The following is a 67035-nucleotide window of genomic DNA, read 5'->3' as shown; positions in this document are numbered from 1 at the left end:
TGCCATGGGCACCCGCATGGGCCCCAGCTATGCCTGCCTCTTCGTAGGATATGTGGAACAGTCCATCTTCCGCAACTACACTGGCACCACCCCCCACCTTTTCCTCCGCTACATCGATGACTGTATCGGCGCTGCCTCGTGCTCCCACGAGGAGGTTGAACAGTTCATCAACTTTACTAACACCTTCCATCCCGACCTGAAATTCACCTGGACTGTCTCAGACTCCTCCCTCCCCTTCCTAGACCTTTCCATTTCTATCTCGGGCGACCGACTCAACACAGACATCTATTATAAACCGACTGACTCCCACAGCTACCTGGACTACACCTCCTCCCACCCTGCCCCCTGTAAAAACGCCATCCCATATTCCCAATTCCTTCGTCTCCGCCGCATCTGCTCCCAGGAGGACCAATTCCAACACCGCACAACCCAGATGGCCTCCTTCTTCAAGGACCGCAGATTCCCCCCAGACGTGATCGACGATGCCCTCCACCGCATCTCCTCCACTTCCCGCTCCTCCGCCCTTGAGCCCCGCTCCTCCAACCGCCACCAAGACAGAACCCCACTGGTTCTCACCTACCACCCCACCAACCTGCGCATACAACGTATTATCCGCCGCCATTTCCGCCACCTCCAAACGGACCCCACCACCAAGGATATATTTCCCTCCCCTCCCCTATCAGCGTTCCGCAAGGACCACTCCCTTCGTGACTCCCTTGTCAGATCCACACCCCCCACCAACCCAACCTCCACCCCCGGCACCTTCCCCTGCAACCGCAGGAAATGTAAAACTTGCGCCCACACCTCCACACTCACTTCCCTCCAAGGCCCCAAGGGATCCTTCCATATCCGCCACAAGTTCACCTGTACCTCCACACACATCATCTATTGCATCCGCTGCACCCGATGTGGCCTCCTCTATATTGGTGAGACAGGCCGCTTACTTGCGGAACGCTTCAGAGAACACCTCTGGGCCGCCCGAACCAACCAACCCAATCACCCCGTGGCTCAACACTTTAACTCCCCCTCCCACTCCACCGAGGACATGCAGGTCCTTGGACTCCTCCACCGGCAGAACACAACTACACGACGGCTGGAGGAGGAGCGCCTCATCTTCCGCCTGGGAACCCTCCAACCACAAGGTATGAATTCAGATTTCTCCAGCTTCCTCATTTCCCCTCCCCCCACCTTGTCTCAGTCGGTTCCCTCAACTCAGCACCGCCCTCCTAACCTGCAATCCTCTTCCTGACCTCTCCGCCCCCACCCCACTCCGGCCTATCACCCTCACCTTGACCTCCTTCCACCTATCCCACCTCCATCGCCCCTCCCCCTAGTCCCTCCTCCCTACCTTTTATCTTAGCCGGCTTGGCTCTCTCTCTCTTATTTCTGATGAAGGGCTTATGCTCGAAACGTCGAATTCTCTATTCCTGAGATGCTGCCTAACCTGCTGTGCTTTGACCAGCAACACATTTGCTCCAGCATCTGCAGACCTCATTTTTTACTCTAATTAATGTGTACACCTTAGTGCTACAGAGTGGGTGGTTGGCAGTCCTGTAGTTCTCACTGCTGCTGGCGATGTCCAGGCTGGTCATTCTGACCGGACACTTCAACTGCAGCATCGACGTAGGTGGACAATGTGGAGGGGTTATACCAAACCAGACTCTATGTCCAGATTCCTGATGGAAATGGTTAAAATTGCCAAGCTACACGATGTCTTCAGACTCCCTGCGGATGGAGCACAGCGTAAATACACCTGATCAAGACCAGATGGGTCTATCTACTCGAAGATAGACTTCCTGTTTGCAGGTTCTCAGTCAGATGCACCAATGCCAAGCCAGTGTTTTTCTCTGACCACTCCCTCCTGCTGGCTGACTGTCACCTAACAGATGACCAGCAGGCTGGCAAGGGAATGTGGAAGCTGAATGGGAAATTGTTGACCCCAGGAAACATTCAGGCGCTCAAAAGGTTGGAGAATCGTGAAGTCCCACTTTAAGTCTCCAGCGGACTGGTGGGAAACAGTCAAGGGAAACACCTAAAGGTTCTTTATCCTCAAAGGTGTTCAGAAGAGAGAGAGACACAGAGAGAGAGAGAGAGAGAGAGAGAGAGATCAGGGAAATGGAGCAAACACCAGAAAACCATGTTGAACTTACATGGGGGTTGATGTGATGGACGATCTCCAGGAGGTGAAGAGCCAGCAAGTCTCGCTGTCTACCTCAGCGGCCTCCATGATAATCTTCCTTTCCAGGGTCCACAGAGTGGAGCAGGATGAGATGTGCTTACATTTCTTCTTCCAGAAGGTGCACAGGGAGAGCTCTGTGCTCAGCAGCCTGAAGAAAGGAGATGGTTCTGTAACATCATCTCAGTCTGATGTCCTGAGGATCAGCAAATCCTTTTATTGCCAGCCTGTATGACACAAAGCCCACAGATAGCCTGGCCTCCCAGTCGTTCCTGTTCTCTATCATGGAGGTCTTAGACGACAGCATGTGGGAGAGGCTGGACTAGCCATTATCTCAGGGTAGGTAAAAACAATGACTGCAGATGCTGGAAACCAGATTCTGGATTAGACTGGTGCTGGAAGAGCACAGCAGTTCAGGCAGCATCCGAGGAGCAGGAAAATTGACGTTTCAGGCAAAAGACCTTCATCAGGAATACCTGATGAAGGGCTTTTGCCCGAAACATCGATTTTACTGCTCCTCAGATGCTGCCTGAATAGCCATTATCTCGGGATGAGCTGACTAAGGCCCCCAAGTCCTTAGAAAAGGAGAAAGACCATAAGACCAAAAGACACAGGAGCAGAAATTAGGCCATTCAGCCCATTGAGTCTCCTCCGCCATTCAATCATTGCTGATAAGTTTCTCAACCCCATTCTCCCACTTTGTCCCTGTAACCATTGATACCCTTAATATTCAAAAACCTAAAACTCCCAGAAGCGACAACTTCCTGACCGAGGTGTACTCAGGTCTGTGGGACTTGGTAGGCCAGGATACACCGGGAGTGGTGTTTGACAGTCTGCTTCTGGCGGGTGCCATGTGCAAACCCATGAGGAAACTTAGCATCACCCTCATCTACAAGTGGAAGGGAGAGAGGGAGGAAATTAAAAATTGGCAACCAATTTCACTGTTGAATATAATTACAAAGTTCTGTCTAAGGTCATCACCAACCAGGTCAGGTCTGCTCTGGGATTGATGATGCACCCTGACCAAACCTGGGCTGTACCAGGCAGGACAATCTTGGAGAGCCTCATGCACCTCAGGGATATGATCAACTATGTGTGTTACAGGGGTGGGGTGGACATGTGCCTCATCAGTCTGGACCAGGAGAAGGCCCCTGACCGAGGTGTAGGACATGCTCTTCAAAATGGGATTTGGGGAGGTAATCCACAATCGGTCCCGACTTGCTCTCCACCAACATCATTAATGCAATCTCAATCAACCGGTGGGAATCAGAAAGGTTATCTGCCTTGTGTGTGTGTTGTATAGAGTCCATTGGGGAGGATGAGAGCCTGAAAGGGGTGACTATTCCAGGCAGCAGAGGCCTGCAGGTCAAAGCCTCCCTCAATATGGATGACGTTGCCATTTTCTTCCTGGATCCGCTGTCAGTGCGCAGACTCGTGAGCATCTGTGACCAGTTCGAACTGGCCTCGGGAGCCAAGGTAAGTTGAGGCAAAAGCGAGGTCATGTTCTTTGTGAACTGGGCTGACTGATCCTTGATTTCCTTCACCATCAGGACAGATTACCCAAAGGTGTTGGTAATTTGGTTCAGGGGGGCCAGGGTTTGTGCCAAAGCTTGGGAGGAGCGTATCGCTAGGGTGAGGCAGTTACCGCGCTTTTGAGAGTACCCAACTCTCTCTGATGTGGGTAAAAACCTGATCATCAGGTGTGAGGTACTCTCTCTGTTGTACTTGGCACAGGTCTGGTGCATTTCCTGAATCTGCATCCTTGCAAATACCCAATCCATTTTCCACTTCATCAGGAAGTCTAACCTGGACCATGCCTCCAGGGACTCCATGTACAAAGCTCTGGATAAAGGGAAGAAGAACATAATCAATGCCACCCTCTTCCTGATGGCCACCTTTGTGTGTGGCTGCATCAATCTGTGTGGAGATCCTTGGTATGCAAACACTGAATGTCACTATGTACTGAGGGTTTACTTGTTCCAAGTATTGTCAAGGATGGGACTGGCTTCGCTGCCTCGGAACACTCCAAGTAGTTGGACTGTTCCATGTCACCTGTCCTTCATGGAGAAATCTGCAAAGAGAAACACCTTTGACCACAAGTCCATCGGGAAGTGGTAAGCACATAATGTCCTCGAGCCCCTGTGGGACAAGGAGACATTGGGTCTTGTCAGATGTTCCTAACAGACACTTGCCTTGAAACCGGGGGCCCCCTGCCACTTCACCGACGACCAGGAGTCCCTGGCTCTGAATCTACCACAACGAGGGGTTGCCACTGCCACCTTACTGATAAGCAGGAGTCTCCTCTCTGGCATTTTACTGATAATTGAGTGTAGTCTGATAGAGATATCTGAACACCTGCTCTTAAGAGGCTATGAGTGCAGCAGCAAAATGACCAGATCTTTCATGTGGTTTAAACGATGGTAGTTTGGTGCTAAATATTGGACAGAACACTCAGGAGAACCTCTCTCCTCAGCCTGCCCTCTGAAGAGAGACTGGGCAAACCGAGCCCGTATTCTCCAAAGTTTCAAAGAACGGAAAGTGATCTTATTTAAATTTGCAAATGTGTTTAGGGATAGATAGGATAAATGTAGGTGTTTCCTCTATTGGGAAGTCTAGTACCAGAGGACGGAATTAAAACATGAGATAGATTCCCTGTGGGACTAAGATGAAGAGAATCTTTTTTCTCAGGGGTTGTTGAATCTTCAAAATACCCTACCCATAGAGTTGTGGAAGATCATAGTATTTGAGTATAGGAACAGCAAGGGAACATCCACCACATTGTGGGTTTTCTATAGACCACCTAATAGCAGTAGAGAGATTGAAGAGCCTATAGGTGGGCAGATTCTGGAAAAATGCAGGTGTAGCAGTGTTGTTGTTATGGGCGATTTCAACTTTCCCAATATCGACTGGAACCTCCTTAGTGCAGATGGTTTGGATGGTGCCGTTTTTGTCAGGTGTGTTCAGGAGGGTTTCCTTACTCAGTATGTAGACAGGCCGACGAGGGGAGAGGCCATTTTGGATTTGGTGCTCGGCAATGAGCCAGGACGGATGTTAGATATCACGGAGGGAGAACACTTTGGTGACAGTGATCACAACTGCCTCACATTTACCATAGCCTTGGAGAGGGAAAGGAGCAGTTACCGAGGGAAGATATTTAATTGGGGAAAAGGAAACTATGGCACTATCAGATAGGAGTTGGGAAGTACATACTGGGAGCAGTTGGGAGAAAGGGCACAGCAGACACGTGGAGACTGTTTAAGAAGCGGTTGTTGTGAGTGATGCACAAATTTGTCCCTCTGAGACAGGTAAGGAGGGGTGAGATTAAGGAACCTTGGATGACGAGAACAGAGGAGCTTCTCATCAAAAGGAAGAAGGCAGCTTACATAAGGTGGAGGAAGCAAGGATCTAGCACATCTTTAGAGGATTACAGGTTTGCTAGAAAGGAGCTCAGAAATGGACTGAGGAGAGCCAGGAGGGGGCACGAAAAAGGCTTGGCAGGAAGGATTAGGGAGAACCCAAAGGCATTTTACTCATACGTGAAGAATAAGAGAATGATCAGGGAGAAGGTAGGGCCGATCAGGGATAGTGTAGGGAACTTGTGCGTGGAGTCTGAGCGGATAGGGGAAGCCCTAAATGAGTTGTTTTCCTCAGTTTTCACAAAAGAAAAGGACCTTGTTGTGAATGAGAAATTTGAGGAGCTGGGAAACAGGCTCGACCACATCAAGATTGATGAAGTTGAAGTGCTGGAAATTTTGGAAAACATTAAGATTGATAAGTCCCCAGGGCCAGACCAGATTTATCCTAGGCTGCTCTGGGAAGTGAGAAAGGAGGTTGCTAAGCTGCTGGTGAGGATCTTTGTCTCCTCACTCTCCACGGGAGTCGTACCGGAGGATGGGAAGGAGGCGAATGTTGTTCCTCTGTTCAAGAAGGGGAATAGGGAAATCCCTGGCAATTTATTTTTAGATAAAAACAATGACTGCAGATGCTGGAAACCAGAATTTGGATTAGTGGTGCTGGAAGAGCACAGCGGTTCAGGCAGCATCTGAGGAGCAGTGAAATCGACGTTTCGGGCAAAAGCCCTTCATTAGGAATAAAATCCCTGGCAATTACAGATCAGTGAGTCTTATGTCTGTGGTCAGCAAAGTTTTGGAAAGAATTCTGAGGGATAGGATTTATGACTATTTGGCAAAACGTAGTGTGATTAAAGGCAGTCAGCATGGATTTGTGAGAGGCAGGTCATGACTCACAAATCTTATTGAGTTCTTTGAGGAGGTGACAAGACAGGTCGAAGAAGGATGTGGTGTATATAGACTTCAGCAAGGCATTTGATAAGGTTCCCCATGGTAGGCTCATTCATGAAGTCAGGAAGTATGGCATACAGGGAGATTTGACTATCTGGATTCAGAATTGGTTGGCTGACAGAAGGCAGAGAGTGATTGTAGATGGAAAATATTCTGCCTGGAGATCAGTGTTGAGTGGGGTCCTGCAAGGCTCTGTTCTTGGACTTCTGCTCTTTGTAGTTTTTATAAATGACTTGGACGAGCAGGTTGAGGGGTGGGTTAGTAAATTTGCAGTTGACACAAAGGTTGGAGGTGCCGTCGATAGTATCAAGGGCTTTTGCAGGCTGCAGTGCGACGTAGACAGGATGCAGAGCTGGGCTGAGAAACGGCAGATGGAGTTGAACCTGGATAAATGCGAAGTTACGCATTTTGGAAGGTTGAACTCGAATGCTGAATATAGGATTAAAGATAGGATTCTTAGCATTGTGGAGGAACAGAGGGTTCTGGGTGTGCAAGTACATAGATCCCTCAAAGTTGCCATCCAATTGGATAGGGTTGTTAAGGAAGCATATGGTGTTTTGGCTTTCATTAATAGGGGGATTGAGTTTAAGAGCAGCGAGGTTTTGCTGCAGCTCTACAAGTCCCTCGTGAGACCACACTTTGAATATTGTGTCCAGTTCTGGTCGTCCTACTATAGGAAAGATACAGAGGCTTTGGAGAGGGTGCAAAGAAGGTTTACCAGGATGCTGCCTGGACTGGAGGGCTTGCCTTATGAAGAGAGGTTGACTAAGCTTGGACTTTTCTCTCTGGAGAGAAGGAGGAAGAGAGGAGACCTGATCGAGGGGTACAAGATAATGAGAGGAATAGATAGAGTCAATAGCCAGAGACCTTTCCTCAGGGCAGGATTGACTGGTACAAGGGGTCATAGTTTTAAGATATTAGGAGAAAGGTATAGAGGAGATATCAGAGGTAGGTTCTTTACGCAGAGAGTTGCGAATGCATGGAATGCATTGCCAGCTGTGGTTGTGCCAACTGGGGACACTTAAGTGACTGCTGGACATGCACATGGATAGCAGTGAGTTGAGGGGTGCATAGGTTAAGTCATTATATTTTACAGTAGGATTAAACCTTGGCACAACATCGTGGGGCCAAAGGGCCTGTTCTGTGCTGTATGTTTCTGTATCTATATCTCTGTATCTACAAAGTTTGATTTTTTTTATCAACTGTGTAAAGAGTTATGGGGATATGATGGATGGGGTAAAAGGTATTAAAATATTTGATCAACTATGATAGTAATAAATGGTGGAGTAAGTTTGATGGGCTGAATGGCCTACTCTTGTCCTCTGCTCCTATAAAATAGTGCACAGATCCCTTTCTCTACCAGAGGACAGATCCAATCTTGCCCCAGTGGACAAATCCCGTTGTCCCACAGTGGGCAGATCCCTGTTTCCCCCAGTGTACACATCCCTATTTCTCCAAGTGTACAGAACTCTGCTTCATAGAATCCTACAGTGTGGAAGCAGGCCATTCAGCCCATTAAGTCTGCACTGACCCTCCAAAGATTATCTCAACCAGCACTGCTGCCTCACAGTGACAGGGACCCGGGTTCAATTCCAGCCTTGGACAACTGTCAGTGTGGAGTTTGCACATTCTCCCCGTGTCTGCGTGGGTTTCCGCTGGTGCTCCAGTTTCCTCCCACAGTCCGGAGATGTGCAGGTTAGGTGCATTAGTCAGAGGTAAATGTAGAGTAATAGGGGAATGGGTCTGGGTGGGTTACTCTTTGGAGGGTCGGTGTAGAACTGTTGGGCCAAAGAGCCTGTTTCCACACTGTAGGGATTCCATGATTCTAACCCACCTCACCTACATATCCCTGCACACTATGAGCAATTTAGCATGGCCAATCCACCTAACCTGCACATCTTTGGACTGTGGGAGGAAACCGGAGAACCTGGAGGAAACTCACATGGACACAGGGAGAGCATGCAAACTCCACACAGACAGTCACCCAAGGGTGGAATCAAACCCAGGTCCCTGATGCTGACAGGAGACAGTTCTAATCATTGAGTAACCGTGCTGCCCTTTCCCGAGTGTACACACCAATATTTCCCTTTAGTGTATAGATCTGTATTTCCCCCAGTGTAGATCTCCCTTTCCCCCAGTACTGATCCCTACTTGTCCTAGTGTCTAGATTTCTATTTCCCCTCAGTGTACAGATCCTTACTTTCCCCAGGGTAGAGATCTCTCTTTCTCCCACTGTACACATCCCTACTTCTTGTGTCTAGATTTCTATTTCCCTTCAGTGTACAGATTCTTACTTCCCCATAGGGTAGAGATCTTCCTTTCCCCAGTGTACATGCCAATAATCCCCCATCCCCCTCCATGTACAGATCCTTATTTCCCCCAGGGTAGAGATCTTCTTTTCCCCAGTGTGCAGACCAATACTACCCACCCCCTCAGTATACAGATCCTTACTTTCCCCAGGGTAGAGATCTCCCTTTCCCTGCCAGTACAGATCCCTACTTCTCTTAGTGTCTAGATTTCTATTTCCCTTCAGTGTACAGATTCTTACTTCCCCATAGGGTAGAGATCTTCTTTTCCCCAGTGTGCAGACCAATACTACCCACCCCCTCAGTATACAGATCCTTACTTTCCCCAGGGTAGAGATCTCCCTTTCCCTGCCAGTACAGATCCCTACTTCTCTTAGTGTCTAGATTTCTATTTGCCCTCAGTGCACAGATCTCTTTTTGCCAGTATCAGGACTCCATCTTTCTTGCTGGCACTCAAGGTATCTATTACTCCCATGGCGACGGCGCCGTGCGTGTGACGTCAGAGCGTGGTCGGTTGCTGGAAGGTTCTGGCGGCGGCGGCGCTCAGAGAAGCTTCAAGATGATGGTGCGTGAGGGTTGTGGGGGGTTAGCCATGTAATCCAGCGCCATCCGCCCGCTCGGGATGGTTTTGTCGGTGAATGGGGGCGCCGGATAGTTAGAGGATGGTCGGAGCTGAGCGCGGAAGGCGATGTTAACGCGGGATGCGGTGTTTTACCCCGCATCCGGGGTAGAGGAAGGGGAGAGCTGGGTGGAGTTGGGCCTCGGCCCGGCGGTGGCAGTGGCCGGGAGGGATGTTCTGTGTGTTTTGGGGTGGGGGTGGGGGGGGGAGAGAGATACCGATAACACGGCCGTCCCCGGGCTCGTTAAAACGGCGTGTGGGGCACAAGGAGCCCGAGTCTGAGCAATCCCGGTATCTCTTAAAGGGGTCAGGCACCTTGAGCTGGCTGGTGGGGCCCACCCCAACACTCTGCCCATTTTAACTGGAGGCTGGGGGTGTAACAGTGATCTGCTCAGTACAACCTCTGTCATCCCTCCAGGTGTCAGTGTACCTTGTGGGTACTCCCAGGAAGGTATCTTCTGTCAACCCATTTAGATTATTTAGTCTCTGGGCACATTGTCAAACCACACCATGGCTCCCCTGTAATCCAGATGAATACACCCAGAGGGGGACTGGAGGATGGGACTTTGACTAGAGAGGTGCTGGAAAAGGCACAGCAGGTCAGGCGGCATCCGGGGAGCAGGCACATTGACGTTTCGGGCAAAAACCCTTCATCAGGAAGGGCTTTTGCCCCCAATGTCGATTCTCCTGCTCCTCGGATGCTGCCTGACCTGCTGTGCCTTTTCCAGCACCACTCTAATCTAGACTCTGATCTCCAGCATCTGCAGTCCTCACTTTTGCCTCGCGGATGGGACATCATGATGTCTGCTGTTTATTTGGATGCTAAAGATCCCACAGCCAGTGTTACAAGAAATGAGAAGCTGTCCCAGTGTCCTGAACAAGATTTATCTCTCGAATGCTGTCAGTGCTGTCTGTTAAAGCCAGGGAACAGAACTTGCATATTGTAGAAAAGAGAGATATTAGATTACTTACAGTGTGGAAACAGGCCCCTCGGCCCAACAAGTCCACACCGACCCGCCGAAGCGCAACCCACCCATACCCCCACCCCTACATTTACCCCTTACCTAACACTATGGGCAATTTAGCATGGCCAATTCACCTGACCCGCACATCTTTGGACTGTGGGAGGGAACCGGAGCACCCGGAGGAAACCCACGCAGCCACGGGGAGAACGTGCAAACTCCACACAGTCAGTCGCCTGAGTCGGGATATGAACCCGGGTCTCAGGCGCTGTGAGGCAGCAGTGCTAATCACTGTGCCAACATGCCGCCCAGCTTTCTCTCATCAAGATGTACACATGTCTTAAATGATCTGAAACAAACAAAACAAATTGCTGAAGAAGCTCAACAGCCCTGGAAGCATGTAGAATAGAATCCCTACAGTAGAGAAGCAGGCCGTTCAGCCCATCGGATCCACATCGACTGTCTGGAAAGCAACCCGCCCAGACTCACCCCACCCTATCCCTATAACCCTGCATTTCCCATGACATATCCACCTAGCCTATACTTTCCTGGACACCATGGGCAATAGAACATTGCGAAGCACCCAGAGGAAGCCCATGCAAAAATGGGGAGTATGTGCAAATTCCACACTTCAAAGGGTGGAATCGAACCTGTGTCCCTGGCACCATGAGGCAGCAGTGCTCACCACTGAGCCCCACTGAAGAGAAAGTAGAGTTAACATTGCAATTCTGCTGACTGCAATTTAATTTCAACATTGTTATTTGGCACTGTTACCCACTCTGAGTTCAGTCCACCCTTCGTGGTGTGCAATACCAACACTGCATGTTGTAATCCATGTAGTGTGTAAACAAGGTTCTATACATGAGGTGTGTGGTATTCACTGGCATTACCATCACTAAACCTCCTGCTATCAACGCCCTAAGGGTTGCCATTGATGAGAAACTGAACTGGATCAGACTTGCAAATTTTGTGCTGGAAGACCAGGTCAGAGGCAAGTAACTCATCTCCTGACTCCCTAAAGCCTGTCCACTGTATACTGTTCAGAAATAAGGTGGGTGAACTTAAGGCATGGATTGGTACTTAGGACTACGATGTTGTGGCCATCATGGGAACGTGGATAGAAGAGGGACAGGAATGGTTGTTGGAGGTTCCTGGTTATGGGAGTAGTCATGGGCGATTTCAACTTCCCAGATATTGATTGGAAGCTCTTTAGATCAAGTAGATTGGACGGGGTGGTGTTTGTGCAGTGTGTCCAGGAAGTGTTTCTAACTCAGTATGTAGATTGTCCGACCAGAGGGGAGGCCATATTGGATTTGGTACTCGGTAATGAACGGGGACAAGTGATGGGCTTGTTAGTGGGTGAGCATTTTGGTGATGGTGACCACAATTCTGTGACTTTCACCTTGGTTATGGAGAGAGATAGGTGCGTGCAACAGGGTAGGTTTTACAATGGGGGGAAGGGTGAATACGATGCTGCAAGACAGGATTTGAGGAGCATAAGTTGGGAGCATAGGCTGTCAGGGAAGGATGTCGTTGAAATGTGGAACTTTTTCAAGGAACAAATACGATGTGTCCTTGATATGTATGTACCTGTCAGGCAGGAAAGAGATGGTCATGTGAAGGAACCTTGGTTGACGAGGGAGGTTGAATGTCTAGTAAAGAGGAAGAAGGAGGCTTACATAAGGCTGAGGAAACAAGGTTCAGACAGAGCGTTGGAGGGATACAGGATAGCCAGGAGGGAGCTGAAGAAAGGGATTAGGAGAGCTAAGAGAGGGCATGAAAAATCTTTGGCGGGTAGGATCAAGGATAACTCCAAGGCCTTTTATGCGTATATGAGAAACATGAAGATGACGAGAACGAGGGTAGGTCTGATCAAGGACAGTAATGGGAGACTGTGTATTGAGTCGGAAGAGATAGGAGAGGTCTTGAATGAGTACTTTTCTTCAGTATTTACAAATGAGAGGGACCGTATTGTTGAAGAGGAGAGTGTGAAACGGACTGGTAAGCTAGAGGAGATACTTGTTAGGAAGGAAGGTGTGTGGGGCATTTTGAAAAACTTGAGGATAGACAAGTCCCCCGGGCCTGACGGGATATATCCTAGGATTATGTGGGAAGCAAGAGAGGAAATTGCAAAGCCGTTGACAATGATCTTTTTGTCTTCACTGTCAACGGGGGTGGTACCAGGGGACTGGAGAGTGGCGAATGTGCCCCTGTTCAAAAAAGGGAATAGGGATAACCCGGGAATTACAGGCCAGTTAGTCTTACTTCGGTGGTAGGCAAAGTAATGGAAGGGGTACTGAGGGATAGGATTTATGAGTATCTGGAAAGACACTGCTTGATTAGGAACAGCCAGCACGGATTTGTGAGGGGTAGATCTTGCCTTACAAGTCTTATTGAATTATTTGAGGAGGTGACCAAGCATCTGGATGAGGATAGAGCAGTGGATGTAGTGTACATGGACTTTAGTAATGCATTTGATAAGGTTCCCCATGGTAGGCTTATGCGGAAAGTCAGGAGGCATGGGATAGAGGGAAATTTGGCCAGTTGGATAGAGAACTGGCTGACCGGTCAAAGTCAGAGAGTGGTGGTAGATGGTAAATATTCAGCCTGGTGCCCAGTTACAAGTGGAGTTCCGCAGGGATCAGTTCTGGGTCCTCTGCTTTTTGAAATTTTTATTGATGACTTGGAAGAGGGAGTCAAAGGATGGGTCAAGAAATTTGCAGATGATACGAAGATTGTTGGAGTTGTGGATAGTGAGGAGGGCTGTTGTCAGCTGCAAAGGGACTTAGATATGATGCAGAGCTGGGCTGAGGAGTGGCAGATGGAGTTCAACCCTGTCAAGTGTGAGGTTGTCCATTTTGAAAGGACAAATAAGAATGCGGAATACACTGTTAACGGTAGGGTTCTTAGTAAAGTTGAGGAGCAGAGGGATCTTGGGGTTCATAGCTCTTTGAAAGTTGCCACTCGGGTGGATAGAGTTTGTAAGGCGGCCTATGGTGTATTAGCGTTCATTTGCAGAGGGATTGAATTCAAGAGTCGTGAGGTGATGTTGCAACTGTGTAGGACCTTGGTAAGGCCACATTTGGAGTACTGTGTGTAGTTCTGTTTGCCTCACTTTAGGAAAGATGTGGAAGCTTTGGAGAGGGTGCAGAGGAAATTTACCAGGATGCTGCCTGGAATGGAGAATAGGTCGTAAGAGAATACATTGAGAGTGCTAGGCCTTTTCTCATTGAAACGGCGAAGGATGAGGGGTGACTTGATAGAGGTTTATAAGATGATCAGGGGAATAGATAGAGTAGACAGTCAGAGACTTTTTCCCCGGGTACAACAGAGTGTTACAAGGGGGCATAAATTTAAGGTGAAGGGTGGAAGGTATAGGGAGGATGTCAGGGGTAGGTTCTTTACCCAGAGAGTGGTGGGGGCATGGAATGTGCTGCCTGTGGGAGTGGCAGAGTCAGAATCATTGGTGACCTTTAAGCGGCAATTGGATAGGAACATGGATAGGTGCTTGAGCTAGGACAAATGTTTGGCACAACATGGTGGGCCGAAGGACCTGTTCTGTGCTGTATTGTTCTATGTTCTGAGCCAGGAACGTGATGGGATACTCCCCACTTGCCTGGATGGTTGCAGCTCCAACAACACTCAAATTTGGCACTCCCCAGGGCAAAGCAAGTGGCTTGATTGGTATCATACTGACATCAATCTTACCCCTTTAAAGTGCCATCTGTACATCTTTATCCATTGTCAATACTGCCCAGAGACAGATGCACTTAATGCCTTTACAGGACTATCTCCTCTTTTATCTGTAATTATCTCCACCCTTTCACTACCTTTTGTATTATTTGGAAAAGACTTTTGTGCTTCCTTTACTGTTGGTTATTAATCTATTATGTTTTGTTTGATATTTGCCAATCCACATGTTAGAACTCTCTTCATTCGTATTGAGTATAGTACAGCCATCTGGAAGAGGAAAAAAAATCACTTTGGAAGAGAGAACAAGAGTGAAGTACTAAGTGAAGGAAAACTGCAGAAAAGGGCTTGGTGATACTTGTGCATGAAACACCCCCAGCACACGTACAAAACTAGAAATTGCTGGCTAAGCTTAGCAGGTCTAGAAGCATATGTGGAGAGAAATCAATTAACATTTCAGGTCGAGTGACCCTTCGTCAGAACTTTTGGTTTTTATTTAGTGCACCGGTGTGGAAGGAAATCAGGAAGGTCAATGGAATGTCGGCCCTTATTTCAAGGGGATTGGGGTATGAGTGTCAGGAAGTCTTACAGCAGCTGTACAAGATGCTGGTGAGACCAGCTTTGTTGTACCATGAACCGTTTTGGCCCCTTTTTTAAAGGAAAAATATTGTTTCATTGGAGGCAGGTCAGAGAAGCATGAAGGTCTGGTACAGAGAGATTGTCTTTTCAGCAAAGGCTGAACAGGTTGGGACTCTCCTCACTGGAGTTTAGAAGAATCAGAAATAATCTCATTGAAACATAGAAGACTCTTGTTGGTTTAGGGCTATGGTTCTTGCTTAGGGATTTGTATTGCATTGTTATGCAAGACATCCCAAGTTCAAATCCCAGACAAAGTCTGAGTGCCAGCCTACCTTTATCCTTGAGTAGCAAGGGGGATCAGAGGTTACAGGACAAAGTAGGAGAATGGGGTTGAGAAGCATGTCAGCCATGATATCAAACATGGAAACATTGAACAGACTCAGTGGGCTGATTGAACTATTTCTGCTCCTAGTTCTTATCATCTACAAGATATCCTTTCAAAGTTTGCAGGCATGTATGAACTGCAAAATATAGTCATATGGTCATTTGCAGTATGGAAGGATACCATTTGGTCGATTATGTCCATCCCACCTCCACATGAAACAATCCACTCAGTCCTGTTCGCAGTCATAATCAGCATTATTAACAGAACTGAGAAATTACTGAACACAATCAAGACCGAATGAAACATTTGGGCAAACAGAAGCCCAAATGTAGTTTTAAAACTGCAATAGTTTTAAAAACTGTTGTAGATAAAAGTTTCAATTAAAATTTCAATGGGCTTAACAGAAGAATGGGAAAGAATGGATAGCACTTTGCAAAAGTCAGCCAAAGTACTTTTGTCTGCTTCTTTCTAAGAAAATTCTGTGATTCTAATACCAGTTCTTAGTTTATGCTATTGGTTTCTGCTCTTTTCAAACTGAGTGACTTTTGTACTCTGAACTTTAAACTTCACAAAGTGACTCATTAAGTCTATGTTGTGCAAATATTAATGGAACCAATCGAGATTTGGTTGTCTTTTCCAGTCCGCACCAGTTATCCTCCTCAAGGAGGGAACAGACACTTCCCAAGGGACTCCACAGCTGATCAGCAACATTAATGCCTGCCAGGTTATTGCTGAGGCCGTTCGTACCACACTTGGACCACGTGGGATGGACAAGCTCATTGTGGATGACAGAGGTTGGAATAATGAACACCTTGTCCCAATGTTTCTATCTTCCCAACTATGTACAGAGTTAGAACATCAGTTCTGAGTTCATGGAATGGAGGAATAGACATGAGGGGTTAAACAATCAATTCCTGTTTTTAATTGAGTCCTTAAGTGTTGAAACATAAGAAATCTTAAGGATGTTGAGAAGTTTCTCCTAATTGCTGTCATAGAGTCATTTAACTTATTATTTATATTTTAATTTGTTAAGAAATTGGGCAGAAGTTTCTACTGCTAACTGTCTTAAACCTTCCATCACTATTCAGTAGGCATGTTGGGATTTCTACAGTTGATTGACTTGTCAGCAAGCTTGTAAATAGGGCCCGAATTATTTGATCACACTGCATGCATGATGCTGATATAGCACACACCGCAGGGTGTATCAAAGCAATTCCGTAAATTAATGTCTTCCACTAACAGACCACTCTCACTATACATTGTGCAAACTCATGATCAGGCCTAAAACTATTACTTTTGGCTTGGAAAAGTGTCCAGTCTACCTATGACTCTTCTAGAAGGTTAAGGTATGTCAAAAGTTTGAGTAATAGATGGAGCTGTTTATGCTAATAGTAAAATGGATGTTGCTAATGAGCCAAAAATATGTTCTTCCTATCTCCTAATTGAAAAATATGGTATATGAATTACAGTGCCAATGTAATACCAGAGACATAGGCTTTACATTTCAAAGACTTAGATCCCAAAATTATATCAAATAGCATTTTTTTTTGCGGCAAACAGAGTACTGACTGTGCCCATCTAGCCCAGTTTTGCACATTGTTTGGCCATACGAGTTACCACTACTGGATAAAGTGCCATTCCCAAATGAATTCTATACATAGATTTTGTAGCAGTCATCAGATTCAATAAGGAATGTAAACTGGTTCAGTCCCTCCATTGTAGAGCAGGATGCTGATGTCTCCAATACATCCCATTTAATCAGGCATAGACCAAGGCTTACATGTGCAACTGGATGGCACATACTAGGCAGTCAGAAGAATTTCACACATTAAATGGGTGGTGTGTTTTTTTTAGGGAAAGCTACTGTTTCAAATGATGGAGCCACTATCTTGAAGCTTCTTGATGTTGTTCACCCAGCTGCAAAAACCCTTGTGGACATTGCAAAATCACAAGATGCTGAGGTAAGTTGAATGAGTGATTGTTAGTTTCCTCTCTTTAAAAAAACAACTACTAGACAGGCTCAGACAGAGTCCTCTGACAATCTGGAATAGATAACTCAAAGCAAACAGTGAATCATTCATTTCACAATCTAGGAATCCTTTCACTCTGTAGTAATGGCTTATTCTCTGGGACAGAGGGTCACCTACACTTCTGTCACACTGTGGGACAGAGGATCACATATACTCCTGTCACACTGTGGGACACAGGGCCACCTACACTTCTGTCACACTGTGGGACAGAGGATCACATATACTCCTGTCACACTGTGGGACACAGGGCCACCTACACTTCTGTCACACTGTGGGACAGAGGATCACATATACTCCTGTCACACTGTGGGACACAGGGTCACCTACACTCCTGTCACACTGTGGGACACAGGGTCACCTACGCTCCTGTCACACTGTGGGACAGAGGGTCACCTACGCTCCTGTCACACTGTGGGGCAGAGGGTCACCTACGCTCTTGTCACACTGGGACAGAGGGTCACCTACACTCCTGTCACACTGTGGGACAGAGGGTCACCTACACTCCTGTCACACTGTGGGACAGCGGGTCACATACACTCCTGTCACACTGTGGCTGTGGGTCACACTCTGGGGCACTGGGTCGCACTGTCATTTTGCTCCCTGAGAAAGCAGACTGCATTGTCCTTTCACACTCTTGGTCGGAACGTCACACTGGGAGTGCAGATCAGAATGACACTAGGGAATTACATCTTACAATGGAGCAGCAGCAACAAGGCAGCCTTCAGCTCTTTCTAAATGAGCTGAAATTATTAATGGCTATAAGGATGAAATTTAAAACGTGTAAAACATTAATTTGATTTTTTTTATCTATCTAGGTGGGCGATGGGACCACTTCTGTTACTCTACTAGCTGCAGAATTTCTGAGACAGATCAAACCCTATGTGGAAGAGGGGCTTCACCCCCAGATTATCATCCGATCCTTCCGTAGAGCTACAGAGTTGGTAATGAGACAGTTGCATTTTTGTTGGCTGTGTTGCCATTTATTACATGCCCTTAAGGATCTTAACAGGGGATTTTAATGTCCATGTGAAGACAAATTTTGGAACTGCGCAGATCTCCTGTCTTTCACAGCCTGAGGATTGTTTGTGCATTAATAGTGTTTCCTAGAAAGTAATCCTTGATAGGCATTTCAGTTTATTGACACCTTGTCTCTCTTTAACCTTTCCCATGACATGCATTTTGACACAAAATATCAATGTACATTAAACAGTAAGCAAAAATGTTTGTCTGGGTTAGATTCAGTTTGAACCAGTCTTGTTATGGGTTTGGAGTTATGTGCAGGGGAGCGGCATAGTAGTAAAATCACTGTACTAGTAAAGCAGAACCCCAGGTTAATAGTTTGGGGAGATTGGTTCAAATCCTAGCATGGCATGGGGTGAAATTTGTATTTCATAAAAGTCTAGTCACTAGCTCCCAATTTGGTAATATCAAATGTAAAAGCTTTTTAATCACTTCTAGGCCACACCTCCTCTTGTCTCTGCATCTGACAACATTTTAGCAACTCTACGATTCTTTAACTCTTTTATGCATTTCTTATCTCTTCCTGTCCCGTCCCATCCCATTTCCTTTGCTGTATTATTGCTGGCCTTACCTGACCTGCTTGGGTGCAAAACTCTGGATTTTCACCCTGCACCCATTAAGACATCCCTTGAAAGTTCAATTTTGACTGGACTATGCACCAACTTTCCCAATATCTCTGATTAAATTCTTAGCTGATTACATTTCTGTGAAGTGGCTTGGAATGATTTACTACTTTAACTTTCATTTGTATAATGCCTTTTTTGTGATCTCCACAAATTGCTGTTGATAGAGGAGAGGATTCACTGATTTTTGTTTGATTCACGTTTATACCTATTTCCTTTGATTTCCCATATGTCATCAGCACTCATTAAACACAAATTGGCTCTGCTAATGAACACAGGATGAATGCACAATGCTGTAGAGACTGAGGAACCCTCAAGACATCTACAGAGCAGGATACTAGAGGAGGTGGAGAAAGTGAGGACTGCAGATGCTGGAGATCAGAGCTGAAATATGTGTTGCTGGAAAAGCGCAGCAGGTCAGGCAGCTACCAGAGGAGATGGCCATGGAAATGATGGATACATTGGTTGTTATCATTCAAAATTACATAGATTTGGCAACATTCCTGGCAGATTTGAGGATGGTGACTATAACTCCACTGTTTAAAAAAAGGAGGGAGGCAGAAAAGCCAGTATTACGCACTTATCTGACAAACATGCATAGTAGGGAAAATGCTGGAATCATTTATAAAAGGTGTGCTAACACAATGCTTAGAAAATTTTGCAAAGTTAACTTGGATTTTGGAAATGGAAATTGCATTTGACAAATCTGCTGGAGTCGATTTGAGTTTGTAACTAGTAGGATAGATGAGAGAGAACTAGTGAATATGGCATACTTGGATTTTCAGAAAGATTTTAATAAAGTCCCACAAAAGAGACTATTGTGGAAGATCAAAATATATAGGATTGGTAATATACTGGCACAGATTGAGAATTGGTTAACAGACAGGAATCCGTAGGAGTAAATGGGTCATTTTCGAAGTGGAAGTTGGTGACAAGTGGGATATTATAGAGATCAGAGCTTGGACACCAGCTATTCATGATATGTATTGACTCATATGAGGGAATCGTGTAAAATTTCCAATTTTGCTGCCAATGCATACCCAGGTGGCAGTGAGAATGGTATGGACGACTCAAAGACCTCATGGTGAATCAGATAAGTTGAATGAATGAATGAGAAAATTCATGGCAGATTTAAGGTGTATAAGTGTAAAGTTGTCTAATTTAGGAGGAAAAGCAATGGCAGAATATAATTTAAATGGTGATGGATTGGAAATGTTGATGGATAAGAGGACCTGGATGTCTTTGTACACTTGTCATTGAAATCAACATGTCAGTTCTTGTTGGAAAGACAAATGGTGTGGTTGCCTTTATTGCAAGTGGGTATTGAGTACAGGAGCAAGGAAGTTTCCTTGCAGGACCTTGGTGAGATCACAGTTAGAGCGTTGAGTGTAGTTTTGTCTCCTTACAGAAGAAAGAGTACACCTATCACAAAGGAAGCACAGGAAAGGTTCATGAGATTGATTCCTGGACTGGCAGGTTTGTTGTATGAGGAGAGGTTGGATCAATTGGGCCTGTACTCACTGGCATTTAAAAGAATGAAAGGGGATCTCTTGAAATATAAAATTCTGATAGGCTGGATCAGCTGGTTGTAGGGACGGTTCCCTTTGCCAGGGATGCCCAGAACAAGGAGTCACCATCTCAGGAAAGATAGGTCAGGTTGGACTGAGATAAGAAATTTCTTCACTCGGAAGGTGATGAACCTTTGAAATTATCTACCACAGGAAGCTGTTGAGGCAAAACCATTCAGCATTTTAAAGAAATAGATTTCTAGAAGCTAAATATGTCAAAGGGTATAGGGAGATCTACAGTGTGGCATTGACCATGATCAAGTTGAAAGGTTGATGGGCTGAATGGTCAACTCCTATTTTCAGTGTTTCCATGTCTTATTTTGCAGTTGATTCTGATTTTTCTTTTTGGGAATAGGCCTTGGAAAAGATCAAAGCCATTGCTGTAACCGTGAAGAAAGACAGCAAAGAGTAAGTGTTACATTTACTATAAATCCACTGTTCTGTGTAGCTATCTGGATTAAGCATTGTCTCATCCTGTTTTGAGTAGTGGTCCCTTCCATTGTCCCGTGGCACCTTTGATGCTGATGCTTCTGATATTTCTTTCTTTTTGTACCTTGAATGACAATTTGTTATATTAAAGCGAACTACTACGGATGTTGGAGATCTGAAATAAAAACTGAAACTCTGCAAGTGTGGCAGCATCTGTGAAGAGAGAAACAGTTAACATTTCAGGCTTATTATGACTTCTCTGAAACCTTTCAAACGATGCCTTGTCATTGTGTTGATAGGACTCTCAAACCTGCCCACCCCGTTTTGTGTACTTCTGCTTCCACCCCTTCATTTATCTCTAATGCCATGTTAGGGTTGTTCTTATCTTATTTCTCCCATTTCCTCTTTATTCATTCATAGGGTGAGAGCATCGCTGGCTGGCTGGGCCAGCATTTATTATCCATCCCTAATTGCCCAGAGGGCAGTTAAGAGTCAACCACATTGATGTCAGAATCATATGTCGGCCACACCAGATAAGGATGGCAGTTTCCTTTCCTAACTGACACAAGTGAACCCGCTAGGTTTTTCCCAACAATTGGCAGTGGAATTACAGTCTTCATTCGACCCTTAATTCCAGATTCTATCATCTGCCCCAGCAGGATTTGAATCCAGATCCCTAGAACATTACCTCGGACCCTGGATTAACAGATCAATGACAATATCGCTAGGCAATCGCCTCCCCTTCAACCTTCCAAAATGCTGCTACCACCAAACACATTCTTCTTCCTGTCCCTTTCAGAATCTGTTCCCTTGGTGATACTCCGGTCCACGCCTCAGTCACCTCTCTTCATTCCACGGCATCTTCCAAGCACAAGTGCCAGAACACTTCCATTGAGTAGTTGCACTGGTAAAAGTGCTTCCACATTGTTGTTTGGTAGCAATTGCTGATTGTTACTGATTGCGTATTTCTGTTACAAGTTGGGATGGTATTCAACTTGGAGTTGATTATGTCCCCATGAAGCTCTGTTCTTTTCCACTTCACTGGTAAAGGTCATGGATTTGGGAGGTACTGTTGAAGAAGCCCTGCAGTTTTGCTATATTGCATACTGGAAATTACACAGTGCAGCTACAATCCATCGTGGTGGGACGTTTCATTGTAGTGCAGCACATATGCACCAGTGTAGCAGGGCTGTGCTGGGAATCAAGTGGGCATCGCCATAATTCCATTATAAACATGGATGTGGATTGAGAATAAACTTGCCTTAGTGATTTTAATGTTGGTTCTTTGCTTTAAAGTTTACTTTATTTCATCCCACTCTGACAGGCTTCAGAGAGAGCTTTTTGAGAAATGTGCTGCTACTGCCCTCAGCTCCAAACTGATCGCCCTTCAGAAAGGTTTCTTCTCCAAGATGGTGGTAGATGCAGTCATGATGCTGGATGACCTTCTCCCACTGAAAATGATTGGGATTAAGAAAGTTCAGGGAGGAGGTCTAGAGGTTGGTATTTATTGACTTCGAACCTGTTCAATTGAGTATACGTTGTTTTGTATGCGTTAAATTCTTTATCTGTTTTGAAGAAAAATCAGAATTTTTACGCAGCCATCCATCCATAAGCTTTCTTTGTTGCTTCACCTGATATAAAATTGTGGCTAACACGTGTGCATTGTATCACTTGCATATCTCTGCATTAGGTTTCATTCATCCTGTCCATTTCACCAGTACAAGTTTCCCTGAAGTCATCAGTTGTTTTTGTTTACTGCATTTTTAACTGTGTCGGCAGCATTGTGAACCCATTGTTGTATAACTCAAAATAACAATCCTAATACCAGTCCCATAGAATGCCAGTGTATGTTTTACGTTCAACCCTAATTGTTGGCACTGTCCCGCCAGTTGCATGAGTTATAAGTCTTTGGTAGTTTACCAAATGTCAACAGAATCATAAAATGGTCGCAGTTTAGTAGGAGGCTATTGGCTTGTTGTATCTCTGTTGCCTCTCTGAAGAAGCAGTTCACCCAGTGCTTCACCCCTGCCTTTCCACTGGCGCTCAAACACAGCTCTGTAACTGCAATTAGACATCCCAATTTCTGAACTCAAATCTTCTTGCAGCAGCATATACCTGTTTGTTTATCAAAATATGCATCAAATAAGGCAGTGAGGCTGTAGCCCCTCTCCAATATGAGGAGACTGCCCTTCATTTTCTTTCTGTAGGCCAAATCCAGATGGATGATCTTTGCCCACCAAGTGCAGAGAAGAGAGGTGTGGGGTGTAGGTATGTGGCAGGGGCAGATTGGACGGACTCCTTGGAGATCAGCTCCAAGCTTGATCCAGCATCTTTGTTCAAGGCAGATTCAAAGTATTCTCTTAATATGTTATTCATTCACCTTTTTGGGCCCTAAATGATCTAATTCTGCTTTTACTGCCCTAATACTGTTTACATATCTGAAGAAGGTTTTTGGATTCTGTTTTATATTAACTGCTAGTCTCTTTTGAAAGTCCATATAAACAATATCAGCTGCATGACCTTCATCAGTTCTCTCCCCAAATACTCTCAAACCCAAGTCTTTATCTCTTCAACATGCATGCATTGCCTTGTTTTCTCTTCACCAGCTCTCACCCTGCCAGAGACCCTGTCAGTTCTCTAGTCACTAACTCACCCACTGCCAGAGGCCTTGATAGTTTTCTCTTCATCAGCCTCTCACACTGCCATGATACTGTCCATGCTCTCTTCACCAAAATCCTCACTCTCAAAGACCCTGTTTGGTCTCTGTTCACTGACCCATGCACCACTAGAGACCCTGTCTGTTCTCTATTTAAGAATGCACAGAGACTTTGCCCTTTTGCACAATTGTGTGTGTAGTTATATATATTTATATACTGTATAATGAAAGGGAGTTGATGCGAAACAGTATCAGAGATCATCAGGATCCTTTGCATGTGGCCACGGATAACATACGCTTGAGCCATAGTAACTTAGGGATTCTACATTCTATATTTTAACCTTTTTGTTGAATACTAATAAAGTTTTTCTCCACTTATACGTTTGGATAGTTGACATTCAGATGTGTGACAGTCTTACTGAGTGTGACGTGGTGATGCACAGTGACATTGGAATCTATCAGCCTGTGTACAAATGGTACAAAAGAATACATCAGCTATATCTCACCTCTGTTGTTTGCAAATGTTCCTCAAAAATTATATCTGAAAGTTAATTTTTTAAATACACCAGGTCTCAGTGAATTTTACATGTCTCTTCTTGTGTTTGTTTGGTGTTGATCATAGGAATCTCAACTAATAGCTGGCGTCGCCTTTAAGAAAACATTCTCTTATGCTGGATTTGAAATGCAACCCAAGAAGTACGAGAAACCTAAAATTGCACTTCTGAATGTGGAGCTGGAGCTCAAAGCTGAGAAGGATAATGCCGAGATTCGGGTGAACAGTGTTGAGGTTAGTACTCTCAAGGACAGCATGGTTCATGTTCATGTAGTAGCATCAGTTTTAATTCTAATGTTAGACTTGCCAAGGAATCTTAGCTAGGTTTGTTCCTCATGTTTAATATTCAGTGAATTCTGCTTAGTAACTAACTGACTATACTGACTGTGGTGAAGAATTAATAATCTATGGCAGCAATTTAGAGATGTTAGTACCTCTGATACCACACCTCAATAAGGAGAACATTTGTCAGTTTGAGAAAAGGTTGACATTGGTCATTGGAAATTGGAATTCTAGAATAGCTCATGTCCTTGAGTAGCATTCAGCCACTGGTTCCCATATAATTAAACAATGTATTAGTTTGAGTGATCCAAAAGTATAAATGCTTGAGTAAGTTTTAAAATTTGTTCATAGCATGTAGACCTTCCTGGTAAAGCCAGCGTTTATTGTACACCCCTAATTGTCATGTGGTGGTGAACTGCTGCCTTGAATCACTGCAGCCTTTGAGGTTAGGTTCACCCATAGTGCTAATAGGGAGGGTGTTCCAGGATTTTAATACAGTGACAGTAAAGAAACAAAGATAAAGTTCCAAGTCAGGATACGGTATGGCCAGGAGAAGAACTTGCATGTAGTGAAGGTGTTCCTGTGTATTTGCTACCCATGTCCTTCTAGGTTTGGAAGGTAAAATTGCAGCTTGTAGAGGGTGCACACTGCTGTCACTGTGTTGGTGGTAGGTGTGCCAGTCTAGCAGGCTGCTTAGTATATTGACAATGTCCCGTTCTTTCCTCATTGTGACTATTGTCAGACATGACCAATTCTCAGATTCTTTGATGCAAGGTAGTACAGTTCAAGACCATCCCAATAACTAAGATCTATTTGCTCACTGCTCACCAGCTTTTCAAAAATTATCACAGTTTAAAGTTGCTGGTCTCTCAGCAGCTTTTTAAAACTCCATGCACTGCACAACTCGCGTGTTATTTCTCTGATAACTAGTATGCATGGTGTGAAATGTATAGGATTAACAGCTTGATTCTGCTCTGTTGTTATCAGGTTTTATCTCTATTCATCCACTCAGCCTCTGTCTAAAGGTCTAGAAGTTGCAAGTGTTACGACATGGCGGTAAACCTCTCTGCTAATTAAACCAAACACACACAGAAAAACTCACCTCACCTCATAATCTGTTAAACTATGAGTGACAGAAGACTCCCAGTTTTGATTATTTAAAGTAAAAATATCAATTTATTCTTTAACTCTAAAACTGAGCATTAAACAACAACTATTTATAACTCTAAGCCTCCTTTCTCTTAAAGATCTGTTATTTATCTTCAACTGTATAACAATATTCAGAGGAACCTCGATTATCCGAATATCAATTATCGGAATATTGGATTATCCGAAGGAGATCTCAAGGTCCGGTTAGAAACATTACATAAAAGAGATGTTTCAACCCTGATCGCGTCATTTGTTTACACTGGTTAAAAACAATCTCTGCTGAGAACAGTCCTGGACATAGATGAGAGCCCAGGCACTGTCTCCAAATGACTGACCTCCAGCCCTCTCTCCCTCTCCCCACACTATCCCTGGTGTTCTACATGGGGTGAACCCTAAACCCCCTTTCCCCAGATAATCTCTCTAACATTGTCCAGTACAGGGCAGAGGTGGAACTTGTCAAAAAGTTGCAGTTAAAAAGTTGTGTTTGTGGCTGTCTGTGTGTGTGTGCAATTTGGAGACTTACCCCAGAAAGGTAGGAGCAGTCTCTCTGTTGGTGTCCAGTCTGGCTGCCCCCAAGAGGGTTGAGGTCATCGGGGCGGCAGGGGCCCCTGGGGGAGCAGGGCAGGCGGGGGCCACACGGTGGGTGAGGGCAGTCAGGGGGCGGTACTGGACGGGGTTGGGGGTGGGCGGGTGGATGACAGTGTTGGGTGGCGGGTGGGTGGGCGGTGGTGTTGGACGGGTTTGCGGGCCGGGCAGGTGGAGGCAGTGTTTGGTGGGGTTTTGGGGGCAGGCGGGGGCGGTGTTGGGTGGATTTTTGGGGGCAGGCAGGGGTGGTGTTGGATGAAATTGGGGGCGGGCATGAGATGGATGGGGTTTGGGGGCAGGGCCTTGTGCGCGGTGTGCTGCTGCCTCGTCTCCTAAACAGGGAGCAACTTAATAGAAAACTCCTGGGCCCGAGAGGAAAGGCATTGAATCAATTAATTGAATAATAGTTATCCGAATGAAATAGTGCCCACCCATCTCATTCGGATAATCGAGGTTCCCCTGTACTGATCCAGTAAAAGCCCCTATTAAAATTGCATCAACTTAATTTTCAAAACCTGATAGTGGCTGTCATCGGCATCTGCCTTCCTCTACCTGTAGATCTCAATGGGTCGTCTTTGGTCTCTTGCTGCAAAGATGTTTCATATGAAAAAGGTACCTTTTGATAGAGAGTGTTTTGAAAAGCAGTCTCTCTCCAGATGGCAGTTTACTCTCACTGGCTTTCAAAATGTCTGCTTTTTTTTAATCCCCAAACATCGGATTGTCTCATTGGTTCAATATTGTCAAAACAGTAAAATTCAGATTTGATTAGGTTTCGGTATCCTGGGGCATAATTTAAGCTGGTTAAATTTGAACTGTTGTGAACACAGTAGCCAAATGTTACATTTTATCAATTTTCCAGTGCACTCTGACTTGCAGCCAGTCACATGACAGGTGCCTGCAAACTCTCTCTGCCAAAACAGGTTTCACCCTCGTTTAAAGATACAGTACACAACTTCATATTACAAGGCACTGGTATCCTCAGCGAGTTTGCCTCTTGGCTTTCACACTGGGAAGCTGGATTCATAGAGTCCGGGCTGATGGAGTGAAATAATGTTTCTTCTGCTAACTCTGGAAGTCATTTGGAATGATTTTGGGCTGTTGTAGTTGTAGTTCAGATTCCACTGGACACAGGTTCACAATACAAAACAACTCCTTATTTGCCATCAGTTGGCAATTTTTCAGAAAGCACATGATGGCTGCTGAGGAATAGAAGAGTGCCATACCTCCCTATAGGGACTGCTTGATGCAGTGTATGGAGGAAAAGAATATTCCTTTCACCAACCCCACTCTCTCTCTCCTTCACAATTTCTTTTTTTATTCGTTAGAAGCTCTTCTCATACTCCATTTACATAGTCAGATGTCACATGACACCAAGTTTATTTGAAATCGCAAGTTTTCAGAGCGTACTCCCACCGTTGCCACAAAGGGGCTACATTCTGAACCTTTCTGATTTCAAGTAAACCTGATAGAATATGGCGTGGTGTTGTGTGGTTTCGGACTTTGTCCATGCCAGTCCACACACCAGCAACTTCACATCCATTCACATCAGAGTGCAGCAAAGTTAGAACAAAATAATAGTTCCAAGAGGCTGAGCTTAGATTTGAAATGGTCAAACTGTATTTACTGAGAATTTTTTCTCCATGATGGGTCAGGGATTGAGCAAAGCACAGTGATCTTGCAGGATTTGGATTTAACAATAATGGTACTTGTGTTAACCCATTTCCCCAGGACACTGTATTACACTGACTGGCTCCACTGTTGATATACTCTTACCATTAAATACATTGATCTCTTTTTGTTTCTAGGACTATCAGGCAATTGTTGATGCAGAGTGGAATATCCTTTATGATAAACTTGAGAAAATTCATCTGTCTGGGGCCAAAGTTGTGCTGTCTAAGCTTCCAATTGGAGATGTGGCAACCCAGTATTTTGCAGACAGAGACATGTTCTGTGCTGGCAGGGTCCCAGAGGAGGATCTTAAGCGAACTATGATGGTCAGTGAATTTTCATTGTTTAATGAATAAATAGAGCTGTGTTGCAAGAACTAACTGGCTATATTTCCCTTGCTGTGAAATGTTATTTTCACTAATGATCAATCTCGCTGACAAATCAGTAAGAAATCTAACGTGATTAACATAATAGTCATTTGGTAGTAGAGAACTTTAGTATTGTTAAGAAAATAGAACATAGAACAATACAGCACAGAACAGGCCCTTTGGCCCATGATGTTGTGCCAAACATTTGTCCTAGCTTAAGCACCTATTCATGTACCGATCCAATTGCCGCTTAAAGGTCACCAATGATTCTGACTCTGCCACTCCCACAGGCAGCGCATTCCATGCCTCCACCACTCTCTGGGTAAAGAACCTACCCCTGACATCCCCCCTATACCTTCCACCCTTCACCTTAAATTTATGTCCCCTTGTAACACTTTGTTGTACCCAGGGAAAAAAATCTCTGACTATCTACTCTATCTATTCCCCTGATCATCTTATAAACCTCTATCACGTCACCCCTCATCCTTCGCCGTTCTAATGAGAAAAGGCCTAGCACTCTCAACGTATCCTCGTACGACTTATTCTCCATTCCAGGCAACATCCTGGTAAATCTCCTCTGCACCCTCTCCAAAGCTTCCACATCTTTCCTAAAGTGAGGTGACCAGAACTGCACAAAGTACTCCAAATGTGGCCTTACCAAGGTCCTACACAGCTGCAACATCACCTCACAACTCTTGAATTCACTCCCTCTGCTAATGAACGCTAATACACCATAGGCCTTCTTACAAGCTCTATCCACCTGAGTGGCAACTTTCAAAGAGCTATGAACATAGACCTCAAGATCCTTTGCTCCTCCACCTTACTAAGAACCCTACCGTTAACCCTGTATTCCGCGTTTGTCCTAGCTTTCCATAGGTACTACCGTAGGTACATTTTGCTAAGGCTTTCCTTTTTTTAAAAGCTTCAGCAAGGTGTCTTTTTTTCAGCTTTTTTCAAGTATAATAGGAGCAATCTGTCACCAGAAATGATGCTCATTGTTAGCTTTTTAATAAATACATGTAGGTGATAATTAAATTGATATACTATGATATAATTTTGTTTCTCCAAAACATCAATTATAAGTACAGATTGGGTACAAAACTGTGTTATATAAGGCAGAAGATATTCAAGTATTCTAAGTAAATTTTCCTCTTCGTGTTTCTCATTGAGAAGCCAATGGCTGACCCTTGCTGCTTTCATAGATATCAGCAGCTGTTCAGAGCATCTCCCCTGTTAACATGTGAACTAGACATCAAGATCAGTTGGCTAATTGACCGTTGGGTGGATCAGAGCCAAACCTAGCCTATATTGTTGTTTAACAGGAAATAATAAAGTAATCCAGGATGGCTACTGTCAGCCAGAAACACTTGTTGCTCAAGCTATTGACTGTTGCCAGTTAAGTATAGACCAGAAAACCAACTTAGTCTACATTGGACATCAGTGTACATTTCGAGCATTCAGAACCCAGGAGATTTGCAGGTTGAGACTTGTTGCACGATATTAGTTAATAGAACAGGTGCAGATTTGTTCTTTGTATATACTTCTATACATTTGCTTTTCTTGTCTTCTAGGCTTGCGGTGGTTCCATTCAGACCAGTGTTAATGCGTTGACAGGTGACGTGTTGGGTCAGTGCACACTCTTTGAGGAAGCCCAGGTTGGAAGTGAAAGGTACAACTGCTGGGTTGCGTATAGCCTGGAATCTGTTCTTAGTGAAGTTAAACCCATTGAGCGATCTTTTATATATATATTAGAACATCACCAAGTTTTTCTAGATTTTACAGTAATGTGGTTAACTCTTCATTGCCCTCTGGGCAATTGATGATGGACAATAAATGTAGCCAGTGAGGCCCATACCTAAAAATAAAACCCTGTTTGCCCTTTCTCCTCAAATCCTTTCAGACCTAAGAGTTATATCTGTCTCCATCTTGAAAGCATTCAGTGTTTTGACTTCAGCTACTTTCTGTGGCAGAAAGTCCCACAGGCTTACCACTCTGTGTGAAGGATTTCACCTCTTAATCCCAGAAGGCCCTTAAGCTGTGATCCCCGATACTGAGCGACTGAGGCATTAAGAACATCCTTCCTGCATTTACAGGGGTCAACGTGGGTCAGAAACAATGCCATCCTACAATTTGATATTTTTTTCTTCTCCAGTCTGAGTATTTCTGACTTGTATGACTTCAGGTGGAATATGCTAAAATGTGTTTTTGAATCTTCCATTGAATTGTACCTATTCTTTCCACCCACTGTCCAGATATAACTTCTTCACTGGGTGTCCCAAGGCCAAGACCTGTACGATCATTCTTAGAGGGGGTTCAGAGCAGTTTATGGAAGAGACTGAGCGTTCCCTTCATGATGCAATAATGATTGTTAGACGAGCCATCAAGGTAAGAAAGTTAAAGAGCGGTGTGGGGGTTTTGGAGGCAAACCACTGAGCCCTGAGTGCTTCAAGAGCCCCAGAGATTTCATACAGGGTTGGTGAAGCAGTAAAATGTACAGTAGGCAGGTTAACATGTTAATGGTTGATTTCTGTAGTCCAGCTCTAGCATCCATGATGTGATCAGTGGCACTGTGACTGAATTTGGGACAATTTCTTGTGCCTACATAGCATGCGTGCACTGCGCCAGTACACATTTAGCTGTGAGGGGTCTAAATGAGAGTACGGTAGGTTCCCACAAAACTGCTGAGAGTAAAGCTCCCTTTTGTTTAATTTCATATTTGGCATGTGCCAATGTGGAAACATTCTGAATTGAGAGTACAGTAAAGATTGGCATGTCCTCTTAAATTCTGCATTCAGCTCAGGTCCCCAAGCTAAAAGTTCTCTGTGAATACTCCCTTCTTCCACGTGCTGAAATGCAGTCATAGGATGCTGCAGCATAATTGAAAGTGATTCACCCTATCGTGTCAGTGCCAGCTTTTTGGAACTATCCTGCTCCTCTCTCGCGCTCGCACTCTCAGTCTGCTCTCTCGCGCGCTCTCATTTTCGCTCTCTCTTTCTCTTGCTCTCTCTCTCTCGCTTGCTCTTTCTCTCTCTCTCAATTTCGCTCTTGCTCCAGCACACTCGTTTTTGCTCTTGCTTGTGCACTCTCGATTTCGCATTCTCGCTTGCTCTCTTGCTCACTCTCCCGGGCGCGCGCGCACATACAGACACAGACACACACACACACACACACACACACACACACACACACACACACACACACACACACACACACACAAACCATTTAGAGTCATAGAGATATATAGCACAGAAACGGACCCTTCGGTCCAACTCATCCATGCCGACCAGATATCCTAACCTGACCTAGTCTTGTTTGTCAGCAGTTGGCCCATTTCCCTCTAAACCTTTCCTATGCAGATGCCTTTTAAATGTACGTCATCTGGCAGCTTATTCCTTACGTACATCACGTTCTGCATGGAAAAAGTTGCCCCTTAGGTCCCTTTTAAATTTTTCCCCCCTCACCCTAAACCTCTCTCCTCTAGTTGTGGACTCCCCCCACTTCAGGAAAAAGACCGTGTCTATTTACCCTCTCCATGCCCTCCTGATTTTATAAACCTCTATAACATCACCTCCGATGCACCAGGGAAAACAGCCCCAATCTATTCCGCATGTAGCTCTAATCCTCTATTCCTGGCAATGTCCTTGTAAATATTTTCTGAACCCTTCCAAGTTTCATAACATCCTTCTGCTAGGAGGGAGACCAGACCTTGAATGTTGACTGCCTCTCTGCAAACTCAGCCAGTTTTAACCCCTGCGAATATTATCACTTCAGGCTCTTTTCCAAACCCCTTTTGTTACCCTCACTTGTATCTGTTCCCACCATATTCGCAGTCAATAAATTCCACCCTAACCACTTGCTGTATAGCATTTTTTCCTCATAGTTTTAATTTTTGCCATTCACCTGAAGTTAGTGTCCTCTAGTCATTAATGCTCCCAGTACTGGCACTGTTTCTACCTGTTCTGTCTAGATCCCTCATGATCTTGATCACTTTTAACAGCTTCTCAACGTTATTCTAAAGAGAATAACACTTCTTTAATCTGCCTGATTGACTGAGGTAGCTCATTCCTGCGGTCTTCCTTGTAAACCTTTTCTGTGCCTTCTCTCAGGCCTTTGTATTCTTTTGAAAGCATTGTGCCCCAAATTAGTGACACTATTTTAGTTGACTGTGAGGTTTGTCATAACTTGCTCGCTATTGTATTTCAATCTTTCCTTATAAATCCCAGGATCTTGTATGCCTTTTTAACCACTTGCATCCATGTATCAAAATATCACCTTCAACAATATGTGCACACTAAGTCCAAGGTCACTGCTACTATATTTCCTTTAATAGTTGTAAAATTGTGATAATTGCCCCTATTTTTCAAATAAATTTTGTCACTTTAGTTGACCTAGAACATCAGCTATTACTGTATTTCATGGCAGAATGGGCTGTAGGGGCTGTCTGGTCTTCATCTCATGTTCCTTGTGACACAGTAGCAACCTTAAACAGCAGTATGTTTGTTTTTTGATTAATATGACGACGATGGGGTCTGGGCCCATCTTTTAATGTATTTTATTGGCCTGTCTTGTTTATCATTATGTTGCTGTGACTTGCAAATTGCAAGTGCAAGATATTCAAATGCCTGATCATTTATATTTGTGTATCTGCAGAATGACTCTGTTGTTGCCGGGGGAGGTGCTATTGAGATGGAAATCTCCAGGCACCTACGAGATTATTCGAGAACCATCCCTGGCAAACAGCAGCTGCTGATTGGGGCATATGCCAAGGCCCTTGAGGTGATTCCCCGACAGCTGTGTGACAATGCTGGTTTTGATGCCACAAACATCCTCAACAAGCTGCGTGCCAAACATGCTCAGGTAAGGGCAGGCTGTCTGGGCACTCCCTCAACTCTGTAGAAAGGTCTGACAGTCTAGCCTAAAACAAAATCTTTCTCTGTATCTGTATCTCTCTCGCTCTCTCTCTCGCTCTCTCGCTCGCTCTCTCGCTCTCTCGCTCTCTCGCTCTCTCGCTCTCTCGCTCTCTCGCTCTCTCTCTCGCTCTCTCGCTCTTTCACTCTCTCTCTCACTCTCTCTCTCACTCTCTCTCTCTCTCACTCTCTCTCTCTCTCACTCTCTCACTCTCTCTCTCACTCTCTCTCTCACTCTCTCACTCTCTCTCTCACTCTCTCTCTCACTCTCTCTCACACTCTCTCTCTCACTCTCTCTCTTAGCATTCCTGCTTGATCAGGTCTTACCAATCCCAGGGTTTCCTCTTCCCCTCCCTAGGGGTTGCTGGATAATGATCAGAAACAGTGCCACCCTGCTATATAGACACCAGAATGATTATTGAGCTTCATCAGTTTATGTGGGTGGAGCTCTCCCTGGGCTGAAAGAAAGTTATTGGGGAGCAGAACTCTGGTGGGTTGTGTGAGGCTTTGAGTGTTAATATTGGGGAGAGGAGGGTGGGTATCTGGTTGGAATTGGTTCTCTATATTGGGCTGGGGTGAACAGGTCATGTAATGAATTTTGATGCACAGTGCACTCACTGGCCTGGGTGAAACAGAAGTCTGAGAACGGGGTGATGGTTTCATGAGTGTTACCTGATAACCTCTCCTCTGTTTACAGGGTGGAATGTGGTACGGAGTTGATGTGAACAATGAAGATATTGCTGATAATTTTGAGTCCTGTGTTTGGGAGCCTGCTGTGGTGCGCATCAATGCTCTCACCGCTGCCTCAGAGGCAGCCTGCTTGATCCTGTCTGTTGATGAGACCATCAAAAATCCACGCTCCACTGTGGACTCATCAGCCCTGCCAAAGGGCCGGGGCAGAGGCAGGCCACATGCTCACTGAGGCAACCTGGCAAGTGGTTTCTGCTTGTTCTGACCTGATATCAATAACAACCAAGAAGCTGCAGAGTCCAGCTGGCACTATGGCCTAACACCGTATGGTCGCTGGACTCACGTACTCACTGCAAGCAGCTTCTTCATGTTATTACTGTAGAGTCAGACCCTGGGAACAGCAGTGTTTAGCTCTATTTATTGTTTTCATCACTTTTAGTTGTGAACAGAAATGTCTGGAGAAAATAAAGTTCCAGTTTTTGGGCAACTGGGTTAAATTGTCTCTCCTTTAGTGTGGTGAGGTCCTTGTATTGTGTATTACATCCAATTTTGCAGCAAAAACACAGGCCAATTACTCCAACTGATCTGCTCTAACTTCATCCCACTACAGTATTCATCATGCAGTCCTGGTAACATTTTGTTTGTCTTAAATGCCTTGTACTTCACTTGACGACATTTTGAAAAACTGGAAATGAATGCGTTGGCACAGTGATCACTGTGCATGAATCCTTGGAGTGTGATGTTATCATGCAGCTGAGAGGGTGCACTGCTCCATAGGATGACATTTGCAGAGTGATTGCCTGTAATTTGGAAATGGTGATTATGACTGAAAGGTTTTCACATGAACAGTAACCTGGTTTAAATGTTATAGACCCTAATCCAAATTCCAAGACCTCGGTTCAAATCCTACAATGGCAGATGGTGAAATTTTGAATTCAATAAAAATTTGGATTTAAAACTTAGCATAATGATGACCATGTAATCATTGTTGTAAAAACACGTTTCATTCACCAATACCCATTAGGAAAGAAAATCTTCCATCTTTAAATGTGACTTTAGACCCATAGCAATATGCTTGACTGTTAACTCCTCTCTGAAATACCCTAGCAAGCCTCTCACTTGTACCAAATCACTATAAAGTCTTAACAAAGGAATATAACCAGTAAGACTACCTGGTGTCAGCCTAAGCAATGGATTTTAAAAAAATATTCATTCAGGGTTGTGGATCTACCTATGCCATATGGACTGCAGCAGTTCAAGAAGGCAGCTCACTTCTGCCTTTTGATTAGATTAGATTAGATTCCCTACAGTATGGAAACAGGCCCTTCGGCCCAACAAGTCCACGCCGACCCTCCGAAGAGTAACCCACCCAGGCCCAGTCCCCTACATTTACCCCGACTCGTGCACCTAACCCTACGGGCAATTTCTCATGGCCAGTTGACCTGACCTGCATGTCTTTGGATTGTGGGAGGAAACCGAAACCCATGCAGACACTGGGAGAACGTGCAAACTCCAGGCAGACATTCGCCCAAGGTAGGAATCGAATCCCGGTCCCTGGCTGTGAAGAAGCATTGCTAACCACTGAGCCATCATGCCGTCCCAAGGACAGCTAGGGAGGGTCAACTTGTGCTGACCCAACCAGCAATACCCACATCCCATTAATCCATTTTTAAAAAGGAGTTACTACATATTACATCTAAATGCAGTCTAGCTACAGAGAAACTACTATGAGCCAGTGATCCATTCACTCGTCATCCTAGTAAATATTTTAATCTTTTAAGATAAAATTAAGGTTTTCAGTTTGTGTTTGGGTCTCTCGTTTCATTTTTTATGTTAAAAAAGCTTCAGATATAAAATCGATCTGGTGTAAAAATATTGACAATACAGGGTAAAGTTACTAAAATCAATGTTAGTGATTAATAAATTAATATAGATGTGGCATGTGAGGCAATGTGCTGCTGCTGCAGTATGTGGGAGATGCTGGACAGAAATATAGTTTAAAAATACTAAAGACCAGTAGGGTTTTTTTAAGTAATTGAAATCTAATTAAATGTGAGGTGCAGAGTCAGGTCATGTGTTGTCTGTGTGATGGAGGAGTTGGTGGATTCCATTGTGGTTTGTAGTGATCACCACGTGGCAACTCCAGCTCCGAGTTATCCATGTCATTGTTGGACTGCAGCAGCTTGAATGTGCGTGTTTGCTGCAAGGAGAAGTCTAGATCTTTAATCAGACTTAATTTAGTTTGTACTGAGCATTACACTGTATTCTGAGTTTAAATTGTGTTGCTGAGAGTTCAGAGTTGATCAGCTAGAATCTGAACTTTGAACATGGACACATCAGGAGAGGGAAGAGTTACCTGAATGCTATATTACAGGAGACAGTCTCACCCTGTAAGTTAAGTACTTAAAATTTGGCCAGTGGTCATGGACAGGAGAGTGTGACTACCAACGATACAGGTAGAGGGATCCTGAATTTAGCATTGAAGGACTTTCACCTCTTGAACTTTGTCCAGTAGTTATGAGGTGCTTGCTCCCCGTGGATGAGGGAAAGGACTCTAGAGAGGATGGGCAAATTGGCCACTGCACATGGTACAGAATGCTGTACAAGATTGTGGGGGTGGGGGCTTGGGTAAAGAGAAAAGTAGTGGTAGGAGGATCTATAATTAGGGGTACGAATAGAACCGTTTGTAAGCAGGATTGAGTGCACTGAATGGTGTGTTGTCTGCCTGGTGCCAAGGCAAGGGACATCTCCAATCAGGTTGAGAGGTTATTAGAGTGGGAGGGGAAGGATGTCGCTGTTGTTCATGTTGGGACCAACGACCTCAACAAGAGTAGCAAGAAGTCATGTTTGGGAGACATCAGGAATTAGGACCAAAATTAAAGTACAAGATCTCGATGATATAATCTCTGCATTATTAGCTATAATGTGTGAATTGGCATAGAGGTAAGAAAATTAGGGAAGTAAATATGTGGCTGAAGGAACAATGTGGGAAAGAAGGGTTCCACTTTGAAGGACATTGGCATCAATGTTGTGACAGGAAGGAAACTGTTGAGACAGACTCCATCTGAACCAATGTCCTTAAGGAAAGACTAGATAAGGTGGTCACAAGGTCTTTAAATGTGGGGCTGGGTTTGGAGGAAGTCAATACAGTTTTAAAATCAAGATGACAAAGGAACAGGGATTCTATTTCAGGTACAGCAGGCGATGCATTGATTAAACTGGAAGAGAGTTACAATAAGCAGGTGACTAAAGCATCAGTGCTGAGGACAAGTTTACAGTTTGTGATTTTTGAGAAGATTTGTAGCTCAGGTTGAGGTTCTGGGTGTAAGTTTGCTTGCTGAGCTGGAAGGTTAGTTTTCTGACGTTTCATCACCATATTAGGTAACATCATCAGTGAGCCTCCAGTGAAGTGCTGGTGTTATGTGGTTATGTGTCTTGGTTTCTTAAGGTGGGTGATAGCGTTTCCAGTTCTTTTTCTCAGAGGTTGGTAAATGGGGTCCAAATCAGTGTGAATATTGATGGAGTTCTGGTTAGACTGCCAGGTCTCTAGGGATTCCCATGTGTGTCTCTGTTTAGCCTGCCGTATGGTGGATGTGTTGTCCCAGTCAAAGTGATGTCCTTCCTCATCTGTATGTAAGGATACCAGTGATAGTCGGTCATGTCTTTTGGTAGCTAGTTGGTGTTCATGTATCCTGGTGGCTAGTTTTCTGCCTGTTTGTCCAATGTGACTGTAAAAAACACTACAACAAACAGCTTCATCAGGACATTATTTCAAAGAACCACAATACACTGCAGCACCCAGGAACTACAAACAGCCAAAGAATAATAGCTGTACAGCGTATTTAGGAAGAATGGGTACCCAATAAACAAAAGTATGCTGATTTCTCAACAACAAACCCAAGCAAGCAGATACAATGTGCCCAGAAACTCTAGCCACATTACCTTACATCAGACATCTCTGAAATTACTTGCAGACTACTCTTTCTCCTTGCCATCATGGTAGCCCATAAACCAACCACCACACTTTAACAGCAGCTAATGAATCCAAAGGACCCTATAGAAACAGCCAGCAAAACTAATGTAATTTACAAAATGCCATGCAAGGACTGTAAAAAACACTACATTGGGCAAACAGAAAACTAGCCACCAGGAATCATGAAACCAGCTAGCCACCAAAAGACATGACCCACTACCACTTTGGGACAACACATCCATGGTAGGACAAGCTAAACAGACACGCACAGGAATCCCTAGGGGCCTGGCATTCTAACCAGAGAAGATTAGCATAGCCCCTGTGCAAGGAACGTCTGGAGGAAGAACGCCTCATCTTCCGCCTCAGAACACTTCAACCCCAGGGCATCAATGTGGACTTCAACAGTTTCCTCATTTCCCCTTCCCCCACCTCACCCTAGTTCCAAACTTCCAGCTCAGCACTGTCCCCATGACTTGTCCTACCTGCCTATCTTCTTTTCCACCTATCCACTCCATCCTCCTCCCTGACCTATCACCTTCATTCCCTCCCTCACTCACCTATTGTACTCTATGCTACTTTCTCCCCACCCCCACCCTCCTCTAGCTTATCTCTCATGCTTCAGGCGCACTGCCTTTATTCCTGATGAAGGGCTTTTGCCCGAAACATCGGTTTTCCTGCTCTTCGGATGCTGCCTGAACTGCTGTGCTCTTCCAACACCACTAATTCAGAATCTGGTTTCCAGCATCTGCAGTCATTGTTTTTACCTTGTTGATTCTAGCCAGAACTCCAACAACCACATCGATTTGGACCCCATCTACCATCTGCTGAGAAAAAGAACGAGAAATTATATCACCCACCATAAGAGACCAAAACACACAAACAGAAAGAGGGGCATAACACCAGTGCTTCACTGGAGGCTCACTGATTATGTTACCTAGTATGGTGACGAAACATCTGAAAACAAACCATCCAGGTCAGCGAACAAACTTACAAACCAAACAGGTTACAATCTGTGGCCCAAATAAGAGTTCTGTATATGAATGCACTGATTCTAAGGAATAAATTAAATGAGGTGCTGGCAAAATTCAAATCAGAGACAACGATTATAGTAGCCGTTCCAGAGACAGGATGGTTAGAACTAAACAAACCTGGGTGTAAGGTTTACAGGACAGACAGGGAAAATGGCAGCAGAGATGAAATAGGCTTACTGTTTGGAAACAAAATTACAAAAAGGCAGGATATAATGGGGGGAAAGCATTAGTTGGAGACCAAGTGGGTTGAACTGAGGAACAGTGAAGGATCTAAAACTGTAATAAGTGTTGTGTACAGACCCCTGGTACCAGCTCTGAAGATCTAGATTGTATAAATGCAGGTTGTGGTCGCAATATTATTGAAGTCAGAATACTATTAATGGGGGAATTTTAACAGAGATTGGAAAAGACAGACAAGTGAGGTCTGCAGATGCTGGAGTCAGAGCTGAAAATGGAATCCAAGGAACAGGAAATTTGACGTTTCGGGCATAAGCTGATTCCTGATGAAGGGCTTATGCTCGAAACATCGAATTTCCTGTTCCTTGGATGCTGCCTGACCTGCTGCACTTTTCCAGCAACACAAAGACAGACAAGCGCCTATCAGAAAGGCAGTGACTTTCTGGAGTGTGTCTGGGATAGTTCCTAGAGTAATATGTCCTGGATGCAACCAGAGAACAAACAGTATTGGATTTAAGTATGAGTAATGAGCCAGATTTAATCAATAACCTAATTGTATATGAACATTTATCAAATAGTGATCATAACATGATTGAGTTCAATGTACTGTTTGAAAGCAAAAGGTATGAATGAGCTACTAGAGTTTAGGATTTAAATAAAGCAGAATAAGGCAGGGAAGTGGGTGTAGTCTATATGGATTTCAGTAAGGTCTTTGATACGGTTCCACATGGTCGGCTGCTCTGGAAGGTTAGATCACATGGAATCCAGGGGGAGCTGGCAAATTGGATACACAATTGGCTTGATAGTGGGAAGCAGAGGGTCATAGTGGAATGATGCTTGTCGGACTGGAGGCCTGTGACCAGTGGAGTGCCTCAGAGGTCGGTGCTGGGCCCATTGCTGTTTATTATCTACATCAATGGTTTGGGTGAAAATATTTAAGGCATAATGAGTAAGTTTTCAGATGTCACTAAAATAGGCAATATTGTGGACAGTGAGGAAGGTTCTCAGGAATTGCAGCAGGACCTTGATCAGCTGGGGAAGTGGGCCAGGAAATGGCAAATGGAGTTTAATATAGATGAGTGTGAGGTCTTGCATTGTGGAAAGTCAAATCAAGGTAGAAGTTCCATGGTGAATGGCAGGGCCTTAAGGAGTGTAGTGGAACAGAGGGACCTTGGAGTTCAGGTGCACGGTTCTTTGAAAGTGGAGTCCCAGGTAGACAGGGCAGTGAAGAAGGCTTTTGGCACACTGGTCTTCATCAGTCAGGGCATTGAGTATAGAAACTGGGAAGTTATGATGCAGTTATACAGGACGTTGGTGAGGCCGCACTTGGAGTATTGTGTTCAGTTTTGGTCACCTTGTTATAGGAAGGATGTTATTAAACTGAAGGAGTGCAGAAGAAATTTACAAGGATGTTACCAGGACTCAAGGGTCTGAGTTATAGGGAGAGGTTGGACAGGCTAGAGCATAGAAGACTGAGGGGGGAATCTTATAGAGGCGTATGAGATCATGAGAGGCATGGTTAGGGTGAATGCACTGAGTCTTTTTCCCAGGTTTGGGGAATCGAGGAGTAGAGGGCATCAGTTGAAGATTAGAGGGGAAAGAATAAAAAGAAACCTGAGGGTGACACTTTTTACACAAAGGGTGGTACGCTTTATGGAATGAGCCGCCAGTGGAAGGGTTGAGGAGGGTACATTAACATTTAAAAGGCATTTGTACAAATACATGGATAGGAAAGATTTAGGAGGATATGGGCCGAGTGCAGGGAAATGGGGTTAGCGTTGATGGACATCTTGGTTGGCATGGACCAGTTTGAGCTGAAAGGCCTGTCAGTGTTCTGTAGGACTCCATGACCCTATGAAGTCAATGAGATGGACTGTCCAGTGTAAACTCAGAAAATCTGTTAATGGGTAAAACGACTGAAGAGAAATGAAGGATATTTAATGAACTATCAAATACAAAATCAGTTTATACACCTCCTGAGAAAAAAAAGCTGCACTTTCCAGAGAAAATAAACAAGCTGTGGATGACCGAAGAGGTAAGGTACAATGAAAAACGCAAATAAAAGCACAGATCCTGCTGAATGGCCAAGATACAAAGGCTACCAAGGGGCACAAAGCAGCTTAAAAGAGCTACGCAACGGCCTTACAAAACGTGCAGGCAACATCAAAATCAATAAGAGATGTTATAATTACCTCAGGGAAAAGTGGGTGGTCAGGTGCAATGCTGACCCACTAAAGACTGGAAGTGGGGATATTGTCAATGACTATGGGAAATGTGCTGAATAATTGCCGTGTCTCAGTATTTATGCTAGAAAAAGTGGAAGGCTGCCTTGAGGAAATTAATAGTGAAACAGGGACAAAAAGCCTGAATAAAATAACATAAGTAAAACATTGGTAACGAGGAAATTATTGGAATTAAAGAGTGACAAATCACCAGGACCTGATAGTTTCTAACCAGGCTGTTAAAGGAGGTAGGGGAGGATATAATCATGCAGAGGTACAGCATGGAAATAGACTCTGTGGTCCAACTTGTCCATACCGACCAGATATCCTAAACCAATCTAGTTCCATTTGCCAGCATTTGGCCCATATCCCGCTAAACCCTTCACATACTCATCTAGATACCTTTTAAATGCTGTAATGGTCTAGCCTACACTGCTTCCTCTGGCAGCTCATTCCAGACACACACCTCCCTCTGCATGAAAACCTCATCCATCAGGTCTCTTTTAATTCTTTTCCCTCTCACCTTAAACCTATGCCGTCTAGTTTTGGACTCCCCCACCCTTGGTTATTCACCCTATCCATTCCCCTCATGATTTTATAAATCTGTATAAAGTAACCCTTCGAAACTCCAGGGAAAATAATCCCAAACCATTCAACCTCTCCATACAGCTCAAACCTTCCATTGTAGCCAACCCTACATTGTAGACAGAGTCAAAAAGTGTGACGTTGGATATGTACAGCAGGTCAGGCAGCATCCAAGGTGCAGGGGAGTCGATGTTTCGGGCATAAGCTCTTCATCTGGATGGGTATAATGAATAAGAAGGGCTTAGAGGGATATGGACCAAGTGCTGGCAAATGGGACTAGATTGGTTTAGGGTATCTGGTCAGCCTGGGTGAGTTGGACCGAAGGGTCTGTTTCCATGATGAAGAGCTTATGCCTGAAACGTCGATTCTCCTGCTCCTCGGATGCTGCCTGACCAGCTGTGCTTTTCCAGCAACACACTCTCGACTCTGATCTCCAGCATCTGCAGTCCTCACTTTCTCCTACATCATAGATGCCTGAACTATAATCTTTCAGAGTTCCTTAGGTACAGGAGTTGTCCCTCTGGATTGGAAAGTTGCATATCACTCCACTTTTTAAAAAGACATGAAAGAGGAAAACCAAGCAATTACAGATTAGTTAACAAGTTAGTAGTGGGGAATTTTTTTTATAGAATCCCTACAGTGTAGGAACAAGTCCTTCGGCCCAAACATCCACACCAACCCTCCAAAGAATATCCCACCCAGACCCATTCCCTATTACTCTACATTTACCCCTATAACGAGCAAAACACATTCATTCAATGAAACAACCTGCACGCATTCATTCAAAGATACAGACTGCACATCTTAATTCAATGGGTAGAGCTTCTCTCATTCATTCAATGGGTCAAGCTTCACGCTCAAGACTAATGCACCTAACCTACACATCCCTGAACACTAATTCAGCACGGCCAATTCACCTGGCCTGCACACCTGTGGATTGTGGGAGGAAAGTGGAGCATCCAGAGAAAACCCACACAGTCACAGGAAGCACATGAGGCTGCACTTGAACCAGGGCCCGTGGTACTGTGAGGCAGCAGCGCTGACCACTGAGCCACTATGCTGCCTGCTTTAGTTGTTGGAGTCTATCATCAAGGATGTGGTAACGGAACAACTTGAAAACTTCCAGCTGATCGGGGAAAACCAGAATGGTTTCACAACAGGTAGGTGATGCCTGATGAAACTCTGAATTTTTTGAAGAGGTGTCTAAGGTAGCGGACAGGGGAATGTGTATGTGTGTATATGGATTTCCACAACGCATTTGATAGAATCCCATATACAAGACTGTCAACTAAGGTAGAGGTCCAGTCAGAATTGTCCTCATCCCCTAAATAAATTTTAAGAATTGTCTTATGATGTTTGTGAGATGGAGTGTGTGAGAGAAGGAGTGTGTTTGTGAGGCCGTCTGTCTGAAAAAGACTTAGTAAGTTGGAAGTTGAGATTTCCCCTGAAAAAAATGTTTTCCTTTGTATTCCTATGATTTTACTTCTGACCAGCTGAGCTTTTCAAGCAACTTCCATTTTTGTTTGAGATCTTACGTAACATAGTAAAGATAAAGGTGTCCTACTGGTCTGTTCTCCTGTTAGAGTAAGCTGGCTGGTGGATGTTTAAAGTGAGGGTCAATATGCCACAATCAAGGGGAGAGGTTGAGAAGGAGGTCTCTTCACATTAGCCTCAGCTGGTGTGGGAATTGAGCCCATTCTGCATAGAAAACCAGCTGTCCAGCCAGCTGAGCTAACCAATCCTCTGCTTGCCTTCTTGTGACATAAACAAAATAATTATTATGCGTCATGCTATCCTACTATGAAATCTATGTTTGGGAAAATAAGTCTTTAGATGAAACAAAAACTTAACTTTTAGATGAAGGTGGGCAGGGGGGGACAATGACATCATAAGTAGCTGCCTGCAGTCATTGGCCGAGAGGGGCGTGTGAGCAAGAGCAGGGGTCAAGGTAATACCATTTTGGAGTTTCCCTAGATCAGCCCTAGGGCCCAACAAATACTGACGCGACAGAGGAGGATTCTCCTTCTCAATCTCTCCCAAGTTGAGGTGACCCTAAAGTTCAGCCACCACTTATCATCTCTTCTCTGATATGAGAGAGTAAAGCTATGGCAACGTCATCTTTAATACAACAAAGATCGCACAGCATCACAGAAGAAGACTGGACCATTCTAAAACAGCACATTCTCACCTGTCGGCTAGCTGCAAACTAATTTACTCACGTATCATATTGAAACTGCTGTTTCTTGTCAGTAACGAGGGCTCACAGTTTCAAGATTGTCAGCAAGAGAACTAGGAGTGAGATGAGGTGAAACCTCTTCAGTCAGAGACTGGTTAGGATTTGGAATGTGCTGCCTGGGAGAGTGGTGGAGGCAGATTACACTGGAGGTTCCAACAGAGAGCTGGATATATATTTGAAAGGGCTGAAGTTAATGGGCTACAGAGATAGGGATGGAGAGTGGGACTGGCTGGGTAGCCCTTGCAGGAGCCAATGTAGACATGAGGGGTTGAATGAGCACCTTCTGAACTGTAAAATTCGATGCTTCTATGATTCTTAGCAAACTCAGTAAGGTATCAGAAAATTGCTCCCAATTGCTGAGTGCCTTTACAAAGTAACTGTGATCTCAAACACCTCGAAATCAGCAGCACTTTCGTGTGTCGCAATTCTTTTACATAAAGTTATTCATAAAATGTCTTAATTAATTGTGAATCAGCCCTCGGCGCTCTTTAACCCACCAGGACTTGGAAACATGTAAGAGTGTGGTTGACAATCTCAAGATGGAGATTGTCTTCCCGCTCATAAATCCACAGAGAAATGGTTATTAAAATTTAACGCATGAAGCATCTATCTCCCTGTTGGAGAAATGGAATGAGACAGATTTGCTGTGCATGGCCTAGGCCAGCAGAGGGCTCCCTTGAGACGCTGGCAGGATGAAAACTTTGTGAATAAAACAACTTTCTGGAATCCTATGAAATATTGACTGTGAAGTTGTCAACACTTGCCTCTCTCTTCCTTATCCTCTTCGGGGCACTTGGCTCAGTGGAGACCATCTGCCTCAACAACAACTTGAATTTTTATGGCATGTTTAACACGGTGAAACGTCTCAAAACACTTCACAATTTTGTTGACTGAGTTGCCAGAGGAAGTGGTGGATGCTGGTACAATTACAATGTTTAAAAGGCATAGGGTCATACAGCATGAAAACAGACCCTTCAGTCCACACCAAACATAATCCCAAACTAAACTAGTCCCACCCACCTGCTCCTGGCCCATAGCCCTCCCAACCTTTCCTATTCATATATCCATCCAAATATATTTTAAATGTTGTAATCGTACCCACATCCACCACGTCCTCTGCACGTTCATTCCACATGTGTACCACCCACTGTGTAAGAATAAGTTGCCCTCAAGCCTTTTGTAAATCCCTCTCCTCTCACCTTAAAAATGTGGTCCCTAGTCTTGAAATCCTCCATCCTAGGGAAAATACACTAACTCTATCTACACCTCTCATGATTTTATAAACGTCTACCAGGTCGCCTGTCAACTCTTATTCTCCAGTGAAAGAAGTCCCAGCCTAACCACCCTTTCTTTATAGCTCAAACCTTCCATATCCGACAACCTCCTGGTAAATCTCATCTGAACCCTCTCCAACTTAATAATATCCTTCCTATAACTGGGCGACCAGAACTGGACACAGTATTCCAGAAGAGGCCTCATCAATGTCCTGTACAACCTCGACATGACTTCCCAGCTCCTATACTCAAAGGACTGAGCAAGTGCCAAATGCCTTTTCAACCGCCCTGTCTAGATGTGACACAAACTTCAGGCCTAGGTCCCTCTGTTCTACAACACCATCCAAGGCCCTACCATTGATTGTTGTACCAAAATGCATACCGAATGCATACCAAAGTGGACAGTTTAGGCCTATACTGGCTGGAATTGAGAAGAATGAGGGGAGATCAAACTGAGGTATTCAAGATAATAAAAGGTGTGGATAAAATAGACGTGGAGCGGATGCTTTCTTATGTGGGCCATTCTTGGGTGAGAGGTCATAGTCTTAGGGTAAGGGGCAGCAAATTTAAAACTGAGTTGAGGAGAAACTCCTTCTCCCAGGGGGTTGTGAATCTGTGGAATTCACTATCCCCAAAGTGCGGTGGATGCTGGGACAGTGAGTAAATTTAGGGAGGAGTGAGACAGATTTTTAATTGGTGATGGGCTGAAGGGATACGGGGGAAGGCAGGAAAATGGGGATGAGGAGCATGGCAGCCATGATCGAATGGTGGAGTGGACTCGATGGGCCAAATGGCCATATTCTGTTCCTATTTCTTATGACCTTATAATGAGCAAGTTAGACAAAGGAGACATGATCGATTTGGATTTCCAGCAAGTTTTTGACAGGGTATGATCAGTAAGCTTTGTACACTTGGACAGGAGTGACACATGGCCTGAGTAAGGTTATAGCTTGGGGATTTTGGAGGCAGTGTGGGAAATAGAACTGGGAAATCTTTATTTTCTTTCTTCATTTTAGAAGTTTAAAATTCAGTGGACTAGTTAAAAAGTGTATTAAGGTCACTCAATCACTGTCTGAGTAATATAACAAATCAAGATTAGTGTGGTGCTGGAAAAGCACAGCAGGTCAGGCAGCATCCGAGGAGCAGGATTCCTGATGAAGGGCTTTTGCCCGAAACATCATTTTTCCTGCTCCTTGGATGCTGCCTGACCTGTTGTGCTTTTCCAACACCACTCTAATCTTGACTCTAATCTCCAGCGTCTGCAGTCCTCACTTCTACCTGCCTGAGAGGTCTAACAGTCTGTCACCTGGATTCTGGATAGGACATCGGAAAGTGTTGATTCCTTTGGAAGCTTTGAGTCATTTCCATTCAGTTCAACTTGATTTAAGAATGGGGCTGTTGGAAGAGCTTGCTCAGTTGAGAGGGAGAGGTCACAGCCGGAATGAGGCACAGCCCAAGTGAATAAATAGTTCAGGATTTTAGAGGCAACACTGAAATTTGGTGCAGAGGGAGAAAGGTTTATTTTACTTGCTTATAATTTGTAAAGTTTTTTTTGACAGAATAAGCTCCAGGGTTGGAGCTCCATTATGAAAGAGTGACATCTCAGGAAAACCGTAAATTCATTGTTTGGTAATAGCTGCTAATTTGATTATTATCTATTATAGGTTAGTTTCAGATTGAATGTAATTAGGACAAATATTTACAGATTGCAAATTTTAAAAAATGAGGAATTTTTTGTACAATATTAAGAACTAAGGAAACAAAACAGAGATGCTGGGGCCAGGCAATGTGTAGTAATTGCATGTTGAGGAAGCTGCGATGCTCCTCATCCCCATTTTCCTGCCTTCCCCCGTATCCCTTCAGCTCATCACCAATTAATCCAGTTATGGTTCATAGTGATCATATCTAGAGGAAATGTTTGTTTTTAATTAGTTTAGATTGGATTACCTTCAGTGTGGAAACAGGCCCTTCGGCCCAACAAGTCCACACCGACCCTCCGAAGAGTAACCCACCCAGAAGCATTTCCCTCTGAATGATGCACCTAACACTATGGGCAACTTAGCAATGGCCAATCCACTTGACCTGCACAAATTTGGACTGTGGGAGGAAACCGGAGACACCCGGAGGAAACCCATGCAGACACGGGGAGAAAGTGCAGACTGTCACCTGGATTCAAATCCGGTGCTGTGAGGCTGCAAAGTGAGGTTACAAGGACTTTAAACTAGTTAAGGGGATGAAGGGATGTCTCAGCAGAGTCCAGAACAAGTGAGAGGGCAGAGAGTATGGAAAGAATGGGAAACATAACTTCAAGCGCAACAGATAAGGAGATAACTATGAGAAGGGGGGACCAGTCAATGCAGGACTGAGGGTGTTTTACTTAGAGTGCACATGGTCTAGGAAACAAGGTAAATGAGCTTGTAGCTTGAAATTGAAATTGACAGGTTCAATGTTGTAGGTGAAAGTGGGCACTGCAGATGCTGGAGATTAGAGTCAAGTTTCGAATAGTGCTGGAAAAGCACAGCAGGGCAGGCAGCATCCGAGGTGCGGGAAAATCGACATTTCGGGCAAAAGCCCTTCATCAGGAATGAAGGTGTAATGTTGGGGGTCTCACAGATATAGAGTCAGAAACTGTAGAATCTGTCTGGGTAGAGTTGAAGAATCGCAGATATCAAAGGAAGGGTGTGTTGGTGTTAGAGAGGGTCCAAGGAGGTTCACAACAATGATCCCAGGGATGAAGGGCTTGTCATATTGAGGAGTGGTTGAGTCTAGATATATGAAGCTTAGAGGGTTGGGGGCTGGTGGTGGGAATCTGACTGAAACGTACAGAATATTAAGAGGCCTGGATGGAGTGGGCAGTGGGAAAATGTTTCAACTGGGAGAGACTCGGACCCAAGGGCACAGCCTCAAAGTGAAGGGATGGCCCTCTATAACTGAGATGAGGAGGAATTACTTCAGCCAGAGGGTGGGGAATCTGTGGAACGCAATATTGCAGAGGGCTGGGGAGGCCAAGTCATTGAGGTCTCAATTAGTAAGGGCATCAAGGGTTATGTGGAGAAGGTAAGAGAATAGGGTTGAGAAACCTATCAGCCATGATTGAATGGCAAAGTAGACTTGGTAGGCTGAATGACATAATTCTTCTCCCGTATCTTCTGGTCTTATGGTTTAATATGGTTTACCACCAATCCAAATACTATCCGGGGCAGACTGTTCTAACAGTACAGATCCATTTTTCTATGGCATTGATGCCAATTCCCCCATGAACTGGAATTAGTTTTTCCATGTGTGAGTTATACGTTCACTTACCTCGGATTTGCCCTTTGCCAATATGCCTGTGGATTAGGTCAAGATCTGGAGATGATTCACTTTGAGATTCTGCTGCTTAACCTGGTGCCTGGCTCCTCCTGCTGAACCTGCAGCACCCCTTCCCTTGTCTTGCCTGTGTTGTTGGTACCGAAGTGACCGTAACACCTGAACCCTTACCCTGCATTGTAAATTAATTTCTAGGCCTGAGTGATATCCTGACCCTTGGCAGTTGGCAGGGGATACAGCGTCTGGACTCACATTCATTGCTGAATGGAACAGTAACAATTATGCTGTCCCTTAGTTCCAATACATAGCTGCTTCCTCCCCACTCCTCAATGGTTTCCTTTATTACCGTGTCATGGTCACTTAGCCTGCAGTCCTTCCTCTCATCCAGATAAGTTGACAATACCTCAAGCCTGTTGGGCAATTGCAATGGTTGATGTTCCTACTCTCTGGGTCCATTTACCTGCCTCACGTGTAGTCATATGCATCTATCTCTTACTGATGAGCAAATTAGAATACCGTGTGTTGAGCAGTGTAACTGCCTCCTGGTGCAAAACACCCAGCAGACCTTCTCTCCTCCCTGAGACATTACAGTGTCTACAGCTCAGCCTCCAGCTCATAAACTCTAAGCCCAAGCTCCTCCAACTGTGAACACTTACCGCAGAATGTCGACTTTTTGTCATTTATATAAATGGTTTGGATGTGAATATAGTGAGTATAGTTCTATTAAATTTAAAACAGTTATGGAGAGGGACAGGTTCAGGTTTTAAACTGGGGCAAGGTGCATTTTGATGGGATTAGACAGGAGCTGGCAGGGGGTGATTGGAGTAGTTTGTTTGTAGACAAAGGGACCTCCGGCAAGTGGGAGGCCTTTCAAAGTGAGAAAGCGAGAGTTCAAGGTTTATCCGTTCCAGTGAGGGTGATGGGCAAGGTTGGCAGGAGTAGGGAATGCTGGATGGCAAGAGATATTGAGGCTTTGACTAGAAAAAAGGAGGAGGGGTGGCTCAGGTACAGGCAGCTGGGATCAAGGAAATCCCTGGAGGTCTACAGGGGACACAGGAGATTACTAAAGAAGAAAATCAGGAGGGCGAAAAGGGGGCATGTGATAGCATTGCCTGAGAAGATTAGGGTGAATCCAAAGAGGTTATTTAAGTATGTTAAAGGAAAATGAATAACTAGAGAGAGAATAGGGCCCCTTAAGGACCAAAGTGGACCTGTAGTGTAGAACCGCAGGAAATGGGCGAGCTCCTCAATGGATATTACTTCTCTGTCTTTACCGCGGATATAGATTTGAAGGCTTGAGAACTTGGAAAAGTTAGTGGTGTTATCTTGGGGACAATCCATATCACAGTAAGAGGTGGTGTTGGATGTATTAGAATGTATGAAAGTGGATAAATCTCCAGGTCCTGATCAGACAGCCAACAGTCAAGGCACTGAGTATAGAAGTTGGGAAGTTATGTTGCAATTGTACAGGATGTTAGTGAGGCCGCACTTGGAGTGTTGTGTTCAGTTTTGGTCACTTTGCTACAGGAAGGATGTTCTTAAACTGGGAAGAGTGCAGAAGACATTTACAAGGATGTAACCAGGACTCTAGGGTCTGAGTTATAGGGAGAGGTTGGACAAGCTAGGATTTTATCTTGAGAGCGTAGGAGACTGAGCGGGAAGTCTTATAGAGGTGTATAAGGTTATGAGAGGCATGGATTGGGTGAACGTACTCAGTCTTTTTCTCAGGGTTAGGGAATCGAGGATTAGAGGGCAACAGTTTAAGGTTAGAGGGGAAAGAATAATAGGGAACCTGAGGGGCAACATTTTTACACAGAGGGTGATACACGTATGGAATGAGATGCTAATGGAAGTGGTTGAGGCAGGTACATTAACAACATTTAAAAGGCACTCGGACAAATACATGGATAGGAAAGGATTAGAAGGGTATGGGCTAAGTGCAGGGAAATGGGGTTAGAGTGGACATTTTGGTTGGCATGAGCTAGTTTAGGCTAAAGGGCTTATCGCCCTCCTGTAGGACCCTATGACGCTAGGAGGAATTGTTAGTAAGTTTGCAGGTGACACCAAAATTAGAGATGTAGTGGACAGTGAAGAGATTATCTCGGATACAATGGGATCTTAATCAGATGGACCAATGGGCTGAGGAGTAGCAGATGGAGTATAATTTAGGTAAATTTGAGGTGCTGCATTTTGGAAAAGCAAATTTGGACAGGACTTATACACTTAATGGTAAGGTCCTAGGGAGTGTTGCTGGACAAAGAGACCTTGGAGTGCAGGTTCATAGTTCCTTGAAAGTGGAGTCGCAGGTAGATAGGATAGTGAAGAAGGTGTTTGGTATGCTTTCCTTTATTGGTCAGAGTATTGAGTACAGGGGTTGGGAGGTCATGTTGCGGCTGTACAGGACATTGATTAGGCCACTGTTGGAATACTTTGTTGAATTCAGGTCTCCTTGCTAGAGGAAGGATGTTGTGAAAATTGAAAGGGTTCAGAAAAGATTTACAAGGATGTTGCCAGGGTTGGAGGGTTTGAGCTACAGGGAAAGGCTGAACAGGCTGGGGCTGTTTTCCCTGGAGCGTCAGAGGCTGAGGGATAACCTTATAGAGGTTTATAAAATCATGAGGGGCGTGGATAGGAAAAACAGACAAGTTCTTTCCCTGGGGTCAGGGAGTCCAGTAGGTTTAAGGTGAGAGGGGAAAGATATAAAAGGGATCTACGGGGTAACTTTTTCACACAGAGAGTGGTATGTGTATGGAATGAGCTGCCAGAGGAAGTGGTAGAGGCTGGTACAATTGCAACATTTAAAAGATACTTTTCTATGTTCTATGTTCTAGTACCAAAAACGCATCTAAAACAATCATATACGTTGATCCTAACCCATTGACGTCAGTGAAAAAAATCAAGGACAGAAATGCCAGCCTGTTTAGATGGAGCTTGTTGTTGTAGCCATTCAGTTTGACAATTGTGCAGGTGGCAGGTCCCAAAAACACGATTCCCAATGTGCTGCTGAGACTCGAATGAGATACGGAGGTGTTCGGTGGTGGGTGTGTCACAGCCTGAATTCACATGGAGTTGTGCGTGTTTGTATGTGAGAGGTACAGTTAGTAAGTTTGTAGATGACACCAAAATTGGAGGTGTAGTGGACAGCGAAGAGGGATACCTCAGATTACAACAGGATCTGGGCCAGATGGGCCAATGGGCTGAGAAGTGGCAGATGGAGTTTAATTCAGATAAATGCGAGGTGCTGCATTTTGGGAAAGCAAATCTTAGCAGAACTTATACACTTAATGGTAAGGTCCTAAGGAGTGTTGCTGAACAAAGAGACCTTGGCATGCAGGTTCATAGTTCCTTGAAAGTGGAGTCGCAGGTAGATAGGATAGTGAAGAAGGCGTTTGGTATGCTTTCTTTTATTGGTCAGAGTATTGAGTACAGGAGTTGGGAGGTCATGTTGCGGCTGTACAGGACATTGGTTAGGCCACTGTTGAAATATTGGTCTCCTTCCTATCGGAAACATGTTGCGAGACTTGAAGAGGTTCAGAAAAGATTTACGAGGATGTTGCCAGGGTTGGAGGATTTGAGCTATAGGGAAAGGCTGAACAGACTGGGGCTGTTTTCCCTGGAGCGTCGGAGGCTGAGGGGTGACCTTATAGAGGTTTATAAAATCATGAGGGGCGTGGATAAGGTAAATAGACAAAGTCTTTTCCTTGGGTGGGGGAGTCCAGAACTAGAGGGCATAGGTTTAGGGTGAGAGGGGAAAGATATAAAAGAGACCTAAGGGGCAACGTTTCACACAGAGGATGGTGTGTGTATGGAATGAGCTGCCAGAGGATCTGTTGGAGGCTGGTACAATTGCAACATTTAAAGGCATCTAGATGGGTATATGAATAGGAAGGGTTTGGAGGGATATGGGCGAAGTGCTGGGTAATGGGGCTTGATTAGGATATCTGGTCGGCATGGACGAATTGAACCGAAGGGTCTGTGTCCTTGCTGTATGACTCTATTCAAATTCCATTAATAAGACTGCAATTCAAACCCGTTCACAGCTCAATAAGCTTGTCTGAACTATTAAGGTTTAACAAATATTCTTGTTCCCCTTTTTATCTTACCATCTCTCTCTGTCTTCCTGGTCTCTTGGTCCTTTGATGTACAAATTCATTTGAGCTGTCTCCGTCAGTATTATTTGAGTTTGCTTATTTTGGTTGTGAAGCTGTCATTGTTTACTTTCTCAAAGTCAGACCGGTACCCTTTCGAAGTTATCTGTTTTCCTTATTGGTCACTGAGTTGCCCCTTGCTGGCAGGATGGGAGTCCTCGCCATTATCTAGAGCCCATTTGTTTCAAGGAATTCAGACACATTCCTTATTGTTAGGAGTAGATTGCATTTCTAATTTGTCAATATTTAGTTACCTAAACATTTTTAATTATTATGGGATCGTACTTTTATTTCAAATCTTACTTGGGATGTCTGCTCCCAGATATCATTATGTCATATTGTCCCTCTCACAGGCATCTGTAGCTGTGGGTTTGTGCAAATCTTGTATTTTAATTTGTAAAATTCTTCATTCCGCCTAGACCTTGATTCCTTGGATTTACCTTATCCTCAAAGCAACCACTGTCCTAACTTATGATTAATGCTGAACTAAACAAACTATTTCTGTCGATACCACTAAAACGTTTCTCTGCCAATTTTTATGCCAACTCCATCAGCAGTCATTTTGTGTCACCTCTGGCCATGGGCTGCTCCAACATCTCTGTAGAAACATTTCCCCCTCTCCCCATATTTCACCATCATCACCTCAATCGGACCCCTCACCCACAACCCACCCCAACTCTCTCTCTCTTTAAACCGATGTAGGGGTAGGAGACCTGTCCCAGATTTCATTCAGTTGAACCCTTACAGAACTTACAATAGAGGTGGCTTTGAAAAAAAGGCACACACACTCTCACTCTTTCACTCACACTCTCATACTCACACTCACTCTCACACTCACTCTCTCTCTCTCTTTCAGACACACACTCTCACACTCCCTCTCTTTCACACACACACTTACAATCACTCTCTCTCTTTCACACATGCACTCTCACACACTCTCTCTCACTTTCACACACACACACTCATACTATCTCACAGACCGAGAGGCGGTAGCCTAGTGGTATTATCGCTCTACTATTAATTCAGAAATGCAGCATAATGTTCTGGGGGAGCTGGGTTTGAATCCTGCTACAGCAGATGGTGGAATTTGAATTCACTTTAAAAAATCAGGAATTAAGAGTGGACTGATGACATTGAAACCACTGTCAGTTGTCGGCAGAAACCCATCTTGTTCACTAATGTATTTTAGGGAAAGAAACTGCCATCTTTATCTGGTCTGACCTACAGGTGACCCCAGACCCACAGCCCGTGTGGTTAACTCTCAGCTGCCCTCTGAAATGGCCTAGAAATGGCCCACTCAGTTGTATCAGTCGCTAGGAAAGTCACAACAAAGAAATGGAACTGGACGGACCACCTGGCATTGACCTTGGAACAGCACATGGACTGCAGCGGTCCAAGAAGGCAGCTCACCCCCACCTTCTCAAGGGCAAATAGAGACGGGCTATCAATGCTGGGCCCAGCCAGCGATACCCAAATCCCACAAATGAATCAAAAAAATCCCTCACCCTCACAAACATGCACACTCTCTCATAAGCTTTCACATGTGTACACATACTCACTGTTACTCTTCCATTCTCACACGTGTGTGTGTGTGAGGATGTGGGTTTGTGAGAATGTGTACAGAAGCCAGTTTTGCTTCCACCAGGGCCACTCAGCTCCTGACCTCATTTATAACTCTTGGTTTGAACCTGGACAAAAGAGCAGAATTCCAGAGGTAAGGTGAGCGAGCCAGCCCTTGACATCAAGGCTGCAGTTGACTGAGTGTGGTATCAAGGAGCCCTGGCAAAACTGGAGTCAATGGATATCGGAGGGTAAACTCTCCGCACACCGTCTCACAATATTGCCACACTTTCTCTCACACACTCTGTCACACACATTCTCACACATACTCTCACGCACAGTCTCTGACAAACTCTAAGACTCAGACTTTCACACACAGTTGCTCACTCACACATTCTCATTCTCTCACACTCACACACACTCACCTACACTCTCAAGTCACACATACTCTCACACATACTCTCACACACACACACACACACAGCCAGTCTGACACACACTGCCTTGCTCACGTACACTCTCACTCTCACACACACACCCTCATTTTCACACACCAACTCTCACTCACACACCCTTCGCTCTCACAAACACATTCACATATACTGTCACACATACAAACACTCTCACTCTTGCACACACTCACATATATACTCTCATCCACATACTCTCACATGCACACGTTCACTCACATGTACTCACAGCCATGCATGCCCTCTCTCCCACACATCACACACATGCTATCACACATACAAACACACGCATTCAATCGCATACATTCCCACTCATACACTCACAACTACACACACCCTCACTCCTGCACATTCACTCTCAATCTCACTCTCACACAGTCTCACATTCATTCACACATACACATACACATACACTCTCACTAACACTTTCACACATGCACATTCAGACACACACTCACTCACTCGCACAGACACATACACACATTCATGCTCTCACACTTATACACATCCTCACTCTCACTCACATACACCCTCTCACACATACACAGTCACTCACATACACACACTCACATATACTCTCACACTCACTCACACACACATCACTCATACACATTCTCATATACATATTATATATATATAGATGCTCTTGCACACACACACACTGTCATTCACATATACACCCTCACTCACATACATGTCCTCACTTACATACACACAGACACAGGCTCTGACTCACATACACTCCTACTATCACATACTCATTCACATAAAGTCCAATTCACACACACTCTCACTCACACACAGATACACACTCTCACACACATGCATGCTATCACACTTACACATATACATCCTCACTCTCACTTGAACACACTCACCCACATATACATCCTCGCTCACATACACTCTCACATACACACCACACATATACACACATTCTCACTCACAAATACTCCTATGCGTCCTTGCTCACATATGCATCCTTGCTAATGTACACTCTCACACGCACACTCACACACACTCTCATATACTTTCACTCACTCACACACACCCTCACATACACACATACCCTCACTCACACAAACACACACAGTTGATTCTTGAAAACCATATTTGTTAATAATTGCACTTTTATAAAAAAAAAGCCTTGGTTTTAATTCCCTATAAACAAAATACGGTAAAATTAGAGAAGTTAATCTATGAACTAAAACCAAAACCTAATGTGTTGTTCAGATTCTGATATCGGTATCTGTGGGAGTGTCAGACCCTGGCTGCATGTTCCTCCACTGCATGGGTGTGTTTACCGGGGTGAACTGGGATCCTAATTCTAAATCTAGACCTTGTTTGATTTCATCAACTGTAACTTGACCATCACTGTTAGAGAGGTAGATAGATAGATATTTAGAGGGATAGATAGAGAAAGGGAGATGTAGAAAGGTAACAATAGAGAGATAACAAGACATAGATAGATAGAGAAAAAGATACAGAGAGGTATAGATTGACAGAAAGATAGAGAGATAGAGAGAGATGGATGTAGAAAGATAGAGATAGACAGATATAGGTAGATAGATAGATAGGTAGATCTAGAAAGATCGAGATAGAGACATAGATCGAAAGAAAGATGGATAGAGAGGGAGATGGATGGATAGATAGATAGAGAGAGATGGATAGATAGAAAGACAGACAGATAGACAAATAGACAGACAGATAGATAGATAGATAGATAGATAAATAGATAGATAGATAGATAGATAGATAGGTAGATAGATAGATAGATCGATCGATCGATCGATCGATCGATCTAGAAAGATAGAGATAGAGACGTAGATCGATAGATAAATAGAGAGGGCGATGGATAGACAGACAAATAGATAGACAGATAGACAGATAGATAGATAAATAGATAGATAGATAGATAGACAGACAGACAGATAGACAGACAGACAGACAGACAGACGGATAGACGGATAGACAGATAGATAGATAGATAGATAGATAGATAGATAGATAGATAGATAGATAGATAGATAGATAGATTTGGTAGAGTGAATGAGTGAGTGACCAGGCCAGACCACTCATAACCTGTCTAAGCAGACAGCCCAGAGGGTAACTTTGCAGTTTGCTTCGGTAAGTGTACAGTGAGAATTACCCGGAGGAAGGTAGCGAGGTTGATTACCAGGTTTTAAAACAGACGGAAATTTATTCACAAAATTACAAATGAAACACAAAAAAACTGAATAAAGAACCCCTGCAGAACTCAATCTATCCAAACTAGACTTCATTATGCTGTTCCGAATTTACACAACAGTTTAAGTTAAACGCCTTTAAAAACCGTATAAATTGAACAGATGCTTACAGGTTGAAGTTCGAAGAACAGAAAGAGAGAAAGAGTTTCCACGCAACTCACTGTTAAATCCCAACAAGTTCTTGGCTGAACTAAACTGCTCAGCCAGAGAGTTAAATGCGGTAATTGTACCAGTCTCCACCACTTCCCCTGGCAGCTCATTCCATACACGTACCACCCTCTGTGTGAAAAAGTTGCCCCTTAGGCCTCTTTTATATCTTTCCCCTCTCACCTTAAACCTATGCCCTCTAGTTCTGGACTCCCCGACCCCAGGGAAAAGACTTTGTCTATTTATCCTGTCTGTGCCCCTTGTGATTTTATAAACTTCTTTAAGGTCACCCCTCAGCCTCTGCTCCAGGGAAAGCAGCCCCAGCCTGTTCAGCCTCTCCCTGTATCTCAAATCCTCCAACACTGGCAACGTTCTTGTAAATCTTCTCTGATCCCTTTCAAATTTCACAACATCTTTCCGATAGGAAACAGGCCCTTCTGCCCAACAAGTCCACACCGACCCTCCGAACAGCAACCTACCCAGACCCATTCCCCTACATTTACCCCTTCACCTAACACTACAGGCAATTTAGCATGGCCAATTCACCTGACCTGCACATTTTTGGACTGTGAGAGGAAACCAGAGCACCCGGAGGAAACCTACACAGACACAGAGAGAATGTGCAAACTGCACACAGTCAGTTGCCCAAGGCGGGAATTGAACCCGGGTCTCTGGCGCTGTGAGGCTATTGTGCCGCCCATCTTTCCCCTCTCACCCTAAACCTAAACCCTCTAGTTCTGGACTCCCCGACTCCAGGGAATAGACCTTATCTATTTATCCTATCTATGCCCCTCATGATTTTATAAGGTCACCCCTCAGCCTCCGACGCTCCAGGGAAAACAGCCCCAGCCTGTTCAGCCTCTCCCTGTAGCTCAGATCCTCCAACCCTGGCAACATCCTTGTAAATCTCGTCTGAACCCTTTCAAGTTTCACAACATCTTTCCGATAGGAAGGAAACCAGAATTGCACACAATATTCCAACAGTGGCCTAACCAAAGTCCTATACAGCTGCAACATGACCTCCCAACTCTTGTACTCGATACTCTGACCAATAAAGGAAAGCATTCCAAACACCTTCTTCACTATCCTATCTACCTGTGACTCCACTTTCAAGGAACTATGAACCTGCACTCCAAGGTCTCCTTGTTCAGCAACACTCCCTAGGACCTTACCATTAAGTGTATAAGTCCTGCTAAGATTTGTTTTCCCAAAATGCAGCACCTCGCATTTATCTGAATTAAACTCCATCTGCCACTTCTCAGCCCATTGGCCCATCTGGTCCAGATCCTGTTGTAATCTGAGGTAACATTCTTCGTTGTCCACTACACCTCCAATTTTGGTGTCATCTACAAACTTACTAACTGTACCTCTCACATACAAACACACACAACTCCATGTGAATTCAGGCTGTGACACACCCACCACCGAACACCTCCGTATCTCATTCGAGTCTCAGCAGCACATTGGGAATCGTGTTTTTGGGACCTGCCACCTGCACAATTGTCAAACTGAGTGGCTACAACAACAAGCTCCATCTAAACAGGCTGGCATTTCTGTCCTTAAATTTTTCCACAACTGTCAATGGGTTGTGATCAGTGTGTACGATTGTCTCAGATGCATTGCTGGTAATAGAACATAGGTCAAAGGAAAGTACAGCACAGAACAGGCCCTTAGGCCCATGATGTTGTGCTGAGGATTAATCCTAATCTAAAATAAAATAACCTAACCTAACCTACACTCCTGTCAACTCACTGCTAACCATGTGCATGTCCAGCAGTCGCTTAAATGTCCCCAATGACTCTTCTTCCACCACCACAGCTGGCAGCACATTCCATGCATTCACAACTCTCTGCGTAAAGAACCTACCTATGACATCTCCTTTATACCTTCCTCCTAATATCTTCAAACTATGACCCCTCGTACCAGTCAATCCTGCCCTGGGGAAAAGTCTCTGGCTATTGACTGTATCTATTCCTCTCATTACCTTGTACACCTCGATCAGGTCTCCTCTCTTCCTCCTTCTCTCCAGAGAGAAAAGTCCGAGCTTAGTCAACCTTTCCTCGTGAGGCAAGCCCTCCAGTCCAGGCAGCATCCTGGTAAGCCTTCTTTTCACCCTCTCCAAAACCTCCATATCTTTCCTATAATAGGACGACCAGAACTGGACACAATATTCCAAGTGTGGTCTCACCAGGGACTTGTAGAGCTGCAGCAAAACCTCGTGACTCTTAAACTTGATCCCCCTGTTAATGAAAGCCAAAATACCATATGCTTTCTTAGCAACCCTATCCACTTGGGTGGCAACTTTGAGGGATCTATGTACTTGCACACCCAGATCCCTCTGCCCCTCCACACTGCCAAGAATCCTGTCTTTAATCCTATATTCAGCATTTAAGTTTGACCCTCCAAAATGCATCACTTCACATTTATCCAGGTTGAACTCCATCTGCATTTCTCAGCCCAGCTCTGCATCCTGTCTATGTCGCACTGCAGCCTGCAACAGCCATCGATACTATCAATGGTACCTCCAACTTTGTGTCATCTGCAAATTTACTAACCCACCCCTCAACCTCCTCATCCAAGTCATTTATAAAAACTAGAGCTGAAAATGTGTTGCTGGTTAAAGCACAGCAGGTTAGGCAGCATCCAAGGAACAGGAAATTCGACGTTTTGGGCCAGAGCTCTGGCCCAAAACGTCAAATTTCCTGTTCCTTGGATGCTGCCTAACCTGCTGTGCTTTAACCAGCAACACATTTTCTGCTCAGATCACCAGCATCTGCAGACCTCACTTTTTACTCGAAGATTTATAAAAACTACAAAAGGCAGAGGCCCAGGAACAGAGCCCTGCGGGACACCACTCACCACTGACCTCCAGGCAGAATACTTTCCATCTACAACCACTCTGTGCCTTCTGTCAGCCAACCAATTCTGAATCCAGATAGCCAAATCTCCCTGTATCCCAAACTTCCTGATTTTATGAATTAGCCTACCATGGGGAACCCTATCAAATGCCTTGCTAAAGTCCAGATACACCACATCCACTGCTTGACCTGCGTCAACCTGTCTCGTCACCTCCTCAAAGAACTAAATAAGATTTGTGAGGCATGACCTACCCCTCACAAAGCCATGCTGACTGCCTTTAATCACACTATGTTTTTCCAAATAGTCATAAATCCTATCCCTCAGACTTCTCTCCAAAACCTTGCTGACCACAGACGTGAGACTGAATGGTCTGGAATTGCCAGGGGTTGCCCTACTCCCCTTCTTGAAAAGAGGAACAACATTCGCCTCCTTCCAATCCTCCCGTACGATTCCCGTGGAGAGTGAGGAGGCAAAGATCTTCGCCAGCAGCTTAGCAACCTCCTTTCTCACTTCCCAGAGCAGCCTGGGATAAACCTGGTCTGACCCTGGGGACAATTTCCTGCACATCAACTTCATCAAATTTGATCTGTTCATTCCTGTTCCCTACTCATTAACATTCGCATTCACAACAAGTTCCCTTTCCTTAGTGAAAACTGAGGCATAAAACTCATTTAGGGCTTCCCCTATCTGCTCAGACTCCACACACAAGTTCCCTGCACTATACCTGATCGGCCCGGCCCTACCTTCTGCCTGATCATTCTCTTATTCCTCACGTCTGAGTAAAATGCCTTTGGGTTCTCCCTAACCCTTCTTGCCAAGCCTTTTGCGTGCCCCCTCCTGGCTCTCCTCAGTCCATTTCTGAGCTCCTTTCTAGCATGCCTGTAATCCTCTAAAGCTGTGCTAGATCCTTGCTTCCTCCATCTTACATAAGCTGCCTTCTTCCTTTTGATGAGAGGTTCCTCTGTTCCTGTCATCCAAGGTTCTTTAATCTTACCCCTTCTTACCTGTCTCAAAGGAACACATTTATGCATCACTCGCAACAACTGCTCCTTAAACAGTCTCCACATGTCTGCTGTGCCCTTTCTGTGGAACAATTGCTCTCAGTCTGTACTTCCCAACTCCTGTCTGATAGCGTCATAGTTTCCTTTTCCACAATTAAATACCTTCCCTTGGTAACTGCTCCTTTCCCACTCCAAGGCTATGGTAAATGTGAGGCAGTTGTGATCACGGTTACCAAAGTGTTCTCCCATCGTGAGATCTGACACCTGTCCTGGCTCATTGCTAAGCACCCAATCCAAAATGGCCCCTCCCCTCGTCGGCCTGTCTACATACTGAGTAAGGAAACCCTCCTGAACACACCTGACAAAAACAGCACCATCCAAACCATCTGCACTAAGGAGGTTCCAGTCGATATTGGGAAAGTTGAAGTTGACTGTAACAATAACCCTGCTACACCTGCATTTTTCCAAAATCTACCGCTTATGAGTTCTTCAATCTCTCTACTGCTATTAGGTGGTCTGTAGAAGACCCCCAATGCAGTGGCCGCTCCCTTGCTGTTCCTAACCTCCACCCATACTGACTCAGTAGACAAACCTTCCTCAACAACCTTCGTTTCTGTAGCTGTGATGCACCCTCTGAATAGCAATGCTACACCCCCTGCTCTCTCCCACCCCCCCACCTTCCCTGTTCTTTTTAAATGTTCTAATCCCCGGAACATCGAGCAACCATTCCTGCCCCTGTGAAACCCACACCTCCGTTATGGCCACAACATCATAGCACCAAGGACTGATCCATGCTCCAAGTTCATCACTCTTATTTCGAAGACTCCTTGCATTAAAGCAGATGCACTTTAACCAATTCCTTTGTTCCATCACGTGATAAATCTTCCCGATAGATTCACTACATCCCTCAACTACAACTACAGGTAGTGCCTCAACTACAACTATCCCCCCACTCAGATTTGTAGCTCTGGTTCCCACCTTCCCACCCCACCCCCACCCCCACCATCAAACTAGTTTAAACCTTCCTGAAACACTTGAGGAAATCTACCACTCAGGACATTTGTGCCCCTCCAGCTCAGGTACAACCCGTCCTTCAGGACCCACCCTCCCCAGAAAGCATCTTAACAGTTTAAGTGTCTGAAGCCTTCCCTCCTGCACCAATCCTACCTTCTGAAGTCAATCGAACAAGTCTGATAAATGCTGTAATATAAACACTGAAATGTTGTAATGCAAACACCAAGTTTAAAGTCTCTTTCTCAACCGTTGTATATTTCTTCTGATGAACGTACAACTTCCAGGAAAGATACCCGATGGGTCTTTCTACTCCCTCATCATCCTCCTGCAGTGACACCCACATCACTGACATCGATAGTCACCTCGAAAGGCTTTGTGTAATCGGGTGTGGCTAATACTGGGGCAGTGGTTAACACAGTTTTTAGGCTGTTAAATGTCTTTTGACAGTCTGCTGTCCACTGAACCTTCTTGCCTGTTTTTAACAATTCAGAGAGTGGAGCAGCCACACAGCTAAAGTTCAGCACAAACTTTCAGCAAAATCCACTCAATCCCAAGAACCATGGTACTGCTTTTTTTGTGGCTTTGGGCTATGGAAAATTCACCTTTAGCTAGGTTTGCCACCAAACCTGCCTTCCAAAGTCGATTAAACCAGTCTGATAAATGCTGTAAATGTTCCTTCCATGAGTGACTAAAAATCACCAAGTCATCCATATATACCACACAGTTGGGTAATCCAGCATTGACCTTACTAGTCAGTCACTGATATGTGGCTGGAGTATTTTTCATACCAAATGGCATGGCTTTGAGATGATATAGTCCATTTGGCGTTACGAAGTCTGAAATTGCCTTGGCTCTCTCTGACAGAGGTACGTGCCAGTATGCTCTGAGCAAGTCCAACTTGGAAATGTAAGTTACTATTTTGACACAGTCCTACAATTGTGGGATTGTATATGCATCGGTCTTTGTAACTGGATTGACTTTGCGATAGTCCACACATAACCATTGGGTACCAGTTGGCTTTGGCACCATGACTATGGGTGAGCTCGAGTCACTATAACTCATTTCGATTATGCCATCTTGGAGCAAGCACTCTATCTCCTTCGGAACCTGTGCCAACTTTAGAGGGTTATGCCTAAAAGCATGTTGCTTAATTGGGATGGCATCTCCTATATCTACATCACGCACAATTAGGTTAATACCTCCCAGTCTATTTCCACATATCTCCCCATATGATAGTAATAACTCTTTCAGGCCATTTTGTGGAAGGTAACTCAATAATTAATCCCAATTTTTGACAACTTCTTCATTGTCCAATTTGATTTGAGGGATGTCCCATTCAGAATCCTCTGAACCTGGTTCTTCCTTCTGAGCTGTAATCAGTAACATCATCTCTTCTTGCTTTCCTTCCCCATCGAAATACCTATTGAGCACATTCGCGACACACTCTGTGAGATTATTATCAAGTAGTTCACCTCATTCAATTTCATCTCTATTTGATAAGGTCCATTAAACCTTGCTATTAAAGGCTCACCGTAAGACCATAAGACATAGGAGTGGAAGTAAGGCCATTCGGCCCATCGAGTCCACTCCGCCATTCAATCATGGCTGATGGGCATTTCAACTCCACTTACCCGCGTTCTCCCCGTAGCCCTTAATTCCTCGTGACATCAAGAATTTATCAATCTCTGCCTTGAAGACATTTAGCGTCCCGGCCTCCACTGCACTCTGTGGCAATGAATTCCACAGGCCCACCACTCTCTGGCTGAAGAAATGTCTCTGCATTTCTGTTCTGAATTGACCCCCTCTAATTCTAAGGCTGTGTCCACGGGTCCTAGTCTCCTCGCCTAACGGAAACAATTTCCACCCTTTACAAGCCATGTATTATCGTGTATGTTTCTATTAAGCCTCCCCTCAATCTTCTAAACTCCAATGAATACAATCCCAGGATCCTCAGCCATTCACCTGTTACTGGAAGTAACACCAATACCTTATTCCCAATTGTAAAATTGCGAATTTGTGATTTCTTATCCACTTGCTGTTTGATTGCATGCTCGCCAACTCTCCAGCTCTATTTAATCATTCTCTAAAATTTGACACATAGTCCAAATGGGTGCTCTCTGAATTCTGTATTATTAATTTCTCCTTTATCAATTTTAATAGTCCTCTTACTTCATGCCCAAAAATTAATTTCAATGGACTAAATCTGGTCGATTCATTCGTTGCCTCGCTGATTGCAAAAAGTACAAATGCAACTCCCTTATCCCAATCATCTGTGCTTTAGGTTGTATTAGTGGGCGACACAGTCGCTCAGTGGTTAGCACGGCTGCCTCACAGCACCAGAGTCCCAGGTTCGATTCCAGCCTCGGGCAACTGTCTGTGTGGAGTTTGCACATTCTCCCCGTGTCTGTGTGGGTTTCCTCCGGGTGCTCCAGTTTCCTCCCACAGTCGAAAGATGTGCAGGTCGGGTGAATTGGCCATGCTAAATTGCCCATAGTGTTTGGTACATCATTCAGAGGGAAATGGATCTGGGTGGGATACTCTTCACAGAGTCGGTGTGGACTTGTTGGGCCAAAGGGCCTGTTTCCACACTGTGGGGAATCTAAATCTAATGTAATGATGACCATAAGCCCTCAACAAGGTCTTTAGTGTTTGATGCCATCTCTCTAGCGCACCTGCAATTCCAAATGGTACACAGTAGATTTAAATTGCTTTATTCCCAAGTCACCACTCACAGCACCTCCTTTCTATACTCTACTGACAAAACAATTTGATGAATCTCTGCCCATTTCTTATCTGCTTGAATGTGTGATGGTCTCCATTTCCTCATTAAGACATCATTTGTTAATAACACACTTTCTTTCTCTGTAAATTTCGTTTGATATGACTGTTTTAAGTTCTCATCTTTCTGCTATAATTCAATCAGCTTAGCAAAGCTAAAGATAGTTGCATGTTTACCAGTTTGCTCCTTCTCTGTGCCATTTATCTGATCAAAAAAGGTCTCAGGTAACACTATGTCATGCGTGCCTTATCTGTGCCTTTTGATCCTTCCTGCATCAACTTGTGATCACACAATCAGTACTAAATCTGGTCGATTCATTCATTGCCTCTCTGATTGCAAAAAGTACAAATGCAACTCCCTTATCCCAATCATCTGTGCTTTAGGTTGTATTAGTGGGCGACACAGTGGCTCAGTGGTTAGCACGGCTGCCTCACAGCACCAGAGTCCCAGGTTCGATTCCAGCCTCGGGCAACAGTCTGTGTGGAGTTTGCACATTCTCCCCGTGTCTTTGTGGAAAAATATTCTTCATGTCTGCAGTAGCTTGTGTCTATACTGGCTTTTCAACTAATTAGGCAATATGTCAACAGGGGAATCAGCTATATCATTTACAAGGACACATTTTATTCCTGGAGCTGAGGGTTTGTCCAATACTCCAACCACAAATTCTCCATTCTTCTGTGGACTCTCTAGCCTCACTTTGCATAATTGAGCACTTGTTTCACCATGAATTCCTGTTACCAGTACCGTTCCTGGCACAAGTCCCTCTGGAGTACATATCTCCTCATCCTTCAGCATCACAGACTGAGAGGATCCTGTGTCCCTTAATATTGTAACTTCTTTACCTGCTACTCCTGGCCTATGTGAGTAGACTCTACTCTTGCAGGTATGTAAGTGGTGGAGGCTGGTACAATTGCAACATTTAAGAGGCATTTGGATGGAGTGGAGTTTGCACATTCTCTCCACTATATAAATAGTAAGGGTTTGGAGGGATATGGGCCGGGTGCTGGCAGGTGAGACTAGATTGGGTTGGGATATCTGGTCGGTATGGATGGGTTGGACCGAAGGGTCTGTTTCCATGCTGTACATCTCTATGACTCTATGACTATTTTTTAAGCAGATCTGGCATTTCCTCCTTAATCAACCATCCAGGGTTTCCTTTATGCCCTGTGGCAAGTTATCCTGATGATCTTCACTGAGATCTACCCTTCCCTTTCCATGTGAGAGGTTCTCTTTGCCCCAATGTCTATCCCTCATGCACTGAAATTGATGCTGGAAGCCAAACCGAGTTTTATGGACCAGCTCATGACCATCAGCCCCTTCAGCTGCTGACCTTGCTGTTTTAACTCTCTGCTCTTCCACATGGGTTTGCATTACTTCCTCACTCAGCCTACCCTCAGCCTTTATCTCCAGCCTTTTAAGCTGGCTTCCCTTTTTGCCTGAAACGTCGCTTTCGCTGCTCGTTGGATGCTCCCTGAACTGCTGCGCTCTTCCAGCACCACTAATCCAGAATCTGGTTTCCAGCATCTGTAGTCATTGTTTTTACCTCCCTTTTTAAGTGCCAGGTTTTGAAGTTCAAAAGCTCTCTCTTTTTCTTTCTCTTCTGCTTTTAATCATGACTCACACTGTCCCATTTCTGCTGCCCTTTCCTTAGCTCTAGCCTCGAAATCAAGCTGCTTCATTGGCAATTGAATTCTTGCCATCTCTATTCTGATGGTTTCCCCAGCAAGTTTAAATGCTGAGCTACTGCTGTAATTACCTCTCCCTTCCTCACAGCTCCAATTCTGGCTTCTCTGCTAATCCCTGCAGCTTGGTCTTATTCACTTTCTGCAAAACTTCCAAAGTCACCGTATCCACTTCCGGAAAATGTTCAGCAGTTGAAAGAGCCGAGCTTTGTCCACCCAATCAAACCAACACTCAAAACAAAGACACTAGCACCTACCACTCGCTGTTTGAAATCCCACAAAGAGCCCCCAGTCTGTTGTGGATGAAGCCAGACCACTCAAAACATTCCTAAGCCAGCAGCCCCAGACTATAACCTTGCAATTTGTTTCAGTAAGTGTACGGTGAGAATTACTCTGAGTAAGCTAGCTAGGTCGCCTACCAGACTTTAAAATAGACCGAAGTTTATTCACAAAATTACACAATGAAACACAAAGAACAGACCTCCTACAGAACTCAGTCTATCCAAACTAGACTTTATTATGCTGTTCCAAATATACACAACAGTCCCAATAAACAAACCCCCTTAAAAACCAGTATAAATGGAACAGATGCTTACAGGCTGAAGATGAAGAGCAGAAGGAGAGAGAGAGAGTTTCCACACAACTCTCTGTTAAACTCTCAGGAAGTTCTTGATGGAACTAAACTGCCCAGCTAGAGAGCTGACCACTTCCCTTTGATTATACAGGTCACTTCTAAAACATGACCACCTTGGCCTGAAGTCTCCTCTGTTTACTGA

At 44.5% G+C, this 67035-nt stretch overlaps 1 protein-coding gene across 1 annotated transcript; it reads left to right on the top strand.

Moving 5' to 3' along the window:
* Positions 1-9269: 9269 nt before the first annotated feature.
* Positions 9270-34033, top strand: cct7 (chaperonin containing TCP1, subunit 7 (eta)). The gene is made up of 12 exons (XM_060828075.1): positions 9270-9348; positions 15659-15812; positions 16873-16979; positions 17864-17989; positions 20615-20667; positions 22013-22184; positions 23967-24131; positions 27719-27907; positions 29521-29618; positions 30202-30334; positions 32600-32806; positions 33554-34033. Exons 1-12 carry the CDS (start codon positions 9343-9345, stop codon positions 33776-33778), a joined length of 1635 nt encoding a protein of 544 aa, XP_060684058.1. The 5' UTR covers positions 9270-9342; the 3' UTR covers positions 33779-34033.
* The last annotated feature ends 33002 nt before the right edge of the window (positions 34034-67035 follow it).

Source organism: Hemiscyllium ocellatum, chromosome 1, assembly GCF_020745735.1.
Source record: "Hemiscyllium ocellatum isolate sHemOce1 chromosome 1, sHemOce1.pat.X.cur, whole genome shotgun sequence".
Classification (NCBI taxonomy): domain Eukaryota; kingdom Metazoa; phylum Chordata; class Chondrichthyes; order Orectolobiformes; family Hemiscylliidae; genus Hemiscyllium; species Hemiscyllium ocellatum.
This window is presented reverse-complemented; position numbering and strand designations above follow the sequence as displayed.

What these genes read in the sequence shown, in the direction of transcription:
- cct7 (XM_060828075.1), top strand. An exon ending in GCCCAGGTTGGAAGTGAAAG is followed by an intron (nt 29,619 to 30,201) that starts GTACAACTGCTG and finishes CCCACTGTCCAG; the next exon opens with ATATAACTTCTTCACTGGGT. An exon ending in TTGTTAGACGAGCCATCAAG is followed by an intron (nt 30,335 to 32,599) that starts GTAAGAAAGTTA and finishes GTGTATCTGCAG; the next exon opens with AATGACTCTGTTGTTGCCGG.